Source organism: Notothenia rossii, assembly GCF_949606895.1.
Source record: "Notothenia rossii genome assembly, chromosome: 10".
Taxonomy (NCBI): domain Eukaryota; kingdom Metazoa; phylum Chordata; class Actinopteri; order Perciformes; family Nototheniidae; genus Notothenia; species Notothenia rossii.
The window spans coordinates 29,213,386-29,285,474 of NC_136908.1; the positions used below are offsets into that span (position 1 = coordinate 29,213,386).

A 72,089-nucleotide genomic window follows, 5' to 3' on the forward strand; every position below is an offset into this window, starting at 1 on the left:
ACATTAGCTAAACCCAAACTTAGCTTTCATCCAAGATTCTTAATGAGAGGTTGAAAACCGTCTCTGCTTTCATGGAAACGCCAGAAACTGGTTGTGACGGCTGCTGTTCTTTACTGAATGGTTAGTATAATCCATTTAGGGTCCAATTAACCTGGGAGTCATCCTGGACTCCACCCTCTCCTTCCAGGCTCAAATCCATCACCAAATCCGCCTTCTACCATCTCAAAAACATTGCCAGACTCCGCCCCTCACTCTCCGACTCTGTAGCAGAAACACTCATACACGCCTTCATCTCATCCCGTCTGGACTATTGCAATGGAGTCCTGTCAGGGGTTCCCAGTAAATCCCTGGCCAGGCTCCAATATGTCCAGAACTCTGCCGCCAGGCTTCTCACCTGCACTAAGCCATGGCAACATATCACCCCCACCCTCATCCACCTCCACGGGCTGCCGGTCAAGTCCCGGATTCACTATAAAACACTCCTCCTTACGTACAAGTCCCTCCATACCCTCGCCCCCCAGTACTTAACAGACCTCCTCCATCCTTACACCCCCTCTCGGAGTCTGCGGTCCTCAGACACGGGCCTGCTCTCCATCCCCCGCTCTCGCCTTCGTACTGTGGGTGACAGGGCGTTCAGTGTTGCGGCCCCTTCCCTCTGGAATGAACTTCCTCCTGAGATCCAGAACGCTGCCCCACTGGACATCTTCAAATCTGCACTAAAAACCCACTTGTTCACCATGGCCTTCGGACCCTAGTCCTTTCCTGGTCCCCTGGCTTCCTTTATTTTATCTTATTTGTTTTCTTGTTTGTTCGCTCCTCACTGTCTGTTTTGTTTTGTCTGTCCACCATGTACAGCGCCCTTGGTTCCCTTGAAAGGCGCTTTATAAATTCCATTTATTATTATTATTATTATTATTAATTATTTGTATTGGCCAGTGTTAGGTAAGTGCTGGTTTTGTACCCTACATCTATGTTAAGCTATTCAACGTTCTACTAACACTATTTTATGTAGTTATAATATAAGATAATACATTGAGAGAGCTGAGACAGGCTATACAAGCGTATCTGTTTGAATGTCCTTAAATTACAGTATTCCAAACAGCAGAACTTCTGTGTATGTGATGTGACTGACAACCTATTACTTGCCTGATCAGCCTGCTCTCAGCTTTCTCATTTGTCTGTGTTGTATTGAAGCAGTGTCCTAAATGTAAAATGACTGACATTTTGTTTTAAGAACTGCTCACCTGTGGAGATTGCAGTGGCAAAGTGTTCCTGTGTAGCTGGAACAGCACTCTGCAACCACAATGTTGCACTGCTGTTCCAGACCACACTCAACCTGGCTGCTGTACCCCCTGTCCTCAGCTGCACTGAAACAGAGCAGCGATGGCACAAGCCAAGAACCATGGTAAGTATAGTATGTGTTCACAATCAATCCACGGTTTAATGAGTATTTCCTTTGTGCCAAGAGCTGATTTAGTATGTTGCATCAACGACCTTTTCAATTAATTTGACAATTATTTTATGTAATTAATAGGGTGTGAAACCAGGTAGAGTGAGTGACATGGTGTTCACTTCCACTAAGCCAAAGCAGTTTACAGTTGCTTACGGGGTAAGGTAATATATATTGTCCTAAGTAATTGTATGTAGCCTGCTACAACTTTGTGATTGTTGTCTGAGTTTAAAATTGTTCTTAAAGTCCTAATTATCATATAAACATGTTCAAAGGAGTACACGTTACAAGGCCGTGCGGGGGGAGCTGCCAGACCCAGATGTCCTCAAAGTCAGCGAGGCATACAAGGACTTCTCAGCAGACATCGCACCACGAAAAAAAAACGAATGGCTCACTACTCAACTCAACGACGAACACTCTTTCAGAGGATATGTTGGAAATGCCCACATTATATATATTTTTTGCATCTAGTTTCTGGATATTGTACATCTATTCATCTGTTATATAAACTAGCATTACTTAAATATGCAGAGACTAATTGAAATGTTTAAATATGTATTTTTCCCCCGATATAACATCAACCTATGTTTTGTAAAAGTTTATTAAATTAATCTGTAAAATGTTATCATATTATGGATTTATTAAATTATGTATTTTCCTTTGTTATTTATGTGTGCGTTTGTTTTGAGGATATAATTCATTAGTACCTAAACATAGTATGGTATAACTGCTTTTTGTAATGAAATACACAATTGGTTTGGGAGCAAGACATTTTTTAATCGTTGTTGCCCAGGCTTGCCGAAATGAATGGAAACTTATCTCCCGATTATAACATTGTGTAACTTGCTGCTGTTAAATACCGTCAAACTATGTGCAATATGTGCTTTATGTGCAATATATACTTTATATACATATGCCATCTTTAATAACTGTAATATATACCGGGCTGCTAAATCCTAAGAACTGCTACAGGATTTGATTTGTAGATTTGATTTGTTTTTGATCTGTATTTTTGAAAATGATGTAACATTTTATCTTTTTTTTAGCATATTGTTTATTATATTATAACTTAGTACTTTTTTAGCATATTGTTTATTATATTATAACTTAGTACTTTTTAACGCATGTAAGATATTCAACACTAAGCTGTCTGTTGCTCTTTCCTGCTTCAACGCTGCAAATTTCCCCTCTGTGGGATTAATAAAGGTATTCCGATTCTGATAAAGGGACGAATTTGTACAAAGGGGCACACAGCAATGTAGTGCCGACTTTCTTACACGCTGAAACAGGCCAATCGCTTTTCTTTACCCCGAAATCCGCTCATTCTTGCTCTCGGTGTGTCATAACAAACTGTCAAACTGTCAAGCTGTCAAAACTCTGTACTCAAACCGGAAGTACTCGGCCTCACACCCAGCCGCCGCAAGTTGATAGACGCCATCTTGTGCACAGAGCCTATTGTGTACTTGTACGCTTAGGGTGTAATGGTATTATACAAAAATATTGTAGGAGTACAGAAACAGTGTTCAAATTCTTACAAACTTATTTTGGTTGTGCTTACCTTGCAGAGTAATGTTATAAGTGTCAAAGGAATGTTTTAATGTAAATATTAATGATAATATTGTAGCGTCTCCAAGTTAATAGTATATTGCTGCTTACAGATTTCCTGTGTTCCAGTTTAAAACCTTCTCCTCGCACTCAGGCTGTTTCTGTGCGCTCGTGAAATGTCTGCTCTCACGGCCCCTACGCGGTGGGCGTGTCTTGAGCTTGGGGAGTTTATGCGAGCAACGCGATCACATGAATCTCTCCTGTCAATTGCATAAAAGGTTTTACATGTCACATTTTATATGATGAGCATTTATGACATGTCTATGTCATAAATGTCTATGGTGCTATTTTACGCAACATTCCATGCTGGCTAAATACTGTCTATGCCTGCTAGCTGTCCATTCAAACGAAGTACACTGGATATAAACTCCCCAAACAAGCGAAAACCTACCAGTTTCCCTACCGCTATGATTATTTTCTCCTCTATGTTTTGGCATATGAGGAACTGAACTGCGGTCTGGCTCTCCCAGCATACACGCAGTTTGATTGGCTAGCGTTTGTACTGGCAGATTTGCATAAACGGGATTTGGTTGGCTGACGCTTCCATCGAGGCGGCAAAAGTAGAACATTGCTCTACTTTTGCAGCGAGCACCGCGAGAGAAGCTACGCTTTGCTCCCACAATGCAGTTCGGCGAATCGTGACGTCACCCCATTCCAAGTGAATGGGCAGAAGCATTGAAGCGGCAACGCACGCCGCCGTGTGAAGGGGCCGTCAGATTTCTTCTGTGCGCGCTAGGATCTTTTGTGCAACAACCATAGGCAACAACCCTGTCAAAATCCCTCAACCAATAGGAGGCCAGGTGTCCTTGCGGGTGCGTTCGCTTTAGTTATTAGAGCGTCCTGTAAGCAGTGTTGGGTGTAACACGATACAAAAGTAATATATTACTTTTTGCTGTAACGAAGTAATGTATCGCATAACTAATGAAATGTGGGTAATATATTACTCGTTACAATGCTCAGTAACGCAGTTACAACACATTTTAACCCGAAATTAAATGGTGTTTTGTTTTTTAAGAATGTACTAACATCGCGAGACATTCCGACACCGGAAACAAATTGTGTGGGTAGATTAGTAAACCTGGTGTTTACCCTTCAGGCTTCGCGTCAGGATCTTCGGGGGTGCATACTGTAGGCATGCATAGTATGGGATTAGTTTTGCATCATAAAGATAAAGCAACACTTTCTCAGAATAAAGCAAAACTATGAGTTTAAAAAAAACTAAACGAAGTCAAGCAAAATAGAATAAATTTCAAAAATAAAACTAAAGTTGCAAACAAATCATTTGTGTAATCATGTAAACTATAAGTCTTTTTTCGTTGTTTGAACATAGGTTTTTGTTTGCAGTTCTTGTTTCCAGTAGCGTGGCGTGGGGGAAAAAAATTAGGGGAAGCCAATAACACGTCCTTTCTTTTGGGTCGGGGGTGTGGTGGTCAATGTAATAACGTAACCAGATGAGTGATTACAGCACCCGGTATCATTTTACACACATTTGTATCATACAGATGCAGGACTTACACACGCCTTTTATCTAACCGACAGGTCCGCACGCACTCTCCAGCCGAAACTCTAATAAGCATTCATTCACAAACTAAATCAGGAGACCTTCAACGTTTTACGTTCGATTCGCTCCTTTTTTCCTCGCTGTACACAGCTCCAGTTTGGGCATCGGCCTGTCATCTGATTTTATTTGATGTTGCTGCTATAGCGGAAGTTTAGTACAATTATTTTTGATTAAATACTCCAAATCTCCACCCTTCATAATTGCACTTGCTTAATTGCATCGATTAGATTTATGATTAGAAAATTATGAAAGTAGAGTAGACATATGGATATTATCCGACTGAACAAAACGTGCATTTATCAAACAGGTTTGTTTTCCACTGACCTTATTTCGAGCTATTTTCCAAAACCCTGTGGAGAAATCCCATTGCTTTTTTGTCGAGGGAAACCGAACGCAGCTTACTTCCGGGTTTTAGGACGCGTCACTGCACCTCTCAGTTGATGCGATTTGATTGGATTGTGAGGCAAGGGAAGCCAGCCGCCTCTGGCTTCCCTTGGCATGGCCCTGACCAATCACAGGTTGGCAGGGGCATGACGTGAGCCTCATCTGATTGGTCAATCCCTCCATTTTTTTTCACCAAGGGAAGCCAATTTCGGCTAGCCTGCTCTCGCAACAGAGAGTGCAATCTACTGTTTCACCATAACATCTAGAGGGGCGCTGTTTCACTCTTTGTAAAATACTCAATGAGAATGGGGGAGAGACGGGCCGGCAGCAACACACAACAAAGAATTTCCGAAACTAAACAAAGTGTTTTTATTTATTTATTAAAATGATAACTACAATCCGAAAAAACAGGGAACGCCTGGCTTCCCTTGGCCTCCAGGAGAAAACGCCACTGCTTGTTTCTTCTTTCTCAATGATCAGACTTTTGCTCTCTTTGCAGCTCTTCTCGTTTGCGCTCCCTCATTTTTTGTTTGAGATTTTGACACAAACATCCCAGGTGGGCGGGACTTTCAGGGGTGTGTCCCCATTGGCTACTCAGTTTTTGAGTGACAGCCCACTACACCACAGATCATACAGTGCAACTCATGCAGCAAACTCCGGAGTCCACTCGTCCACGTTAGTGTTGGTGTCTCCTGGGGATTTTCATGAACATATCGGACTTCTCTTATGGATTGAACCTATTCTCTGACCCACTCCGCAGTTGTTTCTACACGGACCACTATTGCGGTAAGCCTGTTGTAACTTCCGGTTGTTGTTGTCATCTCCGGGTATCCCGTGTGCCTGTTCTGTTGCTGATAGCTTATTATCTTAACTTAATCGATCGTTTTAAAACTCTTGATCACGGCAACTGCCTGACGTTGTAATCACACGTTACTACAGCTTAGGCACTCACAACTCTCCTTCTCTTAGCGACTGTAACTCCACAGTTGCCTATACTCTTTTCGGGTTTGCTAACGGTAGCTACTTTAGCTTGATAGCTAGCCATGGCTCTTTCCCCACCCTCGGGTGCTATTTCCTGCTCTAACTGTCTCATGTTTGGTTACTTCCCTACCTCCTTTACTGGTACCAATACATGTGTTAAATGTAGTATAGTTGTTAGGTTGGAGGCGGGAATCATAGCCATAGAAGCCCGGCTCCGCATCTTAGAAAATAACTCAGCTACAGTAAAGCCCATGTTAGCCGGTGCGGACCGGCAAAAGGTAGCTCTTCTTAGCCGTCCCCCGGCAACTCCCGAGCAGCAGGGAGATTCGGTGACTGTTCAGAAGGGGCATAACGCGAAACCTGCAGGTCCCCACCAACCCGTTCACGTATCTAACAGATATTCCCCAGTCAGCGAGACACCCGCTGAGAAGCCAACTCTGGTTATTGGTCGCTCTATTATGAGACACGTGAATTTAGAGACCGAAGCCTCCACAGTCACATGCATTCCGGGTGCCAGAGCGGGCGACGTTGAGGCGCATCTTAAACTGCTGGCTAAAAATAAACGTAAATACAGTAGGATTGTTATTCACGTCGGTGGTAATGATGTTCGTTTACGCCAATCAGAATGCACCAAACTTAATGTGGCGTCGGTGTGTAGTTATGCTAAAACAATGTCGGACACCGTAATCTTCTCTGGTTCCCTCCCCAATCTGATCAATGATGACATGTATAGCCGCATTTGTCATCATTTCAGCGCTGGTTGTCTTGATGGTGCCCAGCAAACAATGTGGGCTTCGTAAATAATTGGACAGCCTTCTGGGGAAAACTTGGTCTGATTAAGAGAGACGGCATTCATCCTACTTTGGAAGATGCAAATCTCATTTCGGCAAACATTTCAGGGCTTTGTGGACTTAATCCATGACAAACTGGAGTTGAGACCAGGAGGCAGAGTCGCAGTCTTACACGGTTCTCTGCGCTCTCTCCTAGGCAGTCATCCATAGGAATCCCGAACCCAATAAAATACCCAATATTAATGGTGTGTGTGTCTGCCCAAGGACAATTTAAGGTAAAACCTAATAGAGGTGTCATACATAATAACCTAATAAAAGTAAATGTAACAACTACTACAGTGCAACAAAACAGGAAGCTTAAATGTGGTCTCTTAAACATAAGATCTCTAGCATCTAAAGCAATATTGGTAAATGATTTAATATCAGATTATAATATTGATATATGCTGTCTCACTGAAACTTGGTTGAGACATGAAGAATAGGTCAGCATAAATGAGGCCACTCCACCCAGCCATATCAATACTCATATTGCCCGAGGCACGGGCCGAGGAGGTGGAGTTGCAGCAATCTTTGACTCAAGTTTACTTATCAATACTAAACAAAAATTAAATTATACCTCCTTTGAAAGCCTCGTTTTTAGTCTTACACATCCGACCTGGAAAACTTTGCAGCCAATCTTATTTGTTACAGTGTACCGTGCACCAGGCCCTTATTCAGAATTCTTATCAGAATTCTCTGAGTTTTTATCAACTTTGATACTTAAAACAGATAAAGTAATTATCGTAGGTGACTTTAATATTCATGTTGACGATGATAAAAATAGCCTTACTGTTGCATTTAACTCTATATTAGATTCTGTTGGTTTCTGTCAGAGTGTAAATAAACCAACCCACTGCTATAATCACACTCTCGACCTTGTTCTGACTTATGGTATTAAAATTTAGCAACCATTAGTCGAACTGCATAATCCTGCTTTATCCGACCATTTCTTAGTAACTTTTGAAGTACTGTTACTAGACTACAAAGCATTAGTCAAAAGCTCCTGCAGCAGAAACCTATCTGTTAGTGCTATAGCCAAATTTAAGGAAGAGATTCCACCAATACTTAACTCGATAGCATGTCTGCATGTAAGGGAGGAAACTTATACAAAATGTACACCACCCCAAATTGATCATGTTGTTGATAGTGCTACAGATGCGCTGCGAATAAAATTAGACTCTGTTGCTCCTTTGAAAAAGAAGAAAATAAAACAACATAGATTAGCTCCATGGCATAATGCCGAAACCCGCAAAATAAAACAAAAGTCGAGACAACTTGAAAGGATATGGCGTTCCACTAAACTTGAAGAATCTCGTTTAATTTGGCATATTACTCTCAATGAATATAAGAAAGCACTGCGTAAAGCGATAGCAGCCTACTACTCTTCATTAATAGATGAGAATAAGAATAATGCAAGATTTCTTTTCAGCACTGTAGCCAGGCTGACAGAGAGCCACAGCTCGACTGAGCCTTCTTTTCCCATAGCACTCAGTAGTAATGATTTTATGTGCTTTTTTAACGATAAAATTGTTACTCTTAGAAACAAAATCAATGACCTCTTGCCTTTGACCAGTATAGTATTATCAACAGCTCCCGGAAACGTAAGTTCTAATATTACACTAGATAGTAAACTAGAATGCTTTTCAGCCATAAACCTTTAACAATTAAATTCAATGATTCTCTCTTCTAAACCATCAACGTGTATCTTAGACCCGATTCCAACTAAGCTGTTAAAATAAGTTTTTCAATTAATTAGCACTTCTTTATTAAATATTATGAATACGTATTTATTATCCGGTTATGTTCCACAATCATTCAAAGTAGCAGTGATAAAAAAACACTTCTTAAAAAGCACAACCTCGATCCAGAGGTTTTAGCCAACTATAGACCTATTTCTAATCTTCCGTTCCTCTCAAACATTCTTGAGAAAGCAGTCGCAAAACAGCTGTGTGATTACTTAAAAAACTATGATGTATTTGAAGATTTTCAGTCTTGCTTTAGAACACAACATAGCACAGAGACAGCTCTGGTTAAAGTCACAAATGACATTCTAATAGCCTCAGACAAGGGACTTGTCTCTATTCTTGTCTTGCTCGATCTTAGTGCCGCATTGGATACTATCGACCATGATATCCTATTGCAAAGACTAGAGCACTTAGTTGGCATACAGGGAACTGCTTTAGGCTGGTTTAGGTCCTATCTATCTGAACGCTCTCAGTTTGTACGTGTCAACGATGAATCTTCCATGCAAACCAAAGTTAGCCATGGAGTGCCACAGGGCTCAGTGCTTGGACCTATTTTGTTCACACTATATATGCTTCCGTTAGGCAATATTATAAGGAATCATTCTGTAAACTTTCATTGTTATGCGGATGATACTCAACTATATTTATCAATCAAGCCTGATGAAATTAATCATTCTAAATAAAATTCAAGACTGCCTCAAGGACTTAAAAACGTGGATGACCTTACATTTTTTGAAGTTAAACACGACCAAAACTGAAGTTATTGTACTTGGCCCGAAGAATCTACGAAACAAATTATCTAAAGATATACTAACTATGGATGGCATTAATTTGGCCTCCAGTGAGACTGTAAGGAATCTTGGTGTTATATTTGATCAGGATTTATCCTTTAACACCCACATAAAATCAATTTCAAGGACCGCCTACTTCCATCTACGTAACATTGCAAAGATCAGGCATATCTTGCCTCAAAACGATGCAGAGAAACTAGTCCATGCATTTGTTACTTCAAGGCTGGATTATTGTAACTCCTTATTATCAGGGTGTACCAAGAAGTCAGTCAAGTCGCTTCAGCTGATTCAAAATGCTGCAGCTCGTGTACTAACAAGAGTTAGGAAAAGGGACCACATTACTCCTGTTCTGGCTGCCTTACACTGGCTCCCTATAGAACACAGGATAGAATTTAAAATTCTTCTTCTCGCCTACAAAGCCCTTAATGGGCAGGCGCCATCTTACCTTAAAGAACTCATTATACCCTACTGTCCTACTAGGGCAGGGGTCGGCAACCCGCGGCCCACGGGCCGCATGCGGCCCTTTAAGCCCTCTGCTCTGGCTCCCTTGAGCTTAGACAAAAATAAGAAGGAAATAAAATAAAAGTATTTGTAGGACTTTTTATATTTTGTTGCATGGTTGAAAATGTTTCGTATCTTGTATTTTGAGGTGATACTGTGACACATAAATAAAAAACAAAACGGTTTTAATTAGGTCAACTAAAATATGCGTCACATCCTGCTACGGTCCCGCGCGAGCGCCTTTTCCTGCGGGTGAATAACCTGATCCCCGGCTCGATGAGCGAACTATGGATAAATCAAAGAAAAGTACCGGAGGAACACAGGAATTAAATTCTGTGTGGACAGAGTTATATGCTTTCACAGCAAACGATGCTGGTTTACCGGTATGTTTGATGTGTAGAGAGAAGTTGTCAACGGTGCTGCAGCCTTTACGTATCGAGGAACAACAAGGGAGAGGAAGACAGCTGACAATCTTCAGTCATAATTCAATGGGGTATGTAATTTATTTCAGAAAACACTTTTTGTTATATTCCATGGAATGCTCTTAACGTCCAGATAGCAATGAATATCTTAAATGCTTTGACAATAAATACATACAAAAATTAATCTCTGGAAGCCGTAGCGCTGTAAAAAGCACGGCATTTTAGCCGGCTCGGCTAAAATGATTGGATGGCCTACCTGCCTGTCAGCCTTCGTGTGGAGGAGGGACTCTGTAAGAAAGTCTGAAGGAAGAGGCATATTTTTTCCGGTTGTGTATTTTCAAATTCTAGCGCACTCGAGCTGGTTTCTCCTTTCTTACCTACCCTACCTTTAACTCTTTTTAGGGTGCAGCTATATGTTGTATTTATTTCAAAGTGGACCCATTTTAATAATATTTTTTTTTCCTTCAAATGTGCAGAGGACTCCCCAAGTGCTGTGTTTAATTTATTTTAAAGTAGGCCTGTGTATTATTTGTAATTCTCCTTATAGGAGTTCTTTGTTTCTTATTAGAGGTTAACAGTTTTATATAATGTAATAAATAGCCTAATACATGCAAAAAAAACGTAGTTTGTGTCTGATATAACATAAATACAACTTTATTAGCTATCAAGCTATGAAATATGTTTTGCGGCTCCAGACAAAAAAATTTTTTGGAAAAAGGAGCAAAATGGCTCTTTTGGTCAAAAAGGTTGCAGACCCCTGTACTAGGGCATTGCGTTCCAAGAATGCAGGGTTGTTGGTTTTTTCTAGAGTCTCTAAAAGTACAATGGGAGCCAGAGTCTTTTCTTATCAAGCTCCACTTTTGTGGAATCAGCTTCCAGTTTGTGTTCGGGCGGCAGACACCCTATCCGTTTTTAAGAGTGCGCTTAAGACCTTCCTTTTTGATAAAGCTTATAGTTAAGGCTGATTAGATTCAGCCCCTAGTTTTGCTGATATAGGCTTAGTTTGTCGGGGAACATCTTACTTCTTCCTTCTCTCTGTCTATACCTGTGTACTCTCATGTTCCGATTAACCCAGCTTCCCCAAATTTCTTTCTTTTTGGTGTCTATATACGCCGGGATCCGGAGTCATGGATGATCCTGCGGTCCTGTGTCATGGATCGCGAGTCCTGGATCTTGAGTCGTGGCTGTGGTCCTGGATCATAAGTCCTGGATGGATATCCTCATGGATTCATCTTCCTATTATACACACATGCATTTCCAAACATTTGGACTACCTATGTTGCAAATGTATTATCTTTTCAATTTACACACGGCATCTATTGCACGTCTGTCCGTCCTGGGAGAGGGATCCCTCCTCTGTTGCTCTCCCTGAGGTTTCTCCCATTTTTCCCTTTAAACTGTGGGTTTTCTCTGGAAGTTTTTCCTTGTACGATGTGAGGGTCTAAGGACAGAGGGTGTCGTATTGTCATACTGATATTCTGTACAAACTGTGAAGTCCACGGAGACAAATGTAACATTTGTGATATTGGGCTATATACATAAACATTGATTGATTGATTGATTGATTGATTGATTGATTGCTGAGCATTACACTTGTGTTGTGTAGTTCATACTTTATTCCAACTTTAAATATTTGAATACCTGAACACACTGCTGCTGTTAAATAATTTCCCAATTTGGGGTTGATAAAGTGTCTGTCTATTTATTTTATAGATTAAAAAAACACATCTATGTATTTTCAAGCTAAAGGTGATACACAATATAAACTGTATACTATTATTTTTTCAAAGACATGTTTCAAAAGCATATATTTCTATGTTTAGACAAACAATTAAAGACTGCTTTAATTTAACAAATTCTGCAATATAAAAGTCGCAGATTTGCTTTATGAAACAGACCAGACCTAGGCTGCATACCAACACAATTAGGAGCATGCTCACATCTTACTATGTTGGTCTGAAGAGCTGAAGCATTCATACACAATGGATAAAACGGTGTTGTTTCATTCTATATCCTGTGAGAAAATTATATACATTTAGCATAAAAAATTCGACATACTATTCCTAGCCTGAGGAAGATATGAATAATCAACAGATTTGAATGGAATCTCTAACATTTTCATGTAGAATAAAGAAAAAATAATGATTATACAAATTACATTTATTGAAATTTGAACCAGATGAAGTCTCAAAGAATGTTTTAAATAAAAGGACATAAAACAAAAAGGTGGTTAATAATAAAATCTATTAAATGTATATGTAAAGACATTTGGTCAAATGAAATGACACTGAGCAGGTGATAACAGTAACGCCAGCGTGGACGAAGCTGGTGCAGGTCTTTCTTCATGCCCCCCCTCCGTGCTGTCCCCTCAGAGGAAGTGGGAAAACGTGATAAGACTCTGGACGCCACACTGTCTCAATGATCCACACTGTTAATATGAGAGCAAAATAAATGTTATAGGAAATGAAAAATATGAAGTTAACAAATAAAACACAGCTCAGGGGCAGTCATGGACGGTAGGTTTTCCTACAAAGTTAACTCAGCCTCCATTGATTTTCATATCAAATTAGGGTGTTAATAAAATAAGCTATCATGGCTTATACTTGCATATCTAAACAGAATCATGAAAGCCTGTTGGTAGAGTCAGGCACACAAGTCCGTTTGAGTTTGAGTGTTTGAGTCTGAACGCTCACTCACTGCTAGCTATGTAGCTAACTAGGCTACTTAGCTTGCATTGTTATGGATCTAAAGGTAGCAAAAGCCAACTTTCATAGCACAGCTTTACTTCTCACTTAAAACAATAAAGAAACAGACAAACAACACAAATGATCAATACTTACATATATGTTCACTTGTAGTATTATAATAATTGAAATGCTGGTTCTTCTGGGGGTGTTCTATCTACGCTCAGGTAGCCACCGCACCGCAGCTGCCTGCACTGTACAATCGCTGGAGGACTGGGCTGTCACTCAAAAACTGAGTAGCCAATGGGGACACACCCCTGAAAGTCCCGCCCACCTGGGATGTTTGTGTCAAAATCTCAAACAAAATATGAGGGAGCATAAACGAGAAAAGCTGCAGAGAGCAAAAGTCTGATCATTGAGAAAGAAGAAACAAGAACTGCAAACAAAAACTTATGTTCAAACAAAGAAAAAATACTTATAGTTTACATGATTACACAAATGATTTGTTTGCAACTTATAGTTATATTTTTGAAATTTATTTTTATTTTTGTTTTTTTTAAACTCATAGTTTTGCTTTATTCTGAGAAAGTGTTGCTTTATCTTTGTGATACAAAACTAATCCCATAGCATTGCACCCCCAGTTGAATATTATGCAACCTCTATTAAAAAAAGAGAACGGAGCGAAAAACACAAAGAAAAAATTGTGTCAGGTGCACGTGACATGCTCCGCTGCGCGTGCATAATGTCCAAGTGCTTCCACAGCAGTGACACACATCTGTGGATAATCATTTATACGAAAATGGTTAAAGCAACCATCACTAAATGCCAGCAACACTGCATCTACTGCAGACAGTAGCAACAGGTCAGATGGGGACATCACGTTACCCTCCGTCGTGGACACTAGCTTACTCCCGCCTGACTCGTCGCCCCCGGAGCCGCAGTCTTCGTCGCCCGAAACTACGCCGCCCCTCTGCGGACCGCAGGTGCCAGGATACCACGGCAAAACAGAGCCTGCCAGGGAAGGACGTGCACAGACATTTGGAGGGGCTATTGCTCTAAACTGGAAAAAGGGCCTCCCCCCGAAAAAAAAAAAAACACCTTTTGAAAATTGTAACTTGTTTTTAATGTGAAAGAAACCAAAGGATTTTTACATCAACTAAATTGAACGGTAATTCACATCTCAACAAAATAAGCTAAGGCGACTACTTGCATTCGGTGACTTGATTTTTAAAATGTGTTGCGGTCCATATCTCATTAAAATATCTAATGTTAGTAACTATTAAAGATAAAATGGGGACAATTCTGTTCTAATGTAGTTTGACCATTGTAACTGCTGTGCAGGACATACTGATAAAATAGGGCCTCTAACTAATTAGGCTACCTTAAATAAACTCACTAATTAATGAAACCAGTTCAATTCACATTATTCTTATTCTTATCATTCTTTATGAGCGCAGCGACGGTAAGGTATCTGATTACCAGAGTTGGGTGTAACGCGTTACAAAGTAACGGCGCCAGGGGGGAGCTAGGGGGTGCTGAAGCACCCCCCAGGATTGCCAAAGCACCCCCTAAGCACCCCCAAGAAATATGTTTTTCTTTTCTTTTGGAATTCTTTTTTTTTATTTTTATTAAATTAAATTAGAAAAATGATTGATTACATCAATGCAAATGTGAAACAAACAAATGTTTGACCAAAAACATAAAGCCAACACAGGTGATTAGGCCAATGGCCAGCACCCATTAGATTTTTGACCTACCCATAGGCTAAATTACTTTGTGACACTTGAGTGACTTCCTGTTAGCTGGAGCGCCAAATTATTTGCTAACAGCAAAGTGACAAATGGATCGTTTTTTAGTCCTTAAACGTCCACGTGTGGACACTCAATCAAAACCACCTGAAAGCGAGAGGGATTCTGCACTTAATAGGCCTCGTGAGTACCAGTAGCTTACTTCTGGCTCTCTGTGTTTCATTCAAGCTCTGCTCTGTGTGTTGTGTGGCACGAGCCATTTTGTGTGCGTGCGCGAGCACCGGTGGGTCTCTACCATGGTCTCTACCGGAGATCGTTGTGGTTAGCATCTGGTGCTAGCTAGCCAAGCTAACGGATATAAGGAGCTTTTTCAACAACAAAGTGGAGGGAGAACTCTCTCCTGTCAGACTGAGAGTCTCAGATAACCTCAGCTCAGGTGAAGTAAAGGACTCTCAGTGTTTAGATAGTTAACTTTAGTCTAGTTATCTCAGAGGGTCTCAAACGTTTTGTTTTAAAAGGGGAGTGATTTGTAAAATATCTATAAAGAAATAGTCAATCTGTTTACAGTTCTGTTTCATATGTATGTTGTGAGATGTATCCATAGATCTCTTCATTTTGCTCTCAAAGTGCACCAGATTGATGCTTTTAACTTCAATATTTAAAAAAAAATCTTCGGGAGCATTTCAAAATGCAAGAGGGGGGGCTTGGGGGCTGCTAGTGAATCGCCGGAGCTGTTAGATTAACATTAACATGCTTATATTGTAGTTCTAGGTGCAATGCCTTGCGGCCTGTAGCACCATCCTTGATGGAGCATATGTGTGGGCAGGAAAGGAGTGAGCAGAGAGTAGAGTCGTTGTCGATTTTTGTTCTGTTTTCTGTGACTATCTGCCTCACCCTCTCAGACTTTCAGTTGCACGCGCTACTAAAGAGACGTGTTACCATGGAAACCAAACAATGGTGTAGCTGTATTAAAGTCCGAGTAGAAACAGTCCTGAGTAAATTCTGATTTTGTCAGAAATCAGGAGAAATGCGGGAGAAATATGACCCCGGGAGGAAACCAGGAGAGGGTAATGAAATAAGTATGAGTTGCAGTTGCAAAATTCAACTGTAGCGCTGGTGCATTAATGGGAAACCCTTAAAGTTTGAGCACCCTCTATGAAACGTCAAGCTACCCCACGACACCCCCTAGAGAAAATCTCTGGCGCCGCCACTGCACGACACGCGTTACTTCGTTACTTTTATAAAATAATCACACTCACTGACAAACAAGAGGGGTTTCCGCCGCAGGTTTGTATACATGTACGCCTAATGTGCGCGATTTGCGCGTCCACATCTCCACGTGCAGTGCTGCATAAACATGGCTGAGTCTTTTCATCTGTAAACTTCATGGATGTATAAGGTAAACTTCCTCAACGGGGCCGCTCGCTCTCTTTTCTTGATTGCCCTCTCACGGGTGAACAGTTCAATGTCCCGCTTCATTGTAGGAATTCTGCCATGTCTCTACCACTTTAGTTTGACCATCTCTGTTACTAAGTTATGGAAAACTAAATAAATAAGTAATTAGATACCTTACTGTTACTGCGCTCATAAAGAATGATAAGAATAAGAATAATGCGTCTTGAACTGGTTTCATTATTTAGTGTCTTTACGTTTCACAGACTGTTAGCTTGTTGTGGTAGGCTGGTAGCCTATTTTATTAAAGAGCATATCAAAAGAAAGACTTGTGTTTTGTCTTCCTTAATGCAATAGTAATTGGGGGTGCAAGTGGAGTCTCGCAGAGGCAAAACTGTGGCGCGCTTACACTGTAGGTGCGCCGCAGTCTGCGTGATCTGCCTGTAGGGAGGGGCGGGCCGGCCCTGCGAGTAAAGTAATGAGTAAAGTAACGAGTAAAGTAACGAGTTCCTTTATGTAGACAGTAACGAAGTAGTGTAATATATTACTTTTTTTTTAAAGTAATATGTAATATGTAATATATTACTTTTTTTTACTAACGACCCCATTTCTGCTAATTACTTATTTATTTAGTATTCCATAACTTAATAACAGAGATGATCAAACTAAAGTGGTACAGACATGGCAGAAATCCTACAATGAAGGGGGACATTGAACTGTTCACCCGTGAGAGGGCGATCAACAAAAGAGAGCGAGCAGCCCCGTTGAGGGAGTTTACAGATGAAAAGACACACAATAACAACAAGTAGGCTATATTTAGGTATCAAGAGGAAGTAAAGTCCCCTGGTTTGTCCCTTAACTGCCATGAGACAACTCAAAATTAAGTTTCCAAAATCCGACACTGAGGTGGTCTTAACTCACCGGCAGATGACAGCGCTGACAAAGTGTGTTTCCCGCAGCGAGACGCCACAATACTAATTGTGGGCTCATCATGTTGATTCGGCCACAACAGAAAAAAGAAAAACAAACTCTCGCTCTCTCTAGAGGGGCAGGTCAGCCAAAAATGCCAAACGGACGGTTGCCCAGGCAACATTAGCCCGTACCTGTTCACGTCCCTGTGCCCAGGTATATCTAAACAAGTACCCGCCTGTACAGTGGGGTTAGACGGTCATTTTGCAGCTTGTGGTATAAAAATAGACAATGGCTAGAATATTCATGTGAAAATAGTGCCATATTCTGCCATGCCTGTAGAAATGTTGGGTCAAAAATAATGCATACAATAGCACAGATGCCTTCACAACGAATGGCTACAAAAATATCTCATATCCCAAGCTTATCAACGAGCTAATGTTGCAGCTGAAATGTTCTCCAGGTCACAAAGTCAACCTCACATGATGATGTGGTACCAGTTTTCAAGCACAGTAAATATTCTCTTCCCAGAGTATATGATGGGACCAAAGAGATAATTTAGTAGGCTACATGGTTTTAATAATACTTTTGCTTTTCAATGTTTGCCATTTCAAACCACGAGCTGGTTCAAATAATATTTGCCTTGATTTACAAAATGTTCTCATTTGTTTTATCAGTACAGTTTTGAAGCTTTTGTGCTTTTCTTTGCCATAGTCCACTTTGGACTATATGAAATATTTCAGGATTGCACTTTTAACTCACTTGAAATGTTCTCACTTGCTTGGTTTCAAAACATAACAAATGCCATAATCTGTTCATTGGGGACCATCAATGCTATTTTTCATTGCTGTTGCCGGCCACTATTGTTCATGTAAACCTACTACTGCTGCGCCCCCTGTAATCTCAGATGCACTCTGAGTCATTTTGTTCTGGAACCGGGCCTGTACACGGCCATACTAAACAAACTACAGAGCCCATTCCGTGTTCCTGTTAGTGTTTACTTCCTCTCTGCCTTCTTCTGGTGATTTATCTGACGTCCAGCGCTCCGTCTTTTAACCTCTTTTCCTTTCTCTTTCTTGATCCTCCTTAGCAACCTTCATTATAGTCCTTGACAGTGGTCCGTACTGCTGTATTAACAACGTGTCACATGTTAAGAATTTACAATCAGAATCGAATATTCAACTAAGCCGTGTAATACAAGTTGTTAGTAGCCTTAAGGGCCCACACAGTTGTTATGCTATACCACATTGCCGTTCATTGGATGTATAATGAGCTGCACTAAACTACATTTTAGCATTTAAAATACCTAGCCATTCTTTTGGGGTTATTTTGGTGAAAGTAACTCAAAAGTAACCAAAGTAGTGTAACTCATTACATTTCAGAGACAGTAATATTGTAATGTAACTTATTACTTTCAAAAGACAGTAATAAGTAATATGTAATATATTACATTTTGGAAGTAACTTGCCCAACACTGCCCGTAAGGGCGGTTACTCTTTGGTTTATAAACTACCGCCCTCCACGGCTTTATAACATAACATGTACTTCACTTGTTTAATTTACAACTTTTTTGGGGGGAAAGCACAGTTAGTATATATATACCAGCACTTTACATAATAGCCACGTTCAGTGGAGGACTGGGACTAAAAATCAGCCCGGGAATAAAATAAAATAGTCCCTCTGTTGCTTTCTGCACAAAACAGTGCGAGGTGGTTGCCATATCATTATCAGATGTGCACAGTTTAGTACATTTGTAAAGTTATTTAGGCAATGTTGTTGGTGGGAGTTAGTGAGAGACCGCCCCTTCCAGGCGTGTGTGTGCGTTTTCGGTGTGTGTGTGGAGGGAGTACGAGACGGTAGGAGTTGTCTTCGAGTGTGGGGAAAAGTCATAATGAGTGTCATACTATTAATTGGTTCTGTAAGGCGTGGCTGTGGCCGTCAACACCAGAAAATAAAGAGAACGTTTTCGACATTGAAGGCTCGAGTGATCTGTGATTTTGAATAGCGGTGAACGCTACAATATGAACAGGCTCGTGCTTGGCCCACTGGTATTGTTTGTTTATTTATTTTGAAAATTAACTAGCAACGCCGTGCTGTCATATGGCAACTGCTAACCCACATGGCCTCGGCTCCCTCCGACTCCACCGTGGATGGCCTGTTAGCCCACTACAACACTGCCCTATCCCTCAGTCTCAACTCTCTCGCCCCCATCAAAACCCGGACTGTTTCCTTCACCCGCCCTGCCCCCTGGTTCTCCACCGAACTCCACCACTTGAAGGCCTCTGGTCACCAGATGGAGAGGCTCTCCAAAAAAACTGGCCTCACGATCCAACTCCTGGCCTTTCGTGACAATGTCAAAAAACTTATAAAGAAGCTCTTTCCCACGCCAAGACTGCCTACTATTCCCGTCTCATCGGTGCCCAGCAAAGCAACCCCAGAACACTGTTCTCCACCATCAACCGCCTACTCCGACCCCTGACGCCCCCCCAGCCATCAGGGGCTCCCGATCTATGCTCCAAATTCCTCTACTTCTTCCAGGCGAAAGTCAAGGCCATCAATCAGCAGCTCCTGGCACCTGGCCCTCCCCCCCTACCTGCACCACAGCCACCTGGTAACACATCCCCCGCGCCGCGCCTCTCCCACTCCAACCTCTCCTCCTTCTCCCCTGTGGATGCTCCCCAAGTGGCCAAACTGGTCAGACCTCCACCTGCTCCCTGGACCCCATGCCCACACCCCTAGTCAAGGACTGCCTACCCACCCTCTGTCCCTACATGGTGGTCATCATCAACCCCCTCGTGGGGCCTTCTAAAATGTTTTAAAATATAATTAGGGTTGTAGTTGAAGAGTTTGTAAATTATTGCGTTGCCTGGCAACGCAATCGCACAACGGCACGTCCATTAATACAGATACAGATTTCAGTATTCTGAGCCCCTACTCTCCCCATAACTGACGGCTCCTGGTATAGTCCCCACCAGCTTCAAAATGGCCTCAGTCCTCCTGGACCTCTCTGCAGCGTTTGACACCATCTCTCACAACATCCTCCCCCCCGCATCTCAGACCTCCTAGGTGTCACTGGCACAGCGCTGTCTTGGTTCACATCCCACCTCTATAACAGGGAACAGTTTGTCTCCATCATTTGCTCAAATTCACCCCCGGCACCAGTCCACCACGGTGTACCCCAGGGCTCTGTGCTTGGCCCCCTCCTGTTCACCATTTACATGCTCCCCCTCAGCCAGATCATCCGACATCATGGACTCAATTTCCACTGTTACGCTGATGATACCCAACTGTATCTCAGCACTACTCCATCCTCCCAGCTCCCCCCTCAGTCTCTCATCAACTGCCTGCATGACATCAAAGCATGGATGTCGTCCAACTATCTCAAATTAAACAGCAGGAAAACAGAGCTCATGGTTGTGGCACCCAAGGCGCTGCTCCGGAAGGTTGGTGACTTCATCCTTGAGGTTGATGGCTGCTCCATCTCCCCATTTCCTGAAGCCCGCAACCTGGGTGTCATCCTCGACTCCACCCTTTCCTTCCTCTCCCACTTTAAGTCTGTGACCAAATCGGCCTTTTTCCATCTAAGGAACATTTCCGGACTCCGACCGTCACTCTCGGAGTCGGTTGGCGAAACCCTAGTCCATGCGTTTGTCACCTCCCGCTTGGACTACTGCAACGGTTTCCTGTTTGGGGTTCCCAATAACACCCTGGACAGGCTCTAGTACAGTATGTTCAAACTGTGCCGCTAGGGTACTCACAAATACAAAGCCGTTGCAGCACATCACTCCCACCCTCATCCACCTCCACTGGTTGCCGGTCAAGTCCCGCATAAAATACAAAATCCTCCTCCTTACCTACAAGTCCCTCCATGCCCCCCAGTACCTATCGGACATCCTTCGCCCACATGCCCCAGCCCGGAACCTGCGGTCTTCAAACTCTGGCTTGCTTGAATAATCATTTATTCATACCACAACGGAGACATTTACAGTGGCTATAGACATGTTTTTGCCATCGATTATTTTATCATACTGTTCCGTGCAGATGAGACTTTGTCACGATCTGTCTGTGTTGTGTTTTGTCTTGTCTTTTTCTGTCTTTGGTTTCCTGTTTTAGTTTGAAAAGTGTTCACCTCCTGTCTTGCCTGTTGCTTTCTGTCTGTTTTCCCTCCCTGATTACCCAATTGTTTTCACCTGGTGCCCCTGTGTTTTCTCCTCCCTCCTCACCTGTCTCTTGTTTGTTTGATTATTCCTGTGTGCATTTAGGTTCTGTGTTTTCTGTTAGTCTTTGTGAGTTCCTTGTTGTTGTTGGACTGTGTTCACGGGGAAGAGTTCTGTCTTCAAGCCTTGAAATAAAGGTATTTTCTGTTAATCTGCATTTGGGTCCTGCTTGCCTCTCTCAACCCTGACAGAAGGAACTCACCAGATATGGGCCCAGCAGATCCTATCGAGCAGGAATTATTGGATTTTTCCTTTTTTTTGGCAAAAAGGATCCGGCCCCAGTTCTGGCCCCAGCAGCCATGGTTCCAGCCTCAGTTCTGGCCCCAGCAGCCTTGGTTTCGACTCCAGCCCCTCGTCTCCGGCCGACGCCAGTTCCCCGTGTCCTGTCGGCGTACCGGCCGACGCCAGCTCCCCGTGTCCTGTCGGCATTCCGGCCGACTACAGCCTCCTGTGTTCTGTTGGCGAACCGACCGTCTCAAGTCTCCTCTCAAGCTCCTTCTCAAGTCCCATTTCAAGCCACATCTCCAGCTCCCTCTCGAGTCTCCTTTCAAGTCACCTCTTGAGTCACCTCTCAAGTCTCCTTTCAAGTCCCCTCTCGAGTCTCCTCTCGAGTCTCCTCTCCAGTTCCCTCTCAAGTCTCCTCTCGAGTTCCCTCTCGAGTCCCCTCTCGAGTCCCCTTTCAAGACACTTCTCAAGTTCCCTCTCGAGTTCCCTCTCGAGTCCCCTCTCGAGTCCAACCCTCCAGTTCCCTCTCGAGTCCAACCCTCCAGTTCCCTCTCGAGTCCCCTCTCGAGTCATCTCTCAAGTCTCCTCTCCAGTTCCCTCTCAAGTCTCTTCTCGAGTCCCCTCTCGAGTGCCCTTTCAAGTCATCTCTCAAGTCTCCTCTCCAGTTACCTCTCGAGTCTCCTCTCGACTCCCCTCTCAAGTCTCCTCTCGAGTTCCCTCTCGAGCTCCCTCTCAAGTCACCTCTCAAGTCATCTCTCGAGTGACCTCTCAAGTCACCTCTCAAGTCTCCTCTCGAGTTCCCTCTCAAGTCACCTCTCAAGTCTCCTCTCGAGTTCCCTCTCGAGGCTCTTCTCGAGTTCCCTCTCAAGTCCCTACCCAATGTCCTGTGCCGATGGAGGTTCTGCTGGGGGTCCTGCCAGCTCCATGTCCTGTCCCGTTGGAGGTCCCGCCGACTACTCTCCTGCCGGGGGTCCTGCCAACCCTATGTCCTGTCCCGTTGGGGGTCCCGCCGACTACTCTTCTGCCGGGGGTCCTGCCAACCCTATGTCCTGTCCCGTTGGGGGTCCCGCCGACTGCTCTTCTGCCGGGGGTCCTGCCAATCCCGTGTCCTGTCCCGTTGGGGGTCCCGCCGACTGCTCTCCTGCCGGGGGTCCTGCCGGCCCTGTGTCCTTTCCCGTTGGGGGTCCCACCGACTACTCTCCTGCCGGGGGTCCTGCCAATCCTATGTCCTGTTCCTCTGGGGGTCCCGCCGTCGACTCTACTGCCGGGGGTCCTGCCAACCCCTTGTCCTGTTCCTGTGGGACCACCGGCTCCGGTTCCTGTTCGGCTGACACCGGGTCCTGCCCGGCCTCCGGAGCTGTTTGGCCTTCGCCCCACCTTGGACTCTGCCTAGCCCGCGGGCCGTCCGCCCGAGTCCCCCACCTTGGACTCTGCCTTGCCCCCGGGCCGTCCGCCCGAGTCCCCCTTTTTGAACTCTGCCTTGCCCCCGGGCCATCCGCCCGAGACCCCATCCTTCAACTCTGCCTTGCCCCCGGGCAGTCCGCCCGAGTCCCCCTTTTTTAACTCTGCCTTGCCCCCGGGCCGTCCACCCTTGACCCCATCCTTGATCTCTGCTTTGCCCCCGGGCCGTCCGCACGAGACCCTTTCCGGGTCCTCCGCTGTGCCCCTGGGCTGTCAGCCCAAGCCCATCCTCCGGACCCCCTCCACCCACCCTGTTGGCCCTAGTTTTGTGTTTAGTTTAGTTTCTGTTTTCCCTCCCTGATTACCCGATTGTGTTCACCTGGTGCCCCTGTGTTTTCTCCTCCCTCCTCACTTGTCTCGTGTTTGTTTGATTAGTCCTGTGTGCATTTAGGTTCTGTGTTTTCTGTTAGTCTTTGTGAGTTCCTTGTTGTTATTGGACTGTGTTCAGGAGGAAGAGTTCTGTCTTCAAGCCTTGAAATAAAGGTATTTTCTGTTCATCTGCATTTGGGTCCTGCTTGCCTCTCTCAACCCTGACATACTTTGTCATAGATTTATCTATATGTCTGCCTGTGATTTTATACTGAATGTAAAGTGTGTGTGTGTGTGTGTGTGTGTGTGTGTGTGTGTGTGTGTGTGTGTGTGTGTGTGTGTGTGTGTGTGTGTGTGTGTGTGTGTGTGTGTGTGTGTGTGTGTGTGTGTGTGTGTGTGTGTGTGTGTGTGTGTGTGTGTGTGTGTGTGTGTGTGTGTGTGTGTGTGTGTGTGTGTGTGTGTGTGTGTGTGTGTGTGTGTGTGTGACTCCCAGGTCGGCCTATGTTGAAGTTATGTCAAGTCCCCTGTGTCGGCTTTTTCCAACGCAAGGGGGCGGCCCTTAGCGTACATTTTCAACTTTCCGGGATTTCCATAGGCTTCTATATAGCTCACTAAACGTATGTTGTAGACGACTTGAGATCGCGATCGAATGCTACCCGCAGATCCATTCTCACAGCGTTTATCAACCTTTTTCTTACTCAATATCAAGCCACACTTATTGTTTTTACTTCTTTATTTTAATTGAATAATGTAGGACTTTTGTTGCCGTGAGTTATGGGGAGAGTAGGGGCTCAGAATACTGAAATCTGTATCTGTATTAATGGACGTGCCGTTGCCAGGCAATGCAATAATTTACAAACTCTTCAACTACAACCCTAATTATATTTAAAAACATTTTAGAAGGCCTCACGAAACGCTTTAATGTAAATTAAAATGTAAATGTGAAGGGATGTGTGTAATGTGGTGATTACATTATTCACCCACGGATCTATGGGTTGCGGTATTGTTCCGCACGGACATTTTAGTTAAACGGACTTCCTGTTTATGTGAAATACGAAAACATTTTTTTTTAAATCAAATGATACTTTATTCCGAGTTTGCTTGATTTTATCTTAGAGGTCATCACATAACGGCATTGTAATACACGGTTCGGCTGCATTACATATTACATATCTGCCGTAGTTCGCTATTTATAGAGCCCTGATGAGAAGACTTCTAGACAAACATGAACAACTGCCGCCAAAACTGAATATGTGACGTGGATCATAAATATATCAGCAATTAAACAAAATCTTTAATTTCTCTTCACAATATAAGTCTCCTTGCAATATCAACACTAATTCGGCTGACTTTTATATTTGATCCAATCAGTACTGTATATTGGTATATTTACACCATAATGGTGCACAGCTGATAGAAAGGGACACCTGGTGGTTAAAGCACGTTATTGAAATGTATTATTTTTATTATTAGATATTAATAGGAGACACAGACAGACGAACTAATAAGGCTTTATTTAAACATTAAAGAATACTTTAGGTTAAGGTCTTCTTTTGAATAAGAAAAAAGCTTTGGGGGTATAAATATTAAGCCTGACAAAGTACTAATATATTGCTTTCCTGAAATGTTAACCACTGTATGTTTAAGCACTTATATTAACTGATATTATACATATGTAGTATACTCTTATAAGATGTATGTAGATAGTATAAGAAATGTGCAGAATACGATAGTTTAATGGTGGAGGTATACACACATATTGATAGATGTCTTGTAATGCACTGTTGAGGAACCTGCGACCCAAGTTTTTCATCTCCGACCTTGTCAGGTATTGAACATTCAATAAATAAAGAACACAGAATTATTAAATAAAACACAGAATTTGTGTGATTATACTAAATGATTTACAAATAAACACCACTGCATATTTACAACTGTTACACATGCTGATGTAACGCAAATGTTTCCAACTTCGGATCAATAAAGTATATCTTATTTTAAGATGATCGATGGCTACTGCCAGATTTGCCTCTGAACCTTGACAAGTGCATGTTTCAGGCTTATCAATTAACAACAGGTGGGGTCACAGACATAAGACCAGCTGTTAAATAAAGCTGTTCTGACCTTAGCTGGCATGTGGGTATATATTAATGCTGCCCATTATGGGCACAAGCAATTTTCACCCATGTATTAATTATATGTTTTAAATGTGAGTGTTCCTATCCCCTAAACCTCCAGGGATGGACACAGTTTAATACTGGCAACTTCTTATTATGGGAAATATGAAAACGTCTTTTAAAACTAAAACTCCCAGTAGAGACGTGCCATAAAAGTTAAACATGTTGCGAAACACACAATAGCCAGCATGTGTAGTTCTGGGGACGGGGTGGGGGAGGGGGCGACAGGGTGGACCCGTTCAAATCCAGTTTTGGACAGTCTGCCGTGGTTCCATCCCATTTCAAAGTGTTGTTCGACGCTCGACGTAACCCTCGGCACACACTCAAACATCCAATCACAGAGCTAGAGGACTATCACAGGGTTTGTTAAGCGAAGCGGAGAGAATACTTACTTCCGGGTGTAAAATTCTCTAAAGCAATTAGGCTACTATGAGCTGCTCCAACCCTCGGTCCTGACGGACTCCAACTTGTGTTTATTAATCAAACAAATAAATAAACACAAGGATAATTATGTGTTATTGTTGAGTAAATAACAGTGTGTGGTTTAGAAAAGAATACAAAATTAGAAGGAAAAAATGCAGAAACAATACAGATTTCAGTATTCTGAGCACCTACTCTCCCCATAACTGACAGCAACACAAGTCCTACATTATTCAATTAAAATAAATAAGTAAAAACAATAAGTGTGGCTTGATATTGAGTTAGAAAAAGGTTGATAAACGCTGTGAGAATGGATCTGCGGTTAGCATTTGCTCGCGATCTCAACTCGTCTACAACATACGTTTAGGGAGCTATATAGAAGCTATACATCCCGGAAAGTTGAAAATGTACACTAAGGGCCGCCCCCTTGCGTTGGAAAAAGCCGATACAGGGGACTTGACATAACGTCAACATAGGCCGACCTGGGAGTGAGGATGTGTTGGTGAGAGAGAGAGAGACTCCCGTCCAACCTCCCAAACTTTCTTTTTATGTGTGCATTGTTATTTGTGCTTGAGCAACATTTTGCTTGAACTTTATTTCAATTAAATTAGTAGTAATTATTGTCCTACATTTTAATTTGTTTTACAGAGATGTTTCACAGCTGCTTGGGCTTAGTGGCCCACAGGCGGCATTTATCAAGCAGCCAGAACATCCATCTATTCCTGCCCCCAGGTCAAGATCTACCGTGGCTCAAGGGCCTTAACCAGAGCCATCACCACCACCAAGGACCAGAGGACCAGCATCACTACAGCTGCCTCCACCTCCATCTGCGGCTGCCACCAGGTCAAGATACACCTCAGCACAAAGGCTCCACCACAGCCATCACCATCAACCCAGCCAGCAAGGAGGTCTCGTGGAGGTCTCGTATAGCACTTGTACACCCCACCTACACAGCAGCCCATGCACCATCACCCACACCTACACAGCAGCCCATGCACCACCACCCCCACCTACACAGCAGCCAGGCCCACTGTCTTGGAAGACAGGCAAAGACCTTGACACTGTCTTGACATGTATAATGAATAGTTGGTTGACATTTCTGATGTTCAATATTGTAAATTACATTACATTACATTGCATTTAGCTGACGCTTTTATCCAAAGCGACTTACAATAAGTGCGTTCGACCAACAAAATACAAACTTGAAGAAAACAGAATCATATAAGTACATCAGTTTTCATAGAGCTAAAACATTTCAAGTGCTACTCAACTGGCTTTAGATAAGCCAGTCCTTTATTAGTATATAATATATAAATAGTGAGATTTTCCAGTTTCTTATATTTATATAAATTGTTGTCTGAAAAAAAACGTTTGAATGCTCAATTTGTATTTGTACACATCAAATGAACCTTGGTATGTAATACGAAGTCATTATTCAGTCCTAATGTATCTCAGTCCCTGCTGTGGTGAAAGTAGAGTGATAAACACCTTTTTTACTCAAAATTCAAATTTTATTTGTTTAATTTTAGACATGAATTACACATTTATATATAGTGTACTTAAAATATTTCACTACTTTCGTGATCCACTTTGATAACCAAATCTAAAACACCCACAAATGTGGATGAAATTAGTACATTTGTGTTTTCACAAGGGTTGTAAAGATTTTCCGAAAATCGGATGTCAAATGTTAAGCTAAATGTACTTGTTATACATGGGTGCCATGTATAACAAGTACATTTAAAAGGTGACTTAAGGAAACATCTAAAAATCAAGAAAATACCCTTAGTTTTTCCCCTGATTAGACACGTAACACAATCAAATGCAGCAAAACCATAAACTACAGCAAAATTATCTATATATATATTTACAAATGTAGATTATACTGTGTGTGTGTGTGTGTGTGTGTGTGTGTGTGTGTGTGTGTGTGTGTGTGTGTGTGTGTGTGTGTGTGTGTGTGTGTGTGTGTGTGTGTGTGTGTGTGTGTGTGTGTGTGTGTGTGTGTGTGTGTGTGTGTGTGTGTGTGTGTGTGTGTGTGTGTGTGTGTGTGTGTGTGTGTGTGTGTGTACTAAAGTACAATGTTGAGGCCGTTGTGCATCTAAACGTACTTCATTACTTTTCAACATTGTGACAGGTATATCAATTATATTTTATGCTTTGAACGCGACTTGCTTTGATATAATGGTGAAGTAAAGTGTTTGTACAGTCTGTATTAGATAGAACAACAGAAACAATGTAACTTGTTGCCCCTTTAAGCAGCAGACGGTTTGTCTTGGTGCGTTGAACCGCACCCATCTTCTGCCCCGCCGAGGGTAGAACACTAAGAACATTATATAACATCAGTGCACCAGCTCATTCTGAGACGTGGCTCTAATGCAGTCTGCGCTGCAACAAACGCTCTTCAAACCTCAGACATTACACAGGGGAGTTTGCATCTTGCTCCGGCGCCCCTCCGCCGCACAGGGAATGTAAAGGAAAACACGTTCAGTCTAGTTAGATGTGACAGACTCAAAAGGCAGCGTTAGCTTTGATGACGAGGAGTCTTCGTGTTAATATAGGTTAATATGACAGCCAAGACATAAAGGTATGCGGCGGAGAATAAACATGACAGCAAGAAAGGAGGGAAACGCTGACGCACTTGTCCAACCGTGGCCCGACAAGTGGAGAGGAGCTGACAGGAGCACGAACACACACTTACAGTATATGCACACTCACACATACTGTATATAAATATACTGTATACGCACACACACACACACACACACACACACACACACACACACACACACACACACACACACACACACACACACACACACACACACACACACACACACACACACACACACACACACACACCGAGAGCAGCGCTGCGAGAAAAACTGTGTTGGTGTAACTGTCTGTTCCTGCGACTACACCTTCATTTCAGCTCTGACCCAAATAGACCCACATGGCTGGCACTGTGTGAGTGTGTGTGTGTGTGTGTGTGTGTGTATGTGTGTGTGTGAGAGAGAGAGAGAGAGCGAGAGAGAGAGAGAGAGAGAGAGAGAGAGAGAGAGAGAGAAAAAAAAAAAGGTTTTACATGGTTTTTGCGGTCTGAACAGCTTGAGAAAACATATTTGAGGTTAGAAAACATATTTGTTTAAGATCAAGGTGAGGCCTCGCGGGACAAAATGTACTTGCAGATGTAAATACAGTGTCTAAATGTGTGCGTCTGCCCGAGTCCCCCTTTTTGAACTCTGCCTTGCCCCCGGGCCGTCCGCCTGAGACCCCATCCTTGATCTCTGCTTTGCCCCCGGGCCGTCCGCACGAGATCCCTTCCGGGTCCTCCGCTGTGCCCCTGGGCTGTAAGCCCACCCTGTTGGCCCTAGTTTTGTGTCCCTCCTCCGGTCCCCCTCCACCCACCCTGCTGGACTTTTTTTGGGACGTCTGGGATCCGTCCCTTGAGGGGGGGCTACTGTCACGATATGTATGTGTTGTGTTTTGTCTTGTCTTTTTCTGTCTTTGGTTTCCTGTTTTAGTTTGAAAAGTGTTCACCTCCTGTCTTGCCTGTTGCTTTCTGTCTGTTTTCCCTCCCTGATTACCCGATTGTGTTCACCTGGTGCCCCTTTGTTTTCTCCTCTCTCCTCACCTGTCTCGTGTTTGTTTGATTAGTCCTGTGTGCATTTAGGTTTTGTGTTTTCTGTTAGTCTTTGTGAGTTCCTTGTTGTTGTTGGACTGTGTTCGGGGGAAGACTTCTGTCTTCGAGCCTTGAAATAAAGGTATTTTCTGTTAATCTGCATTTGGGTCCTGCTTGCCTCTCTCAACCCTGACAGACTTTGTCATAGATGTATTTATATGTGTGCCTGTGATTTTATACTGAATGTAAAGTAACTGGAAGTGTGTGTGTGTGTGTGTGTGTGTGTGTGTGTGTGTGTGTGTGTGTGTGTGTGTGTGTGTGTGTGTGTGTGTGTGTGTGTGTGTGTGTGTGTGTGTGTGTGTGTGTGTGTGTGTGTGTGTGTGTGTGTGTGTGTGTGTGTGTGAGAGAGAGAGAGAGAGAGAGAGCATCATTTAAAGTGCACTACACCTCAATTTCCAGACTGTGTACCTTTTTTGTCAGCGACGAACAATTATTTTACGGTGATTGTTCCAAAAGTTTTGACCCTGTCGGATTTCGGTTCACACTTGATTTGAATGGGATCTGTATTCAGGTGAGAAAGGGCACACACTTCACACATATACACACACAAGCAGTCAAACACACAGCAGATGGTAAGTGCGATTCAGCGCTGAGCCCGGTTTCTGAAAAATAGCACAGAGGTTTGAATACATTCTTTGTGCACCCGAGACCTCAATAGCCTCGATACAATTGTGTAACGGACCTCCTTTCACTGAGATGGAGAGGCTGAAAGAGGGAGGGCGGGAGGGAGAGGAGAGAGAGATGTGGCAAGGAGGAGAAAACTGGAGAATAAGGGTGGGAGAGCGATTTCGAGACGAATGAAAGGAAAAGTAGAAAGAAAATTGGAAAAATGACAAAAAAAGGGAAAGGACGGGATCAAAACTGAGGAAAAGAGAATAGAAGGTAGAGAAATTGGAAGGTAGTTTTTTGAACGAAAAGGGTTGGATGAAAGAAGCATGTTAAATACCTTATTCTTTCACATAACATTTTTTTACTCTGGTCAGATTTTTGGCAACTCAACTACTTGGTATTGTTTGGGAAAAGATTGTGGTTTTGGTTAAAATAAGTACTTTTTAGGGACCTTTTGTCGATAACACAAGTTAAGTATGTTAAAGTGGACCTATCATGCTATATTTGAATAATATAGTGTAGGACCATACCTACACAGCAAATTCAGAAGTGTTAATTCAACTCCTAGGGAGTTAAATTCAACACTTTAAAAGTGTCTATATTGGTCCACACTAGATCGAGTTAAAATAACATGTGATGTGTTAAACATGACAGAGTTGAAACAACACTCTCAGTAGTTGAAATGTAACACTCACCAGTGTTGAATTTTCCTAACACTAGTGTGTAGTGTCAAAAATTAACACTATCATTGTGTTGTTTTAACACTGAATAAGATTCAGATTATATTAACACTATTGATAGTGTTAAATCTATATTAACACTATGGATAGTGTTAAATCTACATCTACTACTACTACTCATAATAATAATATAATTTACAAAGAAAACCACACAAGTTGCAGTTTGAATCTGTATTTATTTCAAACAAGCTCACCACAAAAAAAACAGCACTGGCTTTGCAATAACCAACAATGACCAACACAGGTCACACGATATGACAATGTGGCACAATATAATATTTTTCACACATCTTATTAGAAAACTGTTTGTCATAGGGTCTGTAATAAATCAACTCCTTAACTGGAAAAACAGAAAATGAATCTGCGCTCTCACTGATACAGTATGCATTGAAATGATCATCAAAATAAAGAGTGTCCACTCTGCATGTCAAAATAAATGCTTGCTCATTATGTACAAGAATGTTTGTGATCTTTCTGAAAACAGGATCTTCCATATTTGTTCCAGTGCAAACAAACATACCAATCTGATATTCTGTTCCATAGTTCTTCACCCAATTAGTGGTTGACACTTCACAGTATGCATTTACATTAAATACAGAACTTAAAACATCTCCTCCTTCCAAGCTATCAATAGTTTCTTTTTTCACTGGACCAAACTCAAATCTCTGAAAATCAAAATTCTCCCAGTGGTAAGCTAGCTGTCTCTGGTGTTGTTTCATCAATGCTTTTGTGATATTTTTGAAATTTTTCACTGATCTTTTAAAAAAATTATGTTTCGCTTCAAACCGCATACACCATACATGAAGGAGTGGACCTATTTTTCTAATGCAACGCGGATAATGTAGCATAAAATGATGCTTTGGAATCAATCTTTTCTCTGAAAACAAAGATTTAAATAGCTTGTGGTGGTCATTAATCAAGTGCTTCAAAAAGTATGTCATACCGTTAGTTACAATAGGTGAAAAAACAATATTCACAATCTGAATCAAGAGGAGGAGCAGATTCCAGTAACAGTTATTTCTTTCCAATACATCACCAAAAATAAGAGGAGCATTTCTCACAAGACACCACGACTGTATTGCATTTAGACCAAGGTCCTTGCTAACATCATCCATTTTCAACCCGCTTGGCCTATTTTTTCTCTCAATATAACCATAGTTGAAACTTTGGATCCTCTGTGACAATGATTCCAAAGACAGATACTTATGGTTGACAAGGTATTGAAAGATTAGTTTGAGTTCGTACTGTACAACACCTTCAAGTAAGTCGTGCATTATGTCAACTGCATAGTTGTCAGAGGTGTGGAAAAAATGCAATGTATTGAGCAAGCATGTCTTTTTGACACCAAATGTTGAACTCAACATAGGATTTTCCTGTAGAGCTGCACAATGTTCTGCATGCATTTCTTTTGTACGAAAAATCATGCCAGGGTCATCTTCAGTAAACATAGACTGTGCCTCAGCCTTACTTGTCAAACAAAATCTACAGTAATAGTTAGCGCTGAAGGACTCGACAAAACCGAACAGTCCATGTAAGCCTAGGTTGTCACCTGTTACTTGTATAACAGAACCAAGCAAAGGTGAGTCTGAGAAAGGCACCTCAATTCCTTGTGTTTCAAGTATTTTAAGATCATCAACAAGAGGCTTTAAGATGTCATCAAATCCATAAGTCTTCAGGTCTTGTGAGTGAAAGAGTGCAACAACATGTATATTCATCAACACAGAATTATATTTTGGGGGCAGGTTCCTCAATATAAAGTAAATGCAACCAAGTTTGTGAATCCCTTTCTTTGAACCTAAGGGATTTGCTGTCTCAAACTCATCAAAATAGAGTTGAATTTGTAGAGCATGTTTGTTCTGGGAAAACAAAACGCTATTCTTGAAGTATGAACCATCACATATGTCTTTATAAACTCCTTCTTCTTGATGCTTGGCTTGCAAGAAACTTTCACACAATTCAGTGTTCTTGAACATATACTTAAGAGTTCCCAGGATGGGTGTATACACAAATTTATCAGTTACAGGGACCTGACTGTAAGTTCCTGTTGTGTGATCCCTGCGAACATCAAACCGCACTCCAAGAACATATTCAACAGGTTCAACAATTTCCCACTTTTCCTCAAAGAACTTCTGTCGTTTCACTCTTGTGTTCAAAGTTGAGAACGGATTTTCTAGTTGATCAAAACACTTTTCCACCTTCTTTTCAAAATCTGTGCCTTGAATTTCTGGAGTACAGCTGAGAACTGCCTCTCTTGCTTGCGTATGAATGTCATTTACAAGATCCTCCATGGACCCCACCATTGCTTGGACTGTGCTCTCAGCAACACCAGATGCTTGCAACTGTGCTACAACAGAAGCACACATGTTTAACACAAGATTATTGTCAACAGAGAGCTCGGTAGTTGTTGGAGAGTCTGTAACTGCCTGTGAAGTTGAGGGCTCACTAACTTCATTCTGAGTGTCCACATTGTCATCAGTATTAGTCAAAGCAACATCTCTATGTAAATGAACAAGATGCTTCTTGAAACCTGAATAGGTGCAAAACGATAAACAACATCCCGGCTGTCCACATTTTAAACGTAATGTCTTTCCAGGATATAGACCGTGCACGAGTCTTAAATGCTGACAAAGCAATGCAGAACTTTTGTGGTGTGCCTTACAGACATAACAAAGAAACATATTTGCATCCAGGGATATGTATCACCTCAAGCGTTGTGCAAAAATCTCGCTCTGAGCTCCTTGACTCTGGGACTTTCCTTGGCACTTCCCACATCAATGTTAAAAACTGTGGTTTGGATGAATGTATAGAAGTTGAAGAGGGATTCGTGGTAGTTGACACTGAAGATGAAGTGTGCTTTGAAGAGCTCGTCGAAAGCTGCCAAGGATGTCTGTGCCTTGCAAGGGATGGCCTTGTGGTCAATGATGATGTAGTATCTTTGGATGCTGTTCTTCTTTTGACCCACACACAGGAGGAAGGGCTGACCCGGGGCCACACCAGAAAGGAAGGTTTGGACACTGGCTCCATTCTTTAACAAAATGTAAACAAGAATTATGAGAAAATCATGAAATAAACTGAAATATGACTGAAGGCACAAGTGAAAGTTTGCATAATTATGTCCACATGTCTCCACGAGTTGATGATAATAGGAGTTTTTTTATTTTTTATTAATTAATTGGTCAAAGTTATTGTTATCTGTTAAAGGAAAGGTTGATTCGTTAATCGTGTTATCTGCAGCCTTTCCAAAATGGAGATGGCGTACCACAGTGTTTTTGTAAATTAATAATTGTTAACCTAAAAACAATCACAAGATTAGTCGAACAGCCCTACATAAGTACATTACTATTTGCATACCTGCAAATATCGAACAACATGGTCTTCAGCTTGACATGCGCTGATTTTTGGACTCTTTTTGTGGCCTTTGGACGTGGGCGGCAGCAAGTGAACCAACAGTAGAATGCTTGATAAGTCACTGTCCCAGCCTAGGGGAAAAACAGGAGAAAATGTCTGACACATTCACATCATATAATTTTAAAGAGAAGAAACTAACCAGACCCACCTGAGTCGTGCTGCGCAGACAAGAGGTCTTCAATGTGTTCATTAGAAGTCAGTTGTTTGCAGTCTGTCAGGATCCTAGGTTTGAAAAAAGTAGGCCATTTTGCCAAAAATCTGCCCGACACTTCCTCTCCAAACATCATGGTGAAATCTTGGTCAATCTACAAAAGAACACACATTTTTATACTTATGCAACTTAAAAGTTTATACATTGAGTGACAATTCACTAAATATAAAGAAGTTGTCTTTCTTACCAAGCCAGTGATGTCGAGGAATCGTGGGAAGACATCCAAAACTGTTGAAGAGCACTGCTGATCTTGAACCAGTGTTTGGCGGTACTGAGAAGTAGCCCTCATCTTCTCTTTGATTGCCGATTCATCAGTTGAATGTTTCAAAAAGGATATTGCTTCATGACACTGCTCACCAAGCAGCTGCTTATCTGTGCTGAGAACCTCCCTCTTTCTCTTTGGACTATCCTGGTAGGGTGTGCTGGTGGAAGATCTCCGGGACTGAGCTGCAGTGTTGCGCTGAACAGTCTTTATCCTCCAGGCCAAGTACCCGGATCCACTCTGTGGGTCATAGAAGTGTTCCTGTAATATTAAAAAGATTAAATTGTAGAGTAAGTTCAGACCATATTACTACTCCATAAATTGCTATACAAGCTATTAATTTATAAACTTACATATCCATTGTCTGAGTATGGATCTCTGAGGCTGGGAAATAGAGAGATGATGCCCAAAGCATATTTACTTCGCACAGACACAGGCGGGCTCCTCCTGAAAGATCAACATGACATTACTACAATTCCTTCAGTGCTTACAAGTTTTACTGTTGTAGCTTCACTGAGTTTTAGTCTCTCTCAAACACTTAGTTTTTGTATCATGTTTTAGCCATTTAGTATTTATCTCTTTCATAGGAGAAAATAAATAATAAGTTGCTTTACTAATATGCATTACGCAATGTCCTAAAATAAGTGTTCTGTTAAAAAAAAATTGCATTGAGTGAAGTATAAAAATGAACAATGAAGTCTTACCCATGAATTTCAACCATGTCAGCCACAAGAAGGTTCACCAACTGTCTCCTTGTGCTATCCATCAATGTCTTCATTTTATCATATTCATCCAAAATAATCTGTCCACCCGGTTTAGCCTTTAGAGCATCTCTCACCATCTAAAAGATAAAGCAAATTAGCAATCACCATCATTAGAGCTGCAACAATTAATCTAACAATTATCAATTATTAAATTAATCATCAACTATTTTGATAATCGAATAATCAGTTTGAGTAGTGTTTTAAGAAAAAAAATGTCACTAATCTATGAATTGTTTAAATATGGACAGATTAATCGAAGATGAAAATAATCGTTAGTTGCAGCTCTAATAATCATTACATCCAACAACAAAACAGTTTAACACAGTTCAACTGCACAATATATTTGTGTGTGATATTTGATAACTAAAACCTCTTTTGCAGAAATCAGTTAGAAATCAGAAATCAGAAATCAGAAATCAGTTAGCCTCGTGCGCGTGCTAACGCTACGTCATTTTAGCTAACTTAGCTTTTCCTCTCACAAGAAATGTGTAGTTATATACCGTGTTATCCGAACGTGTAGCCTATACTTACGCTAAGCAAATTGTGTACATTCATCAACACTGATGTGCAAAAGGAACATTAATGCACCTTTGAAAAAATATAAAACAGCTGCCATGCTAACCTTAACATGGGACTTAGCCTACCTTGTTAGAGCTATAACGTTAGACAGGACGTTCGACACATATAACATTAAAATACTACTGCTTAAAAAAGTATTATTAAATGGGCATGACGCCTTTCATTTACTTACAGAAAGATACTCCGTGGAGTCTGGACGTGAAAAGAAAGTCGTCCTCTGCCGACCCCGCTCGAGCCTCGAGTCTGACTCCGAGTCGTCCCGCTCTTTAGACAAACACGTCACAGGTCCGTTGGAATTCTGGGAGTAACACTGTTTAAGTGTTGATTTTAAAATGAACACTTAACAGTGTTGTTTGGATTTAACTCCCTGGATTAACACCAACTCTTTTGAGGAATTAACTCTCACATAGTTGAATCAACTAAGCAAGTGTTGAATTAACACTGTATTTTTAACATTTAACACCAACACTGGAAATTTAACACTTTTGAATTTGCTGTGTATATAAGGCATATTTATACTTTTTATTTTTCAAAATACCAAACAGATCATGCATTTGAGCCATTCCTCATTTCGCTCAATTTAACACTGTCTTTTCATGGGCTGATTCTGTGAGAACAGCACCATCTACAGGCCTGGCATATGTACTACAGCGTCTCCAGCGCTTTCGAACGGCAATGTCCGTGGCTGTCTCCTCCTGATTGGTGGAGTTGGCCCAATAGCCGTAGTGCCACTTCTGTGACGTCATAGAAGTGTTCAAATCTGGATCAGTCTTTATCAGATCCGTTGCAGCCCCTTTTTAAGAGATTTGGGTATGGAGGAAAATAGAGAGGGTTGTGTTTTCTGACCCTTGGTGAGTTCCCTGGAACACCGGGGACACATATTCATGTATAAAAGACGTACAAAAGTGCATTTTGCATGATAGGTCACCTTTAAGTAACTTAAATTAAATTACTTTGACTCAACGTTGACTTCCGGAGGCCAAGGGGCAGAGCAGGGGTCAGGTGGAGGAATAATATCTCCACGCTGGCTGGAGATATGGATGAAGAACAGCATCAAGTGAAAGCTGGTGGAAAGCTGCTGAAAACTGTTTGTATTCTGGACCATCAAAGTCAAAGTCAACTTTGATTTCAATTTTTCTGTGTGTTTATTTAGATAGAGAGATTGAAATAATGTTTCCAACATAACCATGTTGTACAACTTGGGTCTATGTTAGACAAGCAGTGCACCTCGGACTTGGAAGTGAGGAGAAGATTGGCCATTGCTACAGCTCATCTTGCTAAACTAATTAAGATATGCTGTAGCAAAAAAATTCCCCATACCATAAAAATAAAACTGATGCGCTCTCTGATAACATCAAAGATGCGAAATCTGGACAAGAGACCAAGACAAGAGACCAGATCCCTTTTAAATGTGTTGCTACCGGAGGATCCTCTTGGTTTTACGGAAAATGGACGGTAGAAACAACTCTGAAAATAGGGGAAACATGTACTGGTAGCAAAAGTTACCAATGAGAACAAATGGGTAGCTAGCAATCACCAACATGCACGGTGCAGTCGAGGGAAAAAAGGTGCAGGAAGGCCAGGGGGAGAACGGCTGATGGACATAAAGAGGTGGCCGGGGAAAGCAGTGGTGGAGTGCATGAGACTGGCAGGAGATCAGGATGTTCGGAGACAGAATGCTGTGGAAACAAAGATAGTTGATTAAGAAAGGGGAAAGGTAAGTATTGGACCCCTTTGTGGAACTGCTACAAATCTGTGTGTGTTCAGGGAAACGTTAAGGCATGATGTGTTGCCAGGGCAAAGTACAGTGTTTGTTTCTCTTGATCAATCAAAAACAGACAGTACAATGTGACGTGTTGCCCCTTTAAGCAGCAGACAGTTTGTCTTGGCGCGTTGAACCGCACCCATCTGCTGCCCCGCCGAGGGTAGAACAAAACACTAAGAACATTATATAACATCAGTGCACCAGCACATTCTGAGACTTGGCTCTAATGCAGGCTGCGCTGCAACAAACACTCTTCAAACCCGCATTTTGAAGTAATACTACGTATTTTTTGCATGATTTGTATGCAGATTCAAGAAGTTTCACTGATCAACAAACTCATAAAGGTCCATCATCATCATGAATATTCAAACAAAATGTCATGGCTATCTATATAATGGTTTTTACAACACAATTTAGATGAATACTCCGTTCTGATTGGTCAATTTGGGGATTCAGGGGTTGGCAGGCCACTTCCATGGAAAGGCTCTGATCAAGTGAACAGAAAGGACACAGACAGGAAGTAAACACTAAAGGGAACAGCAGAAGAAGACAGACAGGAAGTAAACACTAAAGGAAACAGCAGAAGAAGACAGACAGAAGAGAAGCTTCTCAATTCTTAAATTTCCCCTCCTCGACTCCTATCCTCGAGACTTAGTCCCGCCCACAGGAGATGCGAGCGGAGGACTGAGGAGGGGAACCGAGGAGAGAGGAGAGGAAGCAGCAGGCAGTTAGAGAAATGAGAACTCCTCTCCTCTGAGTGGTCATTTTAAAGAGACGTCCATTAATGATGACAGGGGGCACAGCAGCACTCTGTCTGATGGACAGATGTGTTCATGACGACTTATATATTTACTTTGAATTCATTGAGAGTGCGGTATAATGAGACAATAACAGGCTACAGATGCGGACACACATATAAATATATACAATTTAAAGTATGAGAGCACTCTCATAATAACGTAACACAATCAGAGACTGGATATATCCCCCGCTCTCTCTGGTCGATGAAATGGGGAATTGAAATTACGGGCCAAAAGTTGTATTTACAACCTATTAAAAGTAAGCATAGGAAACCAAACCAACTGAGACCCGTCTGTCCGCCGCATCTACGCACTGTACAACACACCTACAGCTCCTAAAGCATAATCAGGCTACAGCCGTTGTGTATTTTATGATGTGAAGCACTAACTGGTCTTAGAATAATAAAAGATCGACTCTTTGTTTGTAGTTATCTACTAAACTAAAGTAAATAAAGAGAGTAGGCCTGTTATACTGAGTGATATACACACTGCTCTGCTTTCTGCACGTACCTCACAGCTGTTCTCTCTGGAAACATCGCGACGCGATGAAAGCAGTTTCTAGAATAATATCCAGGGGATGCATGCAGAGCTGTCATTGGCTGAGATAAGTCCGGCCGTGCATCACGCCTCCACCGTTCCCGGAAATGCATCCGCGGAGGAGCCGTGGAGGAACCATCAGTGTATCCTCGGTTATAGCTCCTCCAGAGAGCCTCCTCGACGCTCGATCCTCGGTCCTCGGTGTGCATTTAGGGAAATGAGATGTCCTTCAAAATGGCGCGCTGAAATTCATTTCCGGGCCACTATCGGAGGACCGAGAGGTCGAGGAGGGGAAATTTGAGTATTGAGAAGCCTCTCAGGTAAACACTAAAGGGAACAGCCGAAGAAGACAGACAGGAATTAAACACCAAAGAGAACAGCGGAAGAAGACAGACAGGAAGTAAACACTAACAGGAACATGGTATGGGTTCTGACATGTTTACAGACGGTTTAACGCTAAATAAATATGTAAATATGTGAAGAGACTTGTCTAGAACAGAGACTGCCTGTTCTCTATTGGCTCAGAACAGTCTCATAATACACACATGCACACAGAAGGATTCAAACTTGTATTTCATGATGCGCAAAAGGATTCACACTTGTATTTCCGGATCCACACTTGTGTTTTTCAATGCACACACAAATGTCTTCCGTTTCCTATACAATAAAATCCAAATACAGAAAAAAGTTTTACATATGTATTTTTGATCCTCACATATTTGTTTTCCGTTTAAAACCGCTGCATCTGCAAACACAAACCGCTTTCTGCGCATGGATCGCTGTGCATTTGTGTGTGGGTTTTTTGAGACTCCCCTGACGGTCACCCGATTCGTACTTGTAATTTTTTCTATCTATAGTCAATCAGATGTCTCCTTCATTCCAAGCCAATCACATGAGCGCGCCCCCACGAGGGTATGATTTCTTGCATTCATGACACTTCCGCATTTTGCGCTGTCCGGTCAGCTCGCTAAATAGAGGGCGGAGCTTCAGGTGATCATGCAGAGCTGCGTGTCTCCGTCAGACTCAGCAGCTGATCTGATCTCTCTCTCGCGTCCGGTTACACTTCACTCACATTTATTTACATATCGATCAGATCCAGCTCTCCTGATCGGCCTTTATAGAGAGCACCGATCAAACTATTTAGAGTGAATATTGGCCGATAATGACCTGCGGGGCTCCCCCCGTTGACAGTTCACTGTTGTTGGGGCAGAACCTCTGCTCCGCGCCGTTCCTATATGAGCGGTTTCTCAAAAGAAGGAAAAATTCAAAGCAGCCGTATAAGGGTTAAGCAATAATCTGTTTTAATTGTAAAACATACAATACATCACCCAATCACCCAATCACCTAATCACGAAGCACTCTGCAACAGCAGCTTCAAAATGCAGAATGCTCCGGGCCCAAGTTCTACGAACCGCGTGAGACACGTCTCAGGAACGGCAAGTCAAAAACAAGAGCGCCGATCTTCAAAATGATCACAACATTTATACACAGGTGGGGAGGAGTTTTGTCGCTTGCTCTTCCCTAGCTATTTGTTTATTGGCGAGTTCACTTCTGAGCGAGCTAGCCAGTGAGTTGGCAGTGTTCCATTGGTAGGTTTCACTTCTGGGCGGGACCCCAGGCAGTGAGTCAGCAGTTTGTCGATTCCATCTGTTTCGCTCGTGTGCGTGTGTGTGTGTGTGTGTGTGTGTGTGTGTGTGTGTGTGTGTGTGTGTGTGTGTGTGTGTGTGTGTGTGTGTGTGTGTGTGTGTGTGTGTGTGTGTGTGTGTGTGTGTGTGTGTGTGTGTGTGTGTGTGTGTGTGTGTGTGTGTGTTTTCCCTTTTACAATTTACAAATTGACTAATTTGTTGGAAATATAACTTGTTTATCAAGTCAATTCAATCTCTTTAAATTTAGTTATTTAAAATACATTAGTAAATACCTTGTGATGTATGCACAACATAACTAATCCTCTCTAGGATATGAAATCCATCCATCTTTAACCAGATACTATTTCCCTATTTATTTTTAGTTCATGATAATAATGGTATAACGTCCACACGTTTACCCATAGCTAGGTTCTATGTTAAGATTTATCATGTGTGACATAATAATCAGATGTCTTGTTTGCCAAACAAGGATATTAAACTTTAATCTTTTCTGTATTCCAGACCATCATTAAACAATCAGCCTCCCTTCCTAAACATTAAGCATATCGTTCCACACCACCTTCTGGTAAACTCTTGCACAGTTATGCTGTAAAATCATTGCATGATTTCTTCAGAGTCTGAACAGTCTGAGACCAGCCTGTCTCAAGATATTGTCATATTGAGAACAGTCAATGATTCATTGTCCTCTTCAGCTGTAGTCAGTGGCAGGGCCCCCAAAAAGCTAGAACCGGCCCTGGTCAGTGGGCTCCAAGGAAACTCTCTCTGGCATTGGGATGTCCTGAGGGGGAAGGGACCTCTGGATCAATGTGATACAATCAGCAGACACACGTTGTCCTCTGTACAGCAGAAATCCCCAAAAACTGCAGTACCTCTTCACACCACTGTTGCCTTGACAACGAGGCACAACCAAACTGTCAATACTTCCTCAGAGATGCGTTCTTTGCACACTTCTTCTGTAATGAGCAACTTTTCACCAACACACTGATTCAGAGTACAACCCAAAGGTGGCGCACAACTATCCAATGCTGCTGTAATCACAGGGGGGGGGGGGGGGGGGTAGCTAGTGGATCGCCGGAGCTGTTAGATTAACATTAACATGCTTATTGTAGTTGTAAGTGCACTGCCTTGCGGCTTGTAGCACCGTCCTTGATGGAGCATATGTGTGCGCCGGACCTGTATTTTACAAGAAAGGAGTGAGCAGAGAGTAGAGTATCAGACTTTCAGCGCGCTACTAAAGAGACGTGTTACCATGGAAACCAAACAATGATGTAGCTGTATTAAAGTCCGAGTGGAAACAGTCGTGTGTAAATCTGATTTTGTCAGAAATCGGGAGAAATGCGGGAGAAATATGACCCCGGGAGGAAACCGGGAGAGGGCAATGAAATCGGGAGTCTCCCGCGAAAATCGGGAGGGTTGACAAGTATGCCTGTACTCTCTCTGTACTTCTTCAAACCATCTGACTTTTCTCTCTCTCTTCCTCTCTGCGCCCTGCAGCCCCTTTGTGTAACCGTGTGAGATGGCTGGAGTAAAACCTTGTGCGGGACCTCTGTCATGATTAAACATTAACAGATTCCCTCTGACTGACAAACTTACAAAAACCTTCTTTTTACTTTCTACTCTTTCTTCATAAACTTAAAAACAACATTGTGGTGAATCGTTTACGTTTTCAGTTTCCTATTTACTTTAAACAACCATCAACTGAGAGTAACTGTATATGATAACAACTCCTAAATAATCTTACAACATATATTTCCTCCAATGAGTTCGTTATTTCATGTCTAACAAATTCTCCTCTTTCTATGCCTTTATACTAGGTGGAAAAATCCACCTATTATATTTAATTTGAATAAAGCCCTAACTTTAATGTACTTCATATACTCAGTAAACCACTTTTCACTTTGCCCTTACGTTCCTGTATTTAATATAATTTGTCCTTGAAGTATAATTAAGTACAATCCTTAGTTAATGACAAATACCATGAAATTCACAATGCAATGCAACGGTATCAATCAGTTCTCAAAGACTATGTTTAAATAGCAGCAAATCATTGTTTCTTATTTATTTCAATTTACTACTACATCAAATCACACATTGATCTGTTAATTTTCAATGTATTTCCTTCCAACTTCAGGCATTAGAGAAAAAAGCAAGCAGGCACACTCCGGGCTGCTGCTGCTCTCGAGAGGAAAAGGGGGGGGGACTCTCACAGACAAATACTGACACCCCCCCTCTCTCCCCCGCTGTATCTCTCAGCCTTTTTAGGAGAAGGGGGGCTTCTTTCAACAATTAACACTTCTGCTATCATTTTATTCAATTTTTCTGCTTGAACCCACTGTTCTCGTAAGCTCTTAACTCATGCTTTTCTCGTTCAAATACTCCCTCTATTATGACTCCGTATCTATTTATCTGACTAAGGCTGTTTCATGTTCAATAATATATTCTATTTATTCACATGGCACATAAATATATCCTCCTCACTGTCTTTGCAGCTTTTAAGATGCAATATTTCTTTCAACAGAATGGGAGTTAACCCCAACAGACTTATAACGCACCTCCCGCCCCATGAGCGTCGGATCTGTTATTTAATTTAGTCTTAGATGCAGACTCAATACTAGTACCTTCAGCTAGCTGCCGTGCGGGACTCTATACCCGCAACCAACACTACTCTGGCTTATAACGCACCTCCCGCCCCATGAGCGTCGGATCTATTTATTTTGATTAGTCATGGATGGAGACTCAATACTACCATTTGACTCCCCTAGGAAGTATAGCTTGTGAGGACTCGATACCTTCACTTAAGCTAGGGACTCTATAGCCTTCCAGCCGTTAGAGACTCAATACCCTACGCTGAAATACTTCGCTGCTTCACTTTTATATGTATATAACTTTCCTACCTACCTAAAATATGTATTACATATTCCACCGTAACAACTATGACACCGGAATATCTCTGACAACAAATTTGGGTTATATAGCCAATTACAGATGTTTGATCATCACAGTTGCCTGCTCACCTTTTCCGTTGTCAGAGATTATTCTAGGCATCTTCTCCGGACTACTCCGTCCGCTGGCTGCTAGTGTTTTCCCCCAAAAAACCCTACTCAAGACGTCACCACGTCGGCACGTCCTCACGTCACCACGTCATGACGTCATTACGTCGGGGTCACCAATTTTTTGGGGCAGAATCTCTGCTCCGCGCCGCTCCTATATGAGCGGGTTCTTCAAAAAAAAATTCAAAGCAGCCAGGATAAGGGTTAAACAATAATCTGTTTTAATGGTAAAACATACAATACATCACCCAATCACCCAATCACCTAATCACGAAGCACTCTGCAACAACAGCTTCAAAATGCAGAATGCTCCGGGCCCAAGTTCTACGAACCGCGTGAGACACGTCTCAGGAACGGCAAGTCAAAAACAAGAGCGGCGATCTTCAAAATGATCACAACATTTATACACAGGTGGGGAGGAGTTTTGTCGCTTGCTCTTCCCTAGCTATTTGTTTATTGGCGAGTTCACTTCTGAGCGAGCTAGCCAGTGAGTTGGCAGTGTTCCATTGGTAGGTTTCACTTCTGGGCGGGACCCCAGGCAGTGAGTCAGCAGTTTGTCGATTCCATCTGTTTCGCTCCTGTGCGTGTGTGTGTGTGGGTGTGTGTGTGTGTGTGTGTGTGTGTGTGTGTGTGTGTGTGTGTGTGTGTGTGTGTGTGTGCGTGTGTGTGTGTGTGTGTGTGTGTGTGTGTGTGTGTGTGTGTGTGTGTGTGTGTGTGTGTGTGTGTGTGTGTGTGTGTGTGTGTGTGTGTGTGTGTGTGTGTGTGTGTGTGTGTGTGTGTGTGTGTGTGTGTGTGTGTGTGTTTCTGTCCCTCTCTGCCCTCTGGCAGTCCCCAATCAATGATTTGGAGTCATGACAGAGGACTCTTTGACAGAACGCACACACATTATCCCTATGCAGCCCATCATAGAAATGTCACCTGTTTTTCTTTATGAAAGCCATACTTGTAAATATCCAAACGCCATCGTCCCATGATGGCCACAGAATCAGTCAACCAACAGAAGTTAACTGTTCCCATGCCCTAAGGTCTTCCCTGATCTTCTTCTCACCTAAAAGTCAGCTATCTGGAATGAATACATTTTAAAATGAGAACAAAGGACTATGGTCTCGTTTAACTGTGCGACTCAATTCTCAAGGCCTGCAGGATGTGCATCATTAACTAACAGGAATTTGTTTGGGGGGGGGGGGGGGGGGGGGGGGGGCATGCACCACCAGGAAGATTTTTTAAATGTTGAAGCTAGAAGCATCAATCTGGTGCACTTTGAGAGCAAAATGAAGAGATCTATGGATACATCTCTCAACACTCATATGAAACAGAACTGTAAGCAGATTTTTTTCTTCATGGATATTTTACAAATCATTTTCCCTTTTAAACTGTATTCTTTTCTTTAATGTCATGTTAGTATTGTATACCTGTTTACTTTATTCTCTTATTTTTCTATAACTATAATGATCATATAAAGATGTGCCTTTACCTCACTGGTTGGAGAAAAAGCTTCTTATATTCGTTAGCATAGCTAGCTAACCAGATGCTAATAACAACAAAGTTATTGACTGTATGATCACTATGACAGATGAACAGATCGTCACTGGGCTTTCAACTAAAGACACAGCCACGCAAAAACTGCGGCATGTGTACAGCTCCTTATGGGTATTGCAATTTGTGAAGTCTCGGCCCGGAGCCGCGTTCTGGTGCTCTCCGTTAGAACTACACCCCTGTCAGACGAGACATATACCACGTGATGAGACGTTATGCTCGTGTTGTGTTCAAGGACCCTGACCTTGGCCAGGAAAAACAGGCACTCGCTTGTTTAATTATTTTGCAGTCTAGATTTCTTGAATTGTTTTCTTTTTTGCGTGTGTTTATAAATTACCTCGAGGGCCCTACCAAATGGTCTCGCGGGCCGTAACCGGCCCGGAGGCCGGAGGTTCCCCAACCCTGCTTTAATACTTCAAATAATTCAAATAATACTTCACTGTCTAGCACTGGCTTCGTAGTGCACTGATCGATTAGGCTAAGCTAACCTGTAGCTGCTCCCTCCACACTCACAACAACTTCATACAGACATAAATAAAGCAGCTGTATTCGCCATACAGGAAACACACATTTAAAAAGTCACATACCACATACCTGCCGTTCTTGTGTACACACAAGCATTCATCAATGGATCGGAAAGTGGCGCTGTACCTTAATAATATAAAGGCTTGTATTTGCGTGCATTTCCTGTTCGGAAAGTGGCGCTGTACTGAGAGTGAAGGTGTCCTGAGATTAGCACCTGTCAGCTCCGGACTGCGCAAAATGCATAGGCCTACATGAAGCGCTACGTCATGACCGCAAGAAATCTACCCTCGTGGGGGCACGCTCATGTGATTGGCCTAGAATTGAGGAGACATCTGATTGGCTATAGATAGAAAAAATTACAAGTAGGAATCGGCTGACCGTCAGGGGAGTCTCAAAAAACCCACACACGAATGCACAGCGATCCATGCACAGAAAGCGGTTTGTGTTTGCAGGTGCAGAGGTTTTAAACGGAAAACAAATATGTGAGGATCAAATATAAATATGTAAAACCTTTTTCTGTATTTGGATTTTATTTACATGTATATGAAATGGAACACATTTCTGTGTGCATTGAAAAACACAAGTGTGGATCCGGAAATACAAGTGTGAATCCTTCTCTGTGCAGGTGTGTATTATGAGACTGTTCTGAGCCCATATTTCTCCGGCCAAACTGCTAATGGTGCTCACCTACACTATTTTGTGTATAAAAAGTATCCAGTCAATTTTTTGATGGGAACTACTCCTCTAAAATATAATTTTGTGTTGTTAAATTATGATTTCCCTTTATTCGAAGTAAGACGGTTTGTCTAAAAAAAAATCTGATTTCCCCCCAAGAGTTTTGGAGTGTGGCATGTTGTTAGCGGATTCAGTCCCACCTGAAAAGGTGTTGTGTGTAGCAACTTCACACATTCAAATCATCAACACGTTCTCTTTGAAACCAGTCAGGTTTCCCCCTGGATAATACACCTAAAACGTCATGTTAATAAAGTTATTCAAAAGTAAAATGCAATCTGAATTACTAACATACTTTGAGGTTTTTCTTTATTGTTTTCTTTTGAATGCTAAACTGACCCTAACATCTGAACGACTCAGTTCTACATGAGCAAAGATCAATCAATCAAAACTTTATTACAGACTCAGGGTCCAGATAAAAGACAAAACATTACATAGATAAAAGAAAAGACATACATGACCTGCTCCATCGAAATCAGTCGCATTCACCCGAAGACACATTTTGAGTTGTATACACTGTTGCAAAGAGGAGATTCCTAGCTTTCTAATGATATCAGGATTGTTGTTGTACTCCAAATATTAAGCGAAATATGTCGCATTATAAAACGGACAAGTCAAATCACGCAATCTGATATACTGAGCATATACCACGGGTAGAATTGTAAGTTACTTTTCACAACAAGTCAGTATCCCTCCGCGTCTGAGAAAAACAGTATACCGTTGGGCTGAAAAGCAAACTGCCTGCAGTTTGCAGTTTGCAAACTGCCTGCTGTTTGCTTTTCATACTGGAACAAAAAAGCAGCGGAGAAGTAACGGGGCAGAAGCCCTCCTTTTTGACGCAGCGGTCCAGACATAGACATCAAACGGCAAAACATATTCCGTGTGCAGTTCCTTTGGCATTAGGGCAGGGATATCTAGATACTTTTGAAGGTTTAACATAATGAATTGTGCTACTTTTAAAGCAAGCAACGATGCTTTCAAATCTGTAATCAAAGAGGTCTGCAAAAACGCTATCGACCAATCAGATTGCTTGATTTGACTTGTCAGTTTTATAAATATATTTAAATTTCTTCAGTTACGAAACAAACTTACAAAGCATAAGATGGAAACATTTAAGATTAACTTCGACCTCCGGGGGGGTCTTACTATAGTATGGAGGAGTGGATTGAGCAGTGCCTATCTCCGGAAAAAAAAGCACCTAAACTACGACATGCAGAGCTACGTGAAGAGCAGGTAGACCAACTGGAAAAGTACCACCATTCAAAAGATTTCTGATGCGGGTCTTGAAACAAAGCAGAGAAATCATGACCGTTAGTGGCCACAGGTGCGAAAGCTCTCTCCAGAGCTACTGGAAGCCCACTCTCGGGGAAGTCTCGAGAAAGTGGAGCAATATTCTCGCCACGCCAAGCAACAGCCTCGAACAACCTGGACCTATACAAGTGACCTAGTAAGCCATGCTACTGATGCTGGACAGTTTTTCAGTGGATGCACAATAAACAGCAACATACACATTAATGTAAATAAATAGCCAAATAATTGATCAACGCTCTCTGTCTAATATGTTCGCTAGCTGTTAGTGTTGTTGCATAGCAACCACCTCGCACTATGTTTTGTGCAGAAGGCAACGGAGGGACTATTTTATTTTGAACATCATTATTTACTAATAAAAACTATTTAAATTAGAGTGTGTATTTTTCTTTCAGCTAAGGGGGTTGTCGACCCTCCGCTTCGCATCGGGCCGAACCACGCCCCTTAGCTGTGATATAATGAGCATATACCACGGCCTGTTGTGAGCTATTGCTTGATTATATAATGACTGTCACAGAGTCATCATTTTGAGAAAAAGGCCTTCAAAGTTTTCTCTTCTCTGGAATCCATCGATCTGATTGATTATTAGCGGAGCAAATGATCAAAATACTACGGAGGGAAGATATTTTAGTTTGGATTACTGGTCTGGGGGAAGCTCGCGAGTGTTTGTGTGTGTGTACGTGTGTGCCCTTTTGTTTCCCGGGGAAAACACTAACGAGAAACACCGGCTGTTGTTATGCCTGCTGTGACGTCAAGTTACTCCGTTCTCCGCTTGTAATTATGCCGTTACAAGCTTCAAAGTTGTATTTATCATCTGAATTTGCCGAAACAAGTTTAATATTCTGAAAGCTGTTACGCCCCACCCTTAAAATGGCCCTTGTTGACAGAGTCACATGTATAGCAATAAACTGGTCATGACGACGAGGTATTCTTTAGCCCTAACTGGCGTGGTTTATTTTCATATGTGCATTGCACCACTTGACCTGCTCTCCATGAGAGCTAGAGAGAGAGAGATAGAAGGGGAGGGAACAATCCCTTATATCTGATATTTGACGTCAGCTACAATAGCTGCGCCTCCTTATGCCTATTCGCCCTCTTACTGTGGAACAGTTATAGTGCAGTTACATGCAGACATATTAATACTTAAACTTAACACTCCCACTTATGAATGACGTGTATACTGTACAACTTTTCCAAGAAAAATAACGGTTCAAAACATCAAAACAACATGGCAGTCAATATTACATAGTAGGCAATATTTTACACACCGAACATGACCCCTGCAACATTTTTTTATTTCAGTTTGGAGACAGGCTTGGTCATAGCGTCTGCAACCATGTCATCTGTAGGACAGTAAACCAGTGTCATCTTTCCTTCTCTGATGACAGATCTAATGAAGTGATATTTTATATCCACATGTTTACACCTCTGTCGGCACACAGGGTTTCTGGCAAGTGCAATGGTTCCCTGGTTGTCTTCATAAACAACAGTTTTCTTATATACATAGGTATCCATTCCTTTGAGCAGTTGTTCCAGATAAATACATTCCTGTATTGTCAAGGCTAGAGCCATATATTCGGCTTCACAAGTTGATAGTGCCACTGTGGGCTGTTTCTTTGTTTTCCATGAAACCAGTGAGCTGTCTGTACCCATACTCACACAATACCCTGTGGTACTTCTCCTGTCTGTGGCGTCTGCCGCCCAATCTGCGTCACTATAGGCTTGAAGCCCTAAGCCCTCGCTGCTCTTTCTGTAACAAAGCTGTTTATCTGCTGTACCTTTAAGATAACGGAAAACATGTTTTGCTGTAATCCAGTGCTCTTCTGTGGGATCAGCAAAATGCTGTGATAACTTACTCACTACAAAACATAGGTCAGGGCGAGTACATGTTGTCAAATAAATGAGGCTGCCTACAGATTCTCTATACATTTTTACATCCGTCAATTTTTGTGCATCCTCTTTGTAGTCTAGCTTTTGATCACATGGTGTTTCCCTAGTTCTACACTCCTGCATGTCAAAACGATTCAGGATCTTTTCCACATATCTCTTCTGGGATATGTTTACACAACTGGCAGACTGTTCGAAGTCCATGCCTAGAAAATGTTTTAACCTGCCCAGGTCCCTCATCTTGAATCTGGTGGAGAGCATATCTTTCACCTGCTCTAGGTTTCTAGTGTTGTCTGCTGCGATGATCAATTCATCCACCCAAATCACAATTATCACTTTCCCTGACTCTTTTGACTCCTTTGTGTAAACACAGGGGTCTACTGGGTTCTGTATGAAGTGGTCTTCAATAAGACATGTATGAAGCATCTCGTTCCAATTTCGCCCAGACTGTTTCAGGCCGTAAATTGATTTTTCTAGCTTGCACACTAGCTTCTCTCCTTTCTTCTCGTAACCTTCAGGTTGTTCCATATATATGTCCCTATCAATGGGTGCGTGCAGGTAGGCTGTCTTCACATCCATCTGGTGTAAAATCAAGTCGTCTTCGGCTGCCTTCTGCATAACTACTCGTACACTGGTCAGATTAGCTGTAGGGGAGAATGTCTCACCGTAGTCTATTCCTTCTCTCTGACTGTAGCCTTTAGCTAAAAACCTGGCCTTGTACCTGTCGTGCCCTTCAATACCCTCCTTGATTAAGTACACCCACTTGCCTCCCACTGTCTGTCTACCCTCAGGTAATTTTGTTAGAGTAAAAGTATGATTGTCCTCCAGGGACCTCATCTCCTCATCCATCGCTCTCTCCCATTTTCCTGATTCAGGGGATATCATGGCCTCTTTAAAGGTCTGAGGTACACCACTCACTACTCTGTAGCAGTAATCTATGCTGGTAAGTGTACTGTCATCCTCGTCACTTTCTCTCTGGGCATAGTCTTTCAGATACTTTGGGGGTTTAGGTTCCCGGGGGGGATATCTCCCACTGTATGAGGCACGTGACGTCACCCTAGGGTGCTTCTCGCCATCATCCTCTGGTGGCTGTTGACCGTCTGTCTGCATGTCTGTGCTCAGTACACTAGGTCTCTCTTTTCTCACACCCTACTCTGGAGTCCAGCTCTGGCTCCTGTGTCTGTGTCTCGTTCTCACATGTTGTCTTTGTGACAAACTTTACTAACCTGTGCTTTTGCACTTTCCCCTTACCGGGATAACATACTAGAAAAGCGGGGCTGCCTTTGTCATGCCCTACAAAAAGTCCTTTCTCACACCTGGACTCGAGTTTTCCTCTGTCCTGTTGGTAAGCATAACACACTGACCCAAACTTGTGCATCCTGGCTAGATCACACCTTTTTCCTGTCAGTGCTGTATATGGGGTGGTGCCCGTGTGCTTGTTAAAACACAGATTTCTGGTGTAAGCTGCTTCAGGGCCGCATAATGCCATAGACTCTTTGGTAAGTTACCGTCTATTAGCTTACACCTAGCCATTTCGAAAAGAGTGCGCCCTTCCCTCTCAGCGATCCCGTTCTGGTGCGGGGAGTAAGGACAGGACGTCTCGTGTCTGATCTTGTTCCTTCTCAGCAGTGACTGAAACTCTCTATTTGTAAACTCTGTTCCGTTGTCGGACCTCAGGCATTTTACGCTGCCATACGGAGCTACATCTGCAAGGAATTTCTCTGTGGCCTGAAGTGCGTCACTCTTTGCTTTGAGAAAGTAAACAAACACTGCCCCTGTACACACATCTGTGAAAGACTGCATATATTTAAAGCCACCTATGGACTCATTATTTACTGGACCGGCTAGATCTGTGTTAACTAGCTCAAGTGGTGTCTTTACTTTTTCTGTGGGACCTCTGTTCCTTGTTTGAGTGAACTTTCCCTTTATACACACATCACATTCTTTGTTAGGTCTATGCTTTTCACCGTTAATGTGCATGCCTACTGTTACCGCCTGCAGCTTCAGTATATCCTCGTAATTACAATGACCCATGATCTCATGCCATGTCTGAATATCATGACTGACCTTACACACATCATTTTCATTACATTCTGTTTGTAGATAATACATTCTCTTGTACACCTCAATGTTAAATCTCGTACCGTCAGGCTCAACAAGAACATTGTCACCTTCATTGAAGAACACCTTGGCACCATTTGCAGTAGCAGATTTTACAGAAAATAGTTATTGGGGGAACGAGGTTATATAGAGGGCGTTCTTCAACGTCACTGTACACCGGCGCCCCTCACTGTCTATGAGGCATACCTGTGCGTCTCCTCTCCCGTGCGCCAACCCGAAAGTGTGCTTCCCGTCTGCCAGCTCCATGCTGTGTCTCTCCGGCTCGAAGGTGCTGTCAAAGTTCTTGAATCGGTTCCTGTCGTTGATAATGTGGGACGACGCACCTGTGTCCACGATCAGTCCCTTCCTTTGGGCCTGCTGCTGCTGCTCTGACCAGCTGGCATATGCTGTCTGCGCCCCGAAGGTGAAGTCCTCTCTTCCCGCTGCTCTCCGGGCGTCATCTCGACTCGCCTCACGTCCACCGCTGCCGCCATCTTGTCCACAGCCGCCATCTTTCACACGCGCGTACCGAGCGCTCTGTTCGCACTTCTTTCTACAAACTCAGTCTGCGTGTCCCGAAGTTTTACAGAAACTACACCAAACAGTTTTTGTGCAATTATATTTTCGGTGACCCTTTTCTCCACATCGCCAACACGCCATCTCCGTCGGGGGTCCGCTCTTTTTCTTTGGCGCTGCCCGGGCCTTCATTACCCTTTCTCCCGCCTCCTCGGCAACCGGGTCTGAGTCTTCTGAGGCCTCGTAGTTCCACAACTTGGTCTTGAACTCCTCCAGCGACATGTCCGCTGAACCGTGCGTCACCAACAGTGTGAACGGTTTATACATCTCCGGTAGTCCCCTCATAACCATCGCCATCATTAATCCATCGCTCGGTGCTTCTCCTGCACTTTTGAGCGCTGTGATGATCTGCTCCGCACTGATGACGTATTCAGTCACCGTTTCTGTTTTAGCTTTCTTCAGCGCGGTCAATGTTATATATAGGGATACAATCCGGGGCCTACCTCTGCCGATGTAGTGTTCTCTTAACACTTTTAGACTCTCTTGGCCTTTGTCCTTTGTGCCCCGGAATATCAGCCCCAAGCTCGTGTTGTCTAGGAGTGGTGCTAGCTCGCAGTATGCGTCGGCGTTCAGCTTAGTATCCAGGGCTATCGCGGCGTCCGTTAGTTCTCCCGTGAGGCCCGTCAAAATTGTCTCTTTCAGCCTCACTCCGTGCATACAGCACAACATCCGCTCTTCCCAGAGCTCGTATTCTTCTGCCCTTCCGTCAAACGTGGGCCACTTGCTTCTGCCTCTGGTCGTAATCTTTTGATTGTAGCTTAGCTTAGCTGCCCGTTAGCTTAGCTTTAGCATCCCGCGGTTTTCCCGCCGCTAAACTAGCCTAAACTTTTCAGCTAACTAGCTATCGTTATTTCGCTCTTCCGTGATCTGGGCCCATAACCTGTTGACAGAGTCACATGTATAGCAATAAACTGGTCATGACGACGAGGTATTCTTTAGCCTTAACTGGCGTGGTTTATTTTCATATGTGCATTGCACCACTTGACCTGCTAGTCAAGCTAGAGCTAGAGAGAGAGAGATAGAAGGGGAGGGAACAATCCCTTATATCTGATATCTGACGTCAGCTACAATAGCTGCGCCTCCTTACGCCTATAGCGCCCTCTTACTGTGGAACAGTTATAGTGCAGTTACATGCAGACATATTCATACTTAAACTTAACAGCCCTATTGGGCTAACAAAATTCCACCACTGACCCAAATAGAACACGAAAGACACCTTTAAAATCATCAAATCCATAGGATTTATTATAACCAACACATCAAATGTTTAACTGTCCATCCTAGGATGAGAGGCAGAAACATTGCAGTCCCCACACCAGAGGCCTCTCTCTTCGCACTTCCTTCTCCAGCTGCACCTCGTCTGAACCTCGCAGCAATGCAGCACACCTGGGTAGAGGAACCAAAGGGAAAAAGAAACAGGGAATACATGCAGCCACTATTCTATTCATAAAAAATGAATGTGGAATTTCAGTGACTTTTATCAAGGCAGCTAATACACTTAAGCACACCAGACTTAATATATCAATATGAAATGAATGCATTAGATTAGACAACAGATTAAGGACTGCTGACAAAAGGTGTCAACCTGGGTCAAATGTGGAACAACAAGATATATTCAAACTCTAAAACAGGGCCAACTACGATGCTGCCACACAGAATGAGCAGCAACCACACAAGTAGCCAAATCAATGAAACAAAATGGCTACCCCCATGAGCAACCCACTCTCACGGCATTGCGTGTTATAGTCACGACTGCGCACGTCACATGACAGCTCATTGTTACTTTGTAATTCTACTCCACTACAATACAGAGGTTAACCTGGTATTTTTACTCCACTTATTTGAGTGACTTTGCAGATTCTGATTAATGATATGAAATATAAACAACCCTTAAAGCAGACTTTAGTTACACCTGAGTAAAACTCAGGTAAGGTGATTGTCAAGTGCCAACAATCAGGAGAGATGTTTGATAGTTGGTGCTTGAGAAGACTAAACATTTATCTGCAATTGACATGAATGGAAACGAGCAATAAAGTATATTCATTACTCGTTATTCTCTACTAATAGTTCATTAAAGACTGTATAAATGCTATTTTGCACATCCCTTTCAAGATTTTCTAACGTTTATTGACATATCATATACACAACTACGGTGTAGTTATGCAATGAATGAAAAACTTGGGTCACAGGTTCCTCAACAGTGCATTACAAGACATCTATCAATATGTGTGTATACCTCCACCATTAAACTGTCAAATTCTGCACATTTCTTTTACTATCTACATACATAAGAGTATAATTCATATGTATAATATCAGTTAAAATAAGTGCTTCAACATAGTTAGCATGGCAGGAAAGCAATATATTAGACGTTAAGTACTTTGTCAGGCTTAATATTTATCTGTAGATACCACCAAAGTTTTTTTCTTAAGATCTTAATCTAAAGTATTATTTAATGTTTAAATAAAGCTTAATTCTTTTTTCTGTTTTGCACCTCCTCCTATTAATATCTTTGTACATCCAGCACTAAACTGTTTTATTGTAGAGATCACTTACAGTATCTTCTTGATTTTTTATGTTCTATATTTCTATCATTGACCTTCTACTTTCCCCCTATGAAAGTATGTACTCTTAATATTTTTTTAATCAAATATAACACATAAAAACAATAATTCAATAACGTGCTTTAACCACTAGGCGGTGCACACACGGTACACATAGCCATAATAACTTGATATTATTAGTGTAGGACACTTATGTATGTACAACATCTGAAGATGTGTAGTTTTATTCATGTTTTCACATAATTTTACAGGATATTGCTATACTATTTCAGACTCAGTATTTACATTCTTATATTCAAAGAAAATCAGTAATATCTTTAAAAACTGCAAGTCCTTTTATATCAGCTGTGCACCATTATGGTGTAAATATAACCTATCTATGAATTAGATCTAATGTCAATGTCAGCCGAATTAGTGTTGATACTGCAAGGAGACGAATTGTGTGAAGAGAAATGGAAGATGTTGTTTAATTGTTGATATATTTATGATCCACGTCAAGTGTTCAGTTTCGGCGGCATTTCTTCCAGTTTTTCCAAAGGTCTTCTCATCAGGGCTCTATAAATAAAAAACTACGGCGGATCTGTAATATGTAATGCAGCCGAACCGTGTATTACAATGCCGTTATGTGATGACTTTCAAAGAGAAAAGCAAGAACACTCGGAATAAAGTATTATTTTATTCTTTTAAAATGTTTTTCCGATGTCATAGCATATAAACACCAAATCACAACATGCATTGCGATTAACACATCCAATCAGCGAGCATAAACCATAGCTGAGGATCTTGGGTAATTGCTCGAAATGCCTTCGTCTGTTTCCGGTTATTTTTATTTTGAAATTCAGTTCCTGATGGACGCCAAAAAAGCCAGAGATTATGGAATCAAACAAATAAATAAAAACAAGGATAATTGTGCGTTATTGTTGAGTAAATAACAGTGTGTTATTTTGAATAGAATAACAAATTAGAAGGAAAAAATATTTTAAAAATGCAGATTTCAGTATTCTGAGGCTCTGAGCCCCATTTCTTTTCCTCACAGACGGCAAGAAAATTCCGAAATTATACGATTTAAAATAAAAGCAATGATTGTGGCTTGATATTGAGTAAGAACATGTTTTTATGAACCACACAGCTTCCGGTCTTCCACGACCCAACCGGAGAAAAAGCACAAAACACATTACCAGTAGAAATACATTGCTTTTAAAATTGTTCTGTGTGACATGAAAAAAAGGGGATAATCGTGTTGGTGAACACGAATCAATAGATTAAGTGTCGTGACTATAACACAAAATGCCATGAGACTGGGTTGCCATGAGGTGACAAACAAACTACAAAGCCAAACCAAGTTACTGCGTTTACCAACACACAAACCGTAACAGACATGTCCAACACAATGTGGAGTGCAACAGCCACAAACCTAAAGGATCACCATAAGTAAACCAACTACAAAGTTGCTGCCATTCACTAAAAGCAACACTATGATCCAACAACAGTGAACTGCCACAACCACAACAAACATGGTCACACTGTAAACTACACACCTGAGCAGCAACCCGAAATTGACCCAACTAATGTGGACTGCAGATACCACCACCTAAAAAGTCACATACCACAAGTTACTGAACGTGCATTTATCATAGCTCCACAGAGTGGCAAACGAAAAGTAGAGTCAAAAATTGCTGTGCAAAAACTGGAAAACAAGCAGGAGTGAGGCACCCCAACCCTGAGCTGTTGATGGAGATGGCTAACTAACCTAGCTAGTCTTCAGTGGCTTGCAGAGCTCGAAGCGACTTTAAACGCTGAACTCAGTGCATCACCGAAGAGCATAGACATAGCCTAAAGCAATACACTGAAGCGTACCCCCACTCAGGGTTACCACCAAAAATAAGAAAGGCAAAACAAAAAAGTGGCAAGATCTTCAAACCTGCCTGGTGAATAACTGGTCAGGGTGCTTAACACTGAAATTGCAAGCTGGTGAAACAATTAAATGCCCAACTAAACAAACAGCAACAACCACACATTAACTTAAACAAAATCTCTCCACAAAGCAAACGGCCACTAGATACAGACAAATGCTAGCAAATTGACCTCACCTCATGGACATTGAATCCTGGATGAGCCCCCATTTGTTACGACCCACCCTTAAAAATTGCCCTTTGGGGCTAACAAAATTCCACCACTGACCCAAATAGAACACGAAAGACACCTTTAAATCAGATCAAATCCCCACACCTCTCTCTTCTGCTGCTGCACTGGAGCTTTTAAGCACTTCCGCAGGTGCACCTCGTCTGAACCTTGTTAGGTCCCTCCAAAGGGAAAAAGAAACAGGGAATACATACAGCTCCACCTGCAGCTCCACCCGCTGTGACGGACCGGTGAGCGGAGCAAAACACACACTAAGAGTTAGACCTAACACACTTAGCTATGTTTTATCTACGTCTGGAACAAGCTAAACTAATTGTACAGAGAGAGAGAGAGAGAGAGAGAGGGAGAGAGAGGGAGAGAGAGCGCTTCTGCTCATTTCTCCCATGTTATTATCCAAAGTTAATGTAAACTTGAATAATGTACTTCATTTGAATGTAAAATTATGTTGGTTGTTGTTTGTGGAAGCGCCAGTGAATGAGCCCCATTAACTGAGTTTTAAACATCACTTTAAATGGAAGATCCCTATAGGCCCCGCCCACTCGATCGGATCGGAGATCTGTATCGGCCGATACTGATTCCGGCGATCGGCCCCAAAATTGGCAATCGGAGCATCCCTAGTAAATATTTTAAATTGAGCATTTAAGTGTTTGTCAGTTACAAGGTTGTTGTTTTAATAAATTAGACACTGATGTTGTAGCGCTGTACTGTACCTCTTTATATAGGCTTTTTTCCCAAACAAATAGTTTTTGCGCTGATCAAGGGGTACTTGGCTGACATTTTTTTTCACAGGGGGTACATTATTGAAAAAAGTTTGAGAACCACTGCACTAAAGTACTACCAATCGTGCATCCAGTATTACAGGCTTTCAGTCGCATGGACAGATTATCAATATAAAGATTAAAAAGAACTGGGGACATAATTCCACCTTGTCTGACACCATTGCTAACCCCAAATGGGGCTGAGACCCTATTGCCCCATTTTACTTGCATAGTCTGGTGGCCATACCAGTAGACCAGAATTCTCACAATGTATTTGGGCACCCCTCTTTGATTCAGTTTAATAAATAACTTCCTATGATTAACACGATCAAAGGCTTTAGAAGCATCAATGAAACACATAAAAACTGATGAGTTATTACCTCTATATGTGTTAACCATTTCCTTTAAGGCGTATATAAGTCAGTGCCATGTTTAGCCTTAAAGCCAAACTGGTTATCTGTTGAGTTAATAAAGTATTTTAATCTGTCCAACAGAATTCTTTCTAGGACTTTTGACAGTATGCTGGCTAACGCTATGGGCCTATAGTTATTCTAGGCTACCCACTTTACCGACTTTGTCCTTAATAACTGGCACTAACACAACAGACAACATTGAGTCTGGTAACAAGCCATGACTCATAAAGGCAGTAAAGCAAATAGAAAGGAGAGGAGCTATCTTCATACTGGCATATTGAAGATGTTCAGCAGAAATATGATCTACACCACTTGCGTTGTTATCAGATAGCTTTTTTATGGCTTGGTACACCTCATGTGACATTATCACCATTGAATCATTGCTATCAATATCATCTACCTCAGGGGTCGGCAACCCCTGGCACGCGTGCCAGCATTGGCACGCGGCACCGTAACCAGTGGCACACTAGGAATAAGTGGAATAAGTGTGCAAAATATTTAAATTGTATTTTCGGATCCTGAACGAGACCGCCGCCAGAGCGCGTCTCCCCGTTACCTGCCATGCACGCAACGCAGCCCCGTTCTCTTTATCTCCAGGTGACTTTCTGCCGCTTTCCTCTGTGGTGCAGTGCTGATCGTTTCACCACGGAGGAAAGCACTTCACTAATTGCAGTACCCATAAGGAGCTGTACAAATGCCGCAGTTTTTTGAGATCGCTGTCTCTCTTAAAGGGACAGCGATCTCATCTCACTCTGCATGACCCTAATATCATAACATGTGTGCTCTGGAGAATCACAGAACGGACGATCGTCCTTATTATTATGCTGTTTAAACCAATTATTTAAATGACTTGTTAAATTCGACATCATGTAAGTTGCGCTGACAGGACCACACACTGCTTCCCCGCAGCGAGGCTACCCCCGCCCTCCTGTTGATAGTTCACGAGCGTCAAGCTCCTCTGCCCCCCCCCCCCCCCCCAGTTGATAATTCTCGATCGTTGGCACGCTGATACAATTTTTTTTTTTAAATGTCACTTCATATAAAAAAGGTTGCCGACCCCTGATATACCTTATATCATCTACCGTATACAGTTCACTGCCATTATGATGGCATTGGCTTTATAATTTCTTCTTTGGAAATTAAGCTAATTATTTTCAGATATAAAAAAAATGGTTGTATTTATTTAAGTCCTTTTTGCAATATTTTGTAAACAATTTGGATATTTCACAAATCATTTACTAATGTTTCCTCATTTCTTTAAAATATTTGGATATTCCTGTATTACTAAAACAGTATTAGATATTTAACATTTGTTATGATAAGTCTAGTAGAGATTAATTCTAACATTTTCACTAAAAAAATGGTACTGTCCAGGTTGCCTCTGGATAATACCTGCAGAAAAAATTACTTTAGTTCATTAAAGTTAGTAAAAAGTGAAATGCCAAGTTTATCTTGAAAACAGAACGCTCGGTTCTACATGAACAAATAGGGGAAAGAAACCAACAAGACAGAATATTGATTGTTCTCCAATATACATAAAGATTACATTGAGGTATTGATTTTTAAACAAACTTTGCATTTATAAGGGACAAAATCAAGACAGAGAAACAGATTTGATCACTTTTTGTTTTGGTAAAGTCTGGAAATCTGTGCCAGGAAAAAACGGAGTTGAGCTGAAGTGAAATGAAAGGTTTGAAAATGAGGGCACACTGAGAGAAAGAGCAAGAAGAAGAGTGGAGGGTGTAGAGGAGAGAGTGATGAAGAAGAGGAAGAGGGTAGACAGAGAAGAAGGAGAAAAAACACAGCGGAGGGAGAGACCATGAAGCGAGACGAGAAACTAAATAGATGAGAGATGTGACTGAACACTCTCTGAGTTTGTGATTCACTTCACAGCCTTTACATGCCTCTCGATATTGTTATATGTGTGTAACAGGTCATCATCATCCTCATCATCATCATCTTCCTCCTCAGCTGCAGTAATATCACAAATGCTAACTCAGTTATCGCAGTATAACAAGGTCCTGACCTGAGTGTTTAAACAGTCCACTGTCATAGTGGAAGTTCTTTGAGACTCTAAACAACTGTGCTTTGAGCTAAATGTTGACATGCTAATATGCTAAATTCCACAATGCTAACTTGTTGATGCTTATTGAGTAAGTATTTACCATATTCACCAAAATATGTACATTTTATTCAATATTCTAAGAATACTCTTTTTGTACATTCAACAGATTTATTTATTTTCAAATCATATTTCGATATTTCACAGACTTTCAACACATATTCAACAATTTCTTTCTTTGTTTTGTTTTGGATTCTTTTAAGGTATTCTTACAGTTTTTTCCAGAAAATCTACTAACAATTGTAAAAAAAAGAAGAAGGAAATACATTATAAAATCTCTTACATTCACGTCTAACACCTAAGGCCTAAATGAGTAAATACTTGCCCATTAACAAAAAATGTAACTTGATTCTAAAAACAAAGCTGCATTTTTCAACAAAAACAACTAAATACATTTCCGAAACATATAAAGCCCAATTAAACCATCTTCCAGATATTTCCCAGTTCCTGAACTTTAACGCTCCCTACCTGTGGCTCTCCATGTACTTCCTGAATGACAGTCAGAAGGTGTCAGCCTGTAGGTGTGACTGCTGTTACATAAACACTCTTCTATTTAAAGCTGCGGTGTGGATTGTGTGTGCGGGGTCACCTGAGGACGGGCAGCAAGCCGCTCTCTCACTCATGTTTCTCCTCAGCGGGGGATCAGAGTATGTTTGTGTGCTCATGCGTGCTCTCCACCTACATTCATGCATATGTGTTGGCGTAGGAGCAGAGTGTGTTAAGGTTTAGGGATGTACTGACCTGAAAGGTTTTAGAGCCTGTGAACAAACAGGAGTGACAGTATGTAACAGTGTCTTCTTTTACCAGATGACACACTAGCTGAGGACTTTATTTATTTAAAAACATTAATTTAGGAGGGTCATATAGGCTCAGGAGAGCACACTTGCATGTTTGCTGGCTCAAACGTGAGCGCAGTGGAGTGAAACACTCGCTGTACATTCAGCTGACTGTCTGCTATCCTGGGAAGACCCGTCACACAGGCTGGGTTTCCACCACATTCCTCCACGTGAACACACACACACACACACACACACACACACACACACACACACACACACACACACACACACACACACACACACACACACACACACACTTCCTCCTGGGAAACAGCCTATCCTTCCTTGTCATGTACAAGACGTCCTCACTTTGACCTCCCTTAAACAAAGCTCCCTTTTATGAACTACAAAAGATCCATGAAGTTGTAGTGTTTTTCTATTTGTTGTGACCAACGTTGTAAAATGAGGACACGTTTTTAATTTGATGCACAAATAATGTGCAGATCTTCAAGAGGAATTAGCTGGGGAAAAGTTACAGAAAAGAGACTGCATACTACATGATGCTCCTATGAAAGGAATTCCTTGTCCTGAGAAGAAGTTCTCTATTTTCACGGTTTAAATTACACCAATTTATCATCTGTATGTGCATGCATTTTTAAAACGGCCCTATAATGTTTTTAGGGTTTTCCCTTTCCTGTAGTATGTTATAGGTTTGTGTGCGTGTAAATGGTCTGCATGGCTAAAATCCCTGTGTTCCCTCCAGAGGGAGTTTCTCTCCCATTTTATTTTCGGGACAATAAAGGTACACTTTCTGATTTGACTAGTGCAATAGCCTCCTATGGCTCACCTTAACAAAATCATTATTAAACTCACCACGGTCCTTAACAACTGGCTCCTCGTTAAATAAAGAATCAACTAAAAATATGACTCACCTTCTAACCTGCGTCCCAGCGCTCGTACCTCTCGATTTATAATCCTTAATATAATCTATTATATTCTTAAATAGGTAATTGGTCACGAAATTGGTAAAGTGTGTACTATTACTTATCATTGTGCTTGTAACATGGTATTTCAACACTGCGGTATTACTATTAAACTGTAGTTTTGCGTCTTAACAATTTGAGAAACTATCTTATAAATCTGTTTGTATGTGCATGACCATTACTACTATAGCTTCTGTCACACAAATAGATTTTCACAAACAGTTTATACGTGCAGAGATTAGATCAGGGTAGCGCAGACTGTCGGGGGTCCTGTGAGGACGCGGAGGTCCAGCCAGCAGATCTGTCAGAGCTGAGGCATCCGAGACAGGCGGCCATTACTGAATTTGGGGAGGGGGGGGGGGGAGACAGGCTGGATTGACACGGCAAATGTTCTCATGTTAAAGGGATTATCAGAGAACAGAGGAGAGGAAGCATCACGGACTGACATTTCATCTACGTCACTGCAGTGGCACACACACCGAGAGAGTGTTCATCATCCTGAAATCACATAAAACAAGTTCAGTGATTGTACAAAACATGCCTGTCCAGAAAGGGCCGAATGCTTGGCCATTGTTAATGCAGTTTGCAGGTCTCTTATTGTGAACTGCACCTCCCACTTCCCTCCAGAGGAAAACACCTGTCAGGAGTGAGGTCGATCAGATTTACAGTTGTCGAGAGAATTATTAATACATCCACACACACTCTCCAACTAATGGAGCTTGTTCAGTGGCACTGCTCGTCAAAGTACACTCAGTTTCGGACGTGTGGGGGATGGCTAGTAATGTTAGATGCAAAGTGTATTTTCTAATTAACTTTCAACGTAGGCTTACGTACGCAAAAAAACTACTCGTCAGATCAAGGCAAGAAAAGTTTGGAGTATATTAGGAAAATGTAAATTGGGTTTTGTCAATAATAGAGGATTGTCTCGTAAAATAATTTGTATTTGTAACATATTCGATCAATAAATAACAAAACTGTATTAATCCCAGGGGGAAATTAGGTTTTGTGTCTAATAGACCATATTAGAATCAATTAAATACATACAAATTGAAGTAAAGATATATGTAATAATAGTCCTTGTAGCCACTGGGACACAGGTTCTTCTCAGGCTCATGGTGAAGACATGATGAAGACTCAGGCTCATGATGAAGACTCAGGCTCATGATGAAGACATGATGAAGACTCAGGCTCATGATGAAGACTCAGGCTCATGATGAAGACATGACGAAGACTCAGACTCATGATGAAGACATGATGAAGACTCAGGCTCATGATGAAGAAAGGCTGAAGACCCAGGCTCATGATGAAGACATGATGAAGACTCAGGCTCATGATGAAGACTCAGGCTCATGATGAAGATATGAACAACACTCAGGCTCATGATGAAGACTCAGGCTCATGATGAAGACATGACGAAGACTCAGACTCATGATGAAGACGTGACGAAGACTCATGATGAAGGCATGATGAAGACTCAGGCTCATGATGGAGACATGATGAAGACCCAGGCTCATGATGAAGACATGATGAAGACTCAGGCTCATGATGAAGACATGATGAAGACTCAGGCTCATGATGAAGACTCAGGCTCATGATGAAGACTCAGGCTCATGATGAAGACTCAGGCTCATGATGAAGACATGACAAAGACTCAGGCTCATGATGAAGACTCAGACTCATGATGAAGACATGATGAAGACTCAGACTCATGATGAAGACATGATGAAGACTCAGGCTCATGATGAAGACTCAGACTCATGATGAAGACATGATGAAGACATGATGAAGACTCAGGCTCATGATGAAGACTCAGACCTATGATGAAGACTCAGACTCATGATGAAGACTCAGGCTCATGATGAAGACTCAGGCTCATGATGAAGACATGACGAAGACTCAGGCTCATGATGAAGACATGTTGAAGACTCAGGCTCATGATGAAGACTCAGGCTAGAGGTGAAGACACGATGAAGACTCAGGATCATGATGGAGACACGATGAAGACTCAGGCTCATGATGAAGACTCAGACTCATGATGAAGACACGATGAAGACTCAGGCTCATGATGGAGACACGATGAAGACTCAGGCTCATGATGAAGACTCAGACTCATGATGAAGACACGATGAAGACTCAGACTCACGATGAAGACTCAGGCTCATGATGAAGACATGATGAAGACTCACACTCATGATGAAGACATGACAAAGACTCAGGCTCATGATGAAGACTCAGAGTCATGATGAAGACATGACGAAGACTCAGGCTCATGATGAAGACTCAGAATCATGATGAAGACTCAGGCTCATGATGAAGACTCAGGCTCATGATGAAGACATGATGAAGACTCAGGCTCATGATGAAGACATGACAAAGACTCAGACTCATGATGAAGACATGATGAAGACTCAGGCTCATGATGAAGACATGATGAAGACTCAGGCTCATGATGAAGACATGATGAAGACTCAGGCTCATGATGAAGACTCAGACTCATGATGAAGACTCAGGCTCATGATGAAGACTCAGGCTCATGATGAAGACTCAGGCTCATGATGAAGACTCAGGCTCATGATGAAGACATGATGAAGACTCAGGCTCATGATGAAGACTCAGACTCATGATGAAGACTCAGGCTCATGATGAAGACTCAGGCTCATGATGAAGACTCAGGCTCATGATGAAGACTCAGACTCATGATGAAGACATGATGAAGACTCAGACTCATGATGAAGACTCAGGCTCATGATGAAGACTCAGGCTCATGATGAAGACTCAGGCTCATGATGAAGACTCAGACTCATGATGAAGACTCAGGCTCATGATGAAGACTCAGGCTCATGATGAAGACATGACGAAGACTCAGGCTCATGATGAAGACATGATGAAGACTCAGGCTCATGATGAAGACTCAGACTCATGATGAAGACTCAGACTCATGATGAAGACTCAGGCTCATGATGAAGACTCATTCTCATGATGAAGACTCAGGCTCATGATGATGACTCAGACTCATGATGAAGACTCAGGCTCATGATGAAGACTCAGGCTCATGATGAAGATATGAACAAGACTCAGGCTCATGATGAAGACTCAGGCTCATGATGAAGACATGACGAAGACTCAGACTCATGATGAAGACGTGACGAAGACTCATGATGAAGACATGATGAAGACTCAGGCTCATGATGGAGACATGATGAAGACCCAGGCTCATGATGAAGACATGATGAAGACTCAGGCTCATGATGAAGACATGATGAAGACTCAGGCTCATGATGAAGACATGACAAAGACTCAGACTCATGATGAAGACATGATGAAGACTCAGGCTCATGATGAAGACATGATGAAGACTCAGGCTCATGATGAAGACTCAGGCTCATGATGAAGATATGATGAGGACTCAGGCTCATGATGAAGACATCAAGAAGACTCAGGCTCATGATGAAGACATGATGAAGACTCAGGCTCATGGTGAAGACATGATGAAGACTCAGGCTCATGATGAAGACTCACACTCATGATGAAGACTCAGGCTCATGATGAAGACATGACCAAGACTCAGGCTCATGATGAAGACATGATGAAGACTCAGGCTCATGATGAAGACATGATGAAGACTCAGGCTCATGATGAAGACATGCCAAAGACTCAGACTCATGATGAAGATATGATGAAGACTCAGGCTCATGATGAAGACTCAGGCTCATGATGAAGACTCAGGCTCATGATGAAGACATGACAAAGACTCAGGCTCATGATGAAGACTCAGACTCATGATGAAGACATGATGAAGACTCAGGCTCATGATGAAGACTCAGACTTATGATGAAGACATGATGAAGACATGATGAAGACTCAGGCACATGATGAAGACTCAGACTTATGATGAAGACTCAGACTCATGATGAAGACTCAGGCTCATGATGAAGACTCAGGCTCATGATGAAGACATGACGAAGACTCAGGCTCATGATGAAGACATCTTGAAGACTCAGGCTCATGATGAAGACTCAGGCTCATGATGAAGACACGATGAAGACTCAGGATCATGATGAAGACTCAGGCTCATGATGAAGACACGATTAACACTCAGGCTCATGATGGAGACACGATGAAGACTCAGGCTCATGATGAAGACTCAGACTCATGATGAAGACACGATGAAGACTCAGACTCACGATGAAGACTCAGGCTCATGATGAAGACATGATGAAGACTCACACTCATGATGAACACATGACAAAGACTCAGGCTCATGATGAAGACTCATGCTCATGATGAAGACATGACGAAGACTCAGGCTCATGATAAAGACTCAGGCTCATGATGAAGACTCAGACTCATGATGAAGACATGACGAAGACTCAGGCTCATGATGAAGACTCAGAATCATGATGAAGACTCAGGCTCATGATGAAGACATGATGAAGACTCAGGCTCATGATGAAGACATGACAAAGACTCAGACTCATGATGAAGACATGATGAAGACTCAGGCTCATGATGAAGACATGATGAAGACTCAGGCTCATGATGAAGACATGATGAAGACTCAGGCTCATGATGAAGACATGACAAAGACTCAGACTCATGATGAAGACATGCCAAAGACTCAGACTCATGATGAAGACATGATGAAGACTCAGGCTCATGATGAAGACATGATGAAGACTCAGGCTCATGATGAAGACATGAAGAAGACTCAGGCTCATGATGAAGACATGATGAAGACTCAGGCTCATGGTGAAGACATGATGAAGACTCAGGCTCATGATGAAGACTCACACTCATGATGAAGACTCAGGCTCATGATGAAGACATGACCAAAACTCAGGCTCATGATGAAGACATGATGAAGACTCAGGCTCATGATGAAGACATGATGAAGACTCAGGCTCATGATGAAGACATGCCAAAGACTCAGACTCATGATGAAGATATGATGAAGACTCAGGCTCATGATGAAGACTCAGGCTCATGATGAAGACACGACAAAGACTCAGGCTCATGATGAAGACTCAGACTCATGATGAAGACATGATGAAGACTCAGGCTCATGATGAAGACTCAGACTCATGATGAAGACATGATGAAGACATGATGAAGACTCAGGCTCATGATGAAGACTCAGACCTATGATGAAGACTCAGACTCATGATGAAGACTCAGGCTCATGATGAAGACTCAGGCTCATGATGAAGACATGACGAAGACTCAGGCTCATGATGAAGACATGTTGAAGACTCAGGCTCATGATGAAGACTCAGGCTCATGATGAAGACACGATGAAGACTCAGGATCATGATGAAGACTCAGGCTCATGATGAAGACACGATGAAGACTCAGACTCACGATGAAGACTCAGGCTCATGATGAAGACATGATGAAGACTCAGGCTCATGATGAAGACATGATGAAGACTCAGGCTCATGATGAAGACTCAGGCTCATGATGAAGACTCAGGCTCATGATGAAGACTCAGGCTCATGATGAAGACATGACAAAGACTCAGGCTCATGATGAAGACTCAGACTCATGATGAAGACATGATGAAGACTCAGACTCATGATGAAGACATGATGAAGACTCAGGCTCATGATGAAGACTCAGACTCATGATGAAGACATGATGAAGACATGATGAAGACTCAGGCTCATGATGAAGACTCAGACCTATGATGAAGACTCAGACTCATGGTGAATACTCAGGCTCATGATGAAGACTCAGGCTCATGATGAAGACATGACGAAGACTCAGGCTCATGATGAAGACATGTTGAAGACTCAGACTCATGATGAAGACTCAGGCTCATGATGAAGACACGATTAAGACTCAGGCTCATGATGGAGACACGATGAAGACTCAGGCTCATGATGAAGACTCAGACTCATGATGAAGACACGATGAAGACTCAGACTCACGATGAAGACTCAGGCTCATGATGAAGACATGATGAAGACTCACACTCATGATGAAGACATGACAAAGACTCAGGCTCATGATGAAGACTCAGGCTCATGATGAAGACATGATGAAGACTCAGGCTCATGATGAAGACATGACAAAGACTCAGACTCATGATGAAGACATGATGAAGACTCAGGCTCATGATGAAGACATGATGAAGACTCAGGCTCATGATGAAGACATAATGAAGACTCAGGCTCATGATGAAGATTCAGACTCATGATGAAGACTCAGGCTCATGATGAAGACTCAGGCTCATGATGAAGACTCAGGCTCATGATGAAGACTCAGACTCATGATGAAGACATGATGAAGACTCAGACTCATGATGAAGACTCAGGCTCATGATGAAGACTCAGGCTCATGATGAAGACTCAGGCTCATGATGAAGACTCAGACTCATGATGAAGACTCAGGCTCATGATGAAGACTCAGGCTCATGATGAAGACATGACGAAGACTCAGGCTCATGATGAAGACATGATGAAGACTCAGGCTCATGATGAAGACTCAGACTCATGATGAAGACTCAGACTCATGATGAAGACTCAGGCTCATGATGAAGACTCAGTCTCATGATGAAGACTCAGGCTCATGATGAAGACTCAGACTCATGATGAAGACTCAGGCTCACGATGAAGACTCAGGCTCATGATGAAGATATGAACAAGACTCAGGCTCATGATGAAGACTCAGGCTCATGATGAAGACATGACGAAGACTCAGACTCATGATGAAGACGTGACGAAGACTCATGATGAAGACATGATGAAGACTCAGGCTCATGATGGAGACATGATGAAGACCCAGGCTCATGATGAAGACATGATGAAGACTCAGGCTCATGATGAAGACATGATGAAGACTCAGGCTCATGATGAAGACATGACAAAGACTCAGACTCATGATGAAGACATGATGAAGACTCAGGCTCATGATGAAGACATGATGAAGACTCAGGCTCATGATGAAGACTCAGGCTCATGATGAAGATATGATGAGGACTCAGGCTCATGATGAAGACATGCCAAAGACTCAGACTCATGATGAAGACATGATGAAGACTCAGGCTCATGATGAAGACATGATGAAGACTCAGGCTCATGATGAAGACATGAAGAAGACTCAGGCTCATGATGAAGACATGATGAAGACTCAGGCTCATGGTGAAGACATGACCAAGACTCAGGCTCATGATGAAGACATGATGAAGACTCAGGCTCATGATGAAGACATGATGAAGACTCAGGCTCATGATGAAGACATGCCAAAGACTCAGACTCATGATGAAGATATGATGAAGACTCAGGCTCATGATGAAGACTCAGGCTTATGATGAAGACTCAGGCTCATGATGAAGACATGACAAAGACTCAGGCTCATGATGAAGACTCAGACTCATGATGAAGACATGATGAAGACTCAGGCTCATGATGAAGACTCAGACTTATGATGAAGACATGATGAAGACATGATGAAGACTCAGGCTCATGATGAAGACTCAGACTTATGATGAAGACTCAGACTCATGATGAAGACTCAGGCTCATGATGAAGACTCAGGCTCATGATGAAGACATGACGAAGACTCAGGCTCATGATGAAGACATGTTGAAGACTCAGGCTCATGATGAAGACTTAGGCTCATGATGAAGACACGATGAAGACTCAGGATCATGATGAAGACTCAGGCTCATGATGAAGACACGATTAAGACTCAGGCTCATGATGGAGACACGATGAAGACTCAGGCTCATGATGAAGACTCAGACTCATGATGAAGACACGATGAAGACTCAGACTCACGATGAAGACTCAGGCTCATGATGAAGACATGATGAAGACTCACACTCATGATGAACAAATGACAAAGACTCAGGCTCATGATGAAGACTCAGGCTCATGATGAAGACATGACGAACACTCAGGCTCATGATAAAGACTCAGGCTCATGATGAAGAATCAGACTCATGATGAAGACATGACGAAGACTCAGGCTCATGATGAAGACTCAGAATCATGATGAAGACTCAGGCTCATGATGAAGACATGATGAAGACTCAGGCTCATGATGAAGACATGACAAAGACTCAGACTCATGATGAAGACATGATGAAGACTCAGGCTCATGATGAAGACATGATGAAGACTCAGGCTCATGATGAAGACATGATGAAGACTCAGGCTCATGATGAAGACATGACAAAGACTCAGACTCATGATGAAGACATGCCAAAGACTCAGACTCATGATGAAGACATGATGAAGACTCAGGCTCATGATGAAGACATGATGAAGACTCAGGCTCATGATGAAGACATGAAGAAGACTCAGGCTCATGATGAAGACATGATGAAGACTCAGGCTCATGGTGAAGACATGATGAAGACTCAGGCTCATGATGAAGACTCACACTCATGATGAAGACTCAGGCTCATGATGAAGACATGACCAAAACTCAGGCTCATGATGAAGACATGATGAAGACTCAGGCTCATGATGAAGACATGATGAAGACTCAGGCTCATGATGAAGACATGCCAAAGACTCAGACTCATGATGAAGATATGATGAAGACTCAGGCTCATGATGAAGACTCAGGCTCATGATGAAGACACGACAAAGACTCAGGCTCATGATGAAGACTCAGACTCATGATGAAGACATGATGAAGACTCAGGCTCATGATGAAGACTCAGACTCATGATGAAGACATGATGAAGACATGATGAAGACTCAGGCTCATGATGAAGACTCAGACCTATGATGAAGACTCAGACTCATGATGAAGACTCAGGCTCATGATGAAGACTCAGGCTCATGATGAAGACATGACGAAGACTCAGGCTCATGATGAAGACATGTTGAAGACTCAGGCTCATGATGAAGACTCAGGCTCATGATGAAGACACGATGAAGACTCAGGATCATGATGAAGACTCAGGCTCATGATGAAGACACGATGAAGACTCAGACTCACGATGAAGACTCAGGCTCATGATGAAGACATGATGAAGACTCAGGCTCATGATGAAGACATGATGAAGACTCAGGCTCATGATGAAGACTCAGGCTCATGATGAAGACTCAGGCTCATGATGAAGACATGACAAAGACTCAGGCTCATGATGAAGACTCAGACTCATGATGAAGACATGATGAAGACTCAGACTCATGATGAAGACATGATGAAGACTCAGGCTCATGATGAAGACTCAGACTCATGATGAAGACATGATGAAGACATGATGAAGACTCAGGCTCATGATGAAGACTCAGACCTATGATGAAGACTCAGACTCATGATGAAGACTCAGGCTCATGATGAAGACTCAGGCTCATGATGAAGACATGACGAAGACTCAGGCTCATGATGAAGACATGTTGAAGACTCAGGCTCATGATGAAGACTCAGACTCATGATGAAGACATGATGAAGACTCAGACTCATGATGAAGACTCAGGCTCATGATGAAGACACGATTAAGACTCAGGCTCATGATGGAGACACGATGAAGACTCCGGCTCATGATGAAGACTCAGACTCATGATGAAGACACGATGAAGACTCAGACTCACGATGAAGACTCAGGCTCATGATGAAGACATGATGAAGACTCACACTCATGATGAAGACATGACAAAGACTCAGGCTCATGATGAAGACTCAGACTCATGATGAAGACATGACGAAGACTCAGGCTCATGATGAAGACTCAGAATCATGATGAAGACTCAGGCTCATGATGAAGACTCAGGCTCATGATGAAGACATGATGAAGACTCAGGCTCATGATGAAGACATGACAAAGACTCAGACTCATGATGAA

General features: G+C 42.3%; 3 protein-coding genes and 1 long non-coding RNA gene across 5 annotated transcripts; 2 read left to right on the forward strand and 2 right to left on the reverse strand.

The window, feature by feature from the left end:
• The first annotated feature begins 5,323 nt into the window (after positions 1–5,323).
• Positions 5,324–27,372, forward strand: LOC307021949 (uncharacterized protein). Of its 2 annotated transcripts, none has more exons than XR_013803277.1 (2): positions 5,324–5,786; positions 10,249–11,828. XR_013803277.1 is itself a non-coding variant. In XM_079654495.1 (2 exons), the coding sequence occupies exons 1-2, from the start codon at positions 5,705–5,707 to the stop codon at positions 26,880–26,882; spliced, it is 504 nt and encodes a 167-aa protein (XP_079510621.1). In that variant the 5' UTR covers positions 5,324–5,704; the 3' UTR covers positions 26,883–27,372. The 2 variants fall into 2 exon arrangements, 1 of the variants encoding a protein (XP_079510621.1); XM_079654495.1 differs by lacking the exon at positions 10,249–11,828 and adding an exon at positions 26,461–27,372.
• Positions 11,195–13,233, reverse strand: LOC307021950. The gene is made up of 2 exons (XR_013803278.1): positions 13,111–13,233; positions 11,195–12,698 (listed from the first exon to the last, which is right to left on the reverse strand). It is a non-coding gene; the product is annotated as an uncharacterized lncRNA (long non-coding RNA).
• On the forward strand, positions 14,444–23,368 carry LOC307022648 (uncharacterized protein). Its single transcript, XM_079655490.1, has 2 exons — positions 14,444–14,885; positions 21,490–23,368. Exons 1-2 carry the CDS (start codon positions 14,795–14,797, stop codon positions 22,836–22,838), a joined length of 1,440 nt encoding a protein of 479 aa, XP_079511616.1. The 5' UTR covers positions 14,444–14,794; the 3' UTR covers positions 22,839–23,368.
• Positions 27,373–30,996: 3,624 nt separating the features above from the next.
• LOC307022227 (uncharacterized protein) lies at positions 30,997–35,847 on the reverse strand. The gene is made up of 6 exons (XM_079654909.1): positions 35,426–35,847; positions 35,075–35,168; positions 34,647–34,982; positions 34,397–34,553; positions 34,192–34,319; positions 30,997–33,865 (listed from the first exon to the last, which is right to left on the reverse strand). The coding sequence occupies exons 1-6, from the start codon at positions 35,560–35,562 to the stop codon at positions 33,545–33,547; spliced, it is 1,173 nt and encodes a 390-aa protein (XP_079511035.1). The 5' UTR covers positions 35,563–35,847; the 3' UTR covers positions 30,997–33,544.
• Positions 35,848–72,089: the final 36,242 nt, after the last annotated feature.

Bases quoted from the DNA above. Each gene is read 5' to 3' on its own strand.
- LOC307021949 (XM_079654495.1), top strand. From the start codon at position 5,705: ATGAACATATCGGACTTCTCTTATGGATTGAACCTATTCTCTGACCCA. The intron at 5,787-26,460 runs GTAAGCCTGTTG...TTTGTTTTACAG, and splicing joins CTACACGGACCACTATTGCG to AGATGTTTCACAGCTGCTTG.
- LOC307022648 (XM_079655490.1), top strand. From the start codon at position 14,795: ATGGATCGTTTTTTAGTCCTTAAACGTCCACGTGTGGACACTCAATCA. The intron at 14,886-21,489 runs GTGAGTACCAGT...TTTGGCAAAAAG, and splicing joins TTCTGCACTTAATAGGCCTC to GATCCGGCCCCAGTTCTGGC.
- LOC307022227 (XM_079654909.1), bottom strand. From the start codon at position 35,562: ATGGTGAGAGATGCTCTAAAGGCTAAACCGGGTGGACAGATTATTTTG. The intron at 35,169-35,425 runs GTAAGACTTCAT...TTGATCTTTCAG, and splicing joins GACATGGTTGAAATTCATGG to GAGGAGCCCGCCTGTGTCTG. The intron at 34,554-34,646 runs GTAAGAAAGACA...GTTCTTTTGTAG, and splicing joins TCCTCGACATCACTGGCTTG to ATTGACCAAGATTTCACCAT.